The 72089-nt window shown below is 36.4% G+C and overlaps 1 protein-coding gene across 2 annotated transcripts; it reads left to right on the top strand.

Moving 5' to 3' along the window:
* The first annotated feature begins 14944 nt into the window (after positions 1-14944).
* Positions 14945-71489, top strand: Tfpi (tissue factor pathway inhibitor). Of its 2 annotated transcripts, XM_063259417.1 has the most exons (8): positions 14947-15180; positions 41447-41581; positions 48574-48774; positions 52093-52128; positions 54105-54281; positions 54766-54870; positions 68362-68541; positions 69186-71489. In XM_063259417.1, the coding sequence occupies exons 2-8, from the start codon at positions 41461-41463 to the stop codon at positions 69287-69289; spliced, it is 924 nt and encodes a 307-aa protein (XP_063115487.1). In that variant the 5' UTR covers positions 14947-15180; positions 41447-41460; the 3' UTR covers positions 69290-71489. The 2 variants fall into 2 exon arrangements, with proteins under 2 accessions (XP_063115488.1, XP_063115487.1); XM_063259418.1 differs by lacking the exons at positions 68362-68541; positions 69186-71489 and adding an exon at positions 60294-60507 and having other exon boundaries at positions 14945-15180.
* The last annotated feature ends 600 nt before the right edge of the window (positions 71490-72089 follow it).

Below are 72089 nucleotides of genomic sequence, written 5' to 3'. Positions count from 1 at the left end.
AAAGGAATATCTTTATGAAATTTTGTGCATGGTTTATACTCTGTTAATGTTGCTACATTCAGGATAAAATGTCCTTTGATATCACAGGTTGTATATGTTTTATTAAAACTTCCCAGAAATGAAATTAGGCTCTGTTATTCTATTAAACCGTGTGCATTATAACAATTTTATGAATAAATTGCCACAGAAATGGTAACAGAAACATGCCCACATGGGCTAACAGTGATCATCTGTGATATGTGGCACACACACATGCACAACCTTTATGAGAAGACACACAATCCAGTACAGCTCGCACTAATATTCGCACGGTGCAGGTCAGTACATTTCCCCAGTAACTGGCACCACAATGGATAATCAGTAGATATAGCCAGCAGGATTACTGGAGTCCTGTGAACTTCAAAAGTAGTGAAAAAAAAAAATCTTTACCTATCAAAAATAGAGAATAGAGCTATCAAAAGCAAGAGCAACAAGCTAAAACCATGAAGCCAATGCCATTTCAATGAGCTGTCAAATCTAGAATCCTAGGGAGCTTCTAAAGTTAAAATATAGTAACCTCAATTAAAAATCTATTATTTCATTCAAGCTGCAGATGAGACACTGAGAGAATTAATGAACTGAATGCAAGTAACAGGAAAATAATCTTCATGTATCTCAGGGAGACAGATGATTTGTACTTCCTATTTTATTTAGAAAACAAAAGCCTAATAGTTCCATATATACACTATCTGACCACGGTTTGCATCTTACACCTGTGCTCCCCACGACTGGCCACACAATTTTGAGCCCTACGGCAAAATGAAACCATGGGCCCTTAGGCAAGTTTTGGTGAAGCAACAGCAGAGTACCTACTAGGCAGACTCTTCTGACCTCAGCATCCTACATGACCGCACCAGTCACATCCACAAAGATTGTCTCTGGCTCAGCCACCAACTTGTAATTTTAGAGATGAGCTCTGTCAGCTAGCCCACATAAACTCCTCTGCTGGTCACGAATCCCATCTCCTCTTAACTCCTTAAGATTGTTAATTTATTAATTTGATGATCTATCAATCAACATTAAACTCTTAAGAGAAAATGGAAAACTGACATTAGACTCCATCACTGAATTTTTGTGTGCATGAATGAAAACCACGTGCTATTGCCTATATGCTTCCCTTGTGTGTTTAATCTGATTTTCTTGTTAAAAGGAAGGTCACCTGGTTCAGAATAACTTCCACATTGGGGGAAAAAAAAAGGATTGTTGTCAAAGAAGTAGAAATGATATTTTTCTCAGACTAAGTGGCTTTGTGCAGTCACCCAACTTCCTGATCTGTCTAAAGATTTAGTAATATATGAACAATGCCAAGAGAATGAAGAAAATCATGCCTTGAACATCCTGTTTCTCAACTGGTTTTATGCTTTGGAAGCTGAATTTGCAAGTACAATACTTCCAGTGAACCTTGCTTTGTTAGACTTTATGGCAGCTATGTTTCCATGGGGACATATTGGATGTAGTTTTGTGATTCTTGTTGCATATTATGAGATCAGTTAATCAAGCCTATTGTGCTTAGCTTCTCTAAAACTAGTATCTCCAACCTGAAACAAAACTTCCATTTAAATTCATATTTCTTCACTTCTTTCCACTTTCAGTTCTAGACATCACATATTGAGATTGTTAGTGACCGTGCTACCTTTTTCCTATTTTTCTTTTGCTTTCATTTACATCGTAAACATTTTACAAAGGCCAGCCCTTTTCTCCAGTCTTCTGATGAATCCATCTGCAGTTCTGACTACATCATCCTGAAACTAGATGTTAGTTTAGTCGATACTCATCAGGGGAATTTGGCAAAGTGAATATATTATATTTAGTGGGCAAAAATATAATATGTCTATGTGTGTCTCCTATAAGTATAAATTCTAAAAAGCCAAAAATATATACGTGTTGTATTTATAGCTGTAGCCCCTGGGAAAGCATTTAGCTGGTAGACAATTAGTTGGTGAATGGAAGTCATCTGTTCCTTTTGTAGTGCAACAAGAGAAAGCAAAGCATTATGGTAAACACTATGTTGCTAGCTTGATTATTAATCAAGCTAGCAAACTTTCAGAGAAAATATTTCTATATCAAACATGTAGTAAAGAAAATTAAAAGATACATTGTAAACCTATAATTTCTGTATGATATAAGTTGAAAGGTATCAAGTTAAGTTTTGCATATATCACAGTATTTGGTTAATTGGGTAATGAGACTGGGTGAGTCATAAACTAAATAAACACAAAATTCATAAATCTTTGTGTATTTATCCCATTTCATTGATGTCTCTTACTTTCACTTCTGTCCATTTAATGTTATGCAATAATCAATACTATCAAATCCTTGTGTCTATGGTAAAGTATACGCAATTTGACACAGTTTAACAAAATTATAAAATAAATTATACAATTTAGCATTCCACTTTTCAAAAAGCCTTTTCTTCTAAAGCACTGACAATTATTTGGTAAGATGTAAATGCAAAGCTTAAGCTTTTAATAAATATTAGTGCATAAAAATTTTCTGAAACTAAAATTGTATTCTAAATTTTCAAATCTTGAGGGCTGTGAATATAGCTCAGTGGCACTGCATCTGCCTGGCAAGCACAAGGCCCTAAATCCAATTCCTGGTACCAAAGAATAACTAAATAAATAAATTTTAAAATCTTGGTTAAATCTTGGTAGATGCTTTAAGAAAAATACAATTGTCATCAGTTCTTTTATTCAGTGTGCATCGAGTTGCTCATTAAAACCTCTAATGCTATGTTAATAAATTTCCAAGTTATGTGCATGAACACAGCAAAAGCTGTCTTGGTTACTTTGTGTATCTGCTGCAAACCTTTCCGTAGCATATGTGCTCATTTATGGAAAAGATTGGAATTGAATCAAGACTCAAACTGTACTTAGCACACCACTGTGGATTCAATTACTGCTTTCTTAAAAAGTAATTACCCTGATTTTTTATCTTAGCTGAATAATCCTGACACTCAGATCCTTCCTGTACACAGAAGTAGAAAAATGGGAGAACTTTCCATGGAAACCTGTTGCCCACAGTTGAACTGAATTACTTAAATGGATGTGGATTATCAAGCACACAAACCAAAGCCAATCACAGCCTTTTGAAATAAAATAACGCTACAATCTCATCTCTGTAATAATCCTAGGAAATGTGCACAGCCTGATTTTAATTTTATAGACAAATTAAGTGAATCCTAATTAAATTCTTTTATTTATTTATTTGTCTTTTTGAAACAGGGTCTCACTATGCAGTTAGGGTAGGTATTGAGCTCACTTTGTAATCAAGGCTGGTCTCAAACTCCTTAGATCCTCCTGCCTCAGCCTTTCGAGGCTGAGATTACAGGAGTGCGCCATCATGTACAATGGCGAGGGGGGTACCGGGATTAAACTCACGACCTCATGCTTACCAGGCAGGCACTTACACTGCTGAGCTAAATCCCCGGCCTCTATGTACGATATAAACCTTTGCTGTAATCTTCAAAAACACCAATAGAAGGCTTTCATATTAAAATTTAATCTAGATATCTGTGGCATTATGGAATGAATTCACTTTTAAGACATTTTTAAAATTCACTGTAAAAGATGGCCTTCAACTTTGAAAAAAAAAATCATAGAAAAAAATAATTTCTAGAATAACAAAGGAAGTAACTGGTGTCACATTTGGAGAAAAGTGGATGCCTAATTTCCACTTTTTTGGTACAGTATGATTTATTTTTAACACAAATTACCTCGGTTCACAAATGCTTCTGTTGGGAAGCATTCTGTAGAATTCTGCTTCTGCTCGCGAACTGTGCATAGGATGACAGGCATAACTGAAGTCTCCTTCCTCACCGGAACACAAGTGGGGTGTCTCCCCCAGAATCCTGGAACACATTAAGTGCGTGAACCGAGGCACCGCTGAATTTAATGGGTTTAAGATTTTAAAACTTAAAAAAAAGTCTTTAATTCTTCTGCCCAGTGTAAACTTTGTGTTACAATTTCACAAAATGGCAAAATGTGGTCAGGCAAAAACAGTGGCTGTCTTCAGTCAAGACTGAAAGTGGACACCACCCCTGCTGCTACTGAGACCTGACCAGGTCTCATCCTCCACGTGAACTTTTCTGTGACTCCATCCTCACCTTAAATGCTGCTGAAATAAAAATTAATAATTAACACAACTAGTCAAAAGAGAGCAGTAATTAACTGCAAAAGTTCTGCATCAGCAAGAATGAACCATTTTCATGGACTTTGAGGTGAATCGTGTTCACATATCACCATTTTCCTCTCTAAAAATTTTCCAACATATTCAAATTTTCCCCCATCCAAACTAGGTCTTCAATCAAATAAATGCATATAAAGAATGTTCCGTAATGTGTACTATTATTATATTTATTATTCCTGCTATCCCATACAGATTTACTTGTTTTAGGGCAATTGTCTGATAGTCAAAGAATAATTATTTATTTTATCCTTCAACAGTCATATATGTCTATGAACCTTTGGAATAATTTCTTTCTACATAGCTTTAAAAAGAGAAACTCAAAACAAAAGATGAGACAGTCTTTAGTTTGGTAGAATTTCCATTTATGAAGACTCATGAGCAGAATCCACTTTATTACAGTAAAGTGAAAGTTGCAATAAGAAAGTAGATTTTAGGACTTGTTCTTTACTGACTTAAAAATTCTACAGTGATTGCCATGTAGTTGCAAATCAATAAATATGTATCTGTATTATGGAGTTTTTATACATTTAAAATAAAAATTTAACTAAGATACCTGAATAAAAATTCATGAACTTATAGAAATTAAATTTATAAAACAAAGATTATATGCTAGGTACCTATTTTTAGCATTCCTAGCAAAAACCAATCAAACTCTCCCAGTCAGTGATTTCTGCTTTCACAGATTGTGTCTCACATCATAGACAAAGGGAAATATGTAATCACAAAACTGCTACATGACTGAGGTATTTCTCTGCAAAATTCCCAGTGACAGGGCCAATGTAATTCTTTTAGTTCCTCTTAAAAGATGAGTGAAAATACAGATATATGTTTAGTGAAGAGAAAGAAATACAACAGTGTTTTGAATGAAAAACAAATTCCAAATTCATTTGGTACGCAGTAAAAGCTTAGAAACTTAATTTATGGATATAGAATAAAAATAGAAAATAGAACCAATCTCAAACACACAGTATGCCATCATTTCAAACATTTTGAGACATATGATTATGAATACAACCTTTTAACTTAATAAAGTACTGATACATATTAATGTACTTCCACACACTAGCTAAAGTTGGTATAACCTTCATTCAGATGAAGATCTATTCTGGTCTAAGTCTTATTTTTTAAAAAAGTTTCAAAGTTCGAGCACATTTTTTTCTTTTCGTCAGTGATTTACTTACCCTACTGTGCCTTTAAAACTTTTTTCTGAAAATGTAATTATCTATTATCAAATGTTAAATATTATCAGATAAGCATCTCTAGTCTTTCAAATTCCATCTGTTATAGTCCAAGAGAAGAGCCTCAGTGCTTGGAGCTAATCTTTTTACTAATGCTGTACTTCCTTTGGGAGATTAGGCCAGTGACATTAAAAAAAAAAAAAATGGAGAAATCCATGAACCTTAGGTTATAGCCTGTGGACTCAACTAACCAGGGCTGACTTTTGAGTCAATTCATATTAATACCAATGCAAAAGCAGGGGCTGCAATCTTCTCAAATGCATTGCCAGGATAGTTCTTGTGTTATTTCAGAGCTGGAGCTTTCTATCCACAGGTTATTGATTTTAAAATAGTAAGACATTTATGCAATTCCACAATGTAATACTATTAAAATGGTGTTACAGATATGTATGTAACATTAAAAAGTTAAGTGAATGAAAATAGACCACACTGATAGACAAAATGTAATTCTTGTTTTGAAAATAAAAACATATTTAAAAGTAGAGCTATGATGGTGGAAAATACACACAACAATTTCACAGGACTCACATGCATTATTTGACTCCTGTCTTTTCATACTTCCTTGTTTCCTGTAGTTAAGAGACTTCTTAGTTAAACAGATTTTTTTGTTTGAAATGAAAACCAGCTGAGAGAATGGTCACACTCTATTCCCAAAGGAACTTTGTTAAACAAAATGAAACAAAAGAACAAAAACAAAAAGTCCTGAGAACTCCAAAGGTCTCAAAAGCTGATTTCAGGAGGAAGGTTCAAAGTTCAGGAGAACTAGGTACAGTTGTTAAGCAGAACCCCCAGATAAAATTAGATTTGCGAGAGCTGAGCTCAGAGTAAACCAGTGGTTCTCAATAGGGGAGTATTTTTCCTCCAGTGGACCAAAAGGCAACGACATTTATTTATCAGCACCGCTGGGCAGTTGAAGCTGGCATCATCTATGCAGAGACTAGATACATAGCTAAATAACCTATAATGCTCAGCCCATTGCAAAAAAAACAGTTCTCTCTCCAAAATGTCAGTCATGCCTACTGAGATAAATCTGTGTCAAATATAAAAATTTAACGACTGAGAAGGTTGATAAGTTGGTGAACGCTGTAATGCATCTCAGTCAGTTATTCTAGCACTTGCTTTGCAGAAATCGAAACCTTTCTAAAAGTAAAGTCTGTTCTCAGTCAAGGAAATGAGCAAATATGAGTCTGGAAACTGAATTTTGCTGGATTTAGTGGATCATCTTGTGATTCACAAAGGCTGTAGTTAAGGAAGCAATAAGAATGCTTGGCTGGTCTTATGAACTTTGCTATTCTGGGCAGGAAAACATTAGCTAATCACTCAGTCTCTTTGATATCAGGATCCATCAAGGGATTAGTTTCCTGACTATAAGCTTAACCAAAAGAAATAGAGATGTGAGGATAATTCTCTTTAGAGCTAAATTTACTTTAACATGCCTAATCCACCAGTGAGACAATCTGTGGCATATGTAATTATTCCCACAAATCTACTTCATGAAGAGTCAATACTTTAGTGTAACCAGTGGTAGAGATTGGAGAAACAGTTACCTATTTGGACAAAACATATTCCTGTTTCCAGTTAAGAATGAAACAGTTTGTGGTGACAGGAGACAGACTTTTCTTGCACTTTCCCAGTGTCTGTGCTGGTAAAATAGATGAGGTCATGGAAGGAAATCATTTTTGTCTGTAAGCCTGTCAAATAACTCAGTGTGGTGATTTTAGGGCCACTGAATGTCTCTTTTTGTGAATAAAAGGCTACCCTATTTACAAAGTAAAGAATGTACGTCGATTAGAGTATAGACCCAACTTTCCTGGTTTATACCATGTGATCTTCACAAACATTGGCTTTGTACATTTTATCAATAATAACACTAAGTAAAGAAGCAAAAGAATGAGAGCCAATTAAAATATAAAGTAATCATACACAGTTAAAATATATAGACGTTACAGTTTTAAATGGAATATAAATAATGAAAATTAGAAGAATGATTAAGAATAGATGTTTAAACATAATTAAAAGGCTCCTAAAACAAAACACTTGAGACCACTTTAAAAATCAGGAAATGAATAAATAATAAAAACCATTGAAAATTAGAGAATAAGACACAAAGTGTTAACTATATAAACTCCAAGGCTTCACATTTGAAAGTAGAAGCATGCAAGATCTGAGAGATCTAGAAACCATGAAAGTAAAGATTGTTGTCCTTTGAGATTTGACTTTCTTTGAAGGGAGTCTGCAGATACCTTCACTAAAGAGAGCAAATACTGAAATTCAGGTAAGCGCAACAGTATTAGTGTTCAAAAACAGGATGAGGAGTTTATTTTGGACATTTTTAATTTCAGTTTTATGATCTTCTCTTTTTATGTCCTTCAGCCCAAGGTGCAATATTTATATATTTAATCCTTCCATACTTGAAAGCAAAGATGTTTAACTTGCAAACACCTTAGAGCAAAGCTAAATAGCATAATGGTTAAGCCCAAAGAGTCCCAATTTGGACTTAATTCTTATCAAGCAATGTAAGTATTCTACATGTTATATAATGGAGAAGTTTAAAAAGTCAAATGAGTTCATTTAGTTAAAATTTAATAAATTAGAGTAGCTTTTGAAAATGAATGGCACTATGATTTTGTGTTAAATAAAACATTATATCTTCTGGTAAAAGTTGAGTTTGAAGAGAATATGGTGACCAGATGAATGCTTTCATCACACGTAGCAGAAGCTGGAAAGGGGAACTGGGAAATGTTGAGTGCTTTATGCACTGCTTATCGAATTCCCACAGGAAGTGTGATTTTCCGTCTGGACTTGTTTCTTTGGAGAGTTCCTAGGAAGAATGAGAAAGCAAACTGGGCAAATAGTCCTGGTATTTTTCACCCTCCACATGGAGTTAGAGAAAGGAAGAAAGAAATTTTGTTTTGTTTTGTTTTCTTTCTGTTAGATACCCCTAACCCACATGAATTCCTCACAGAAACGAGAAAGCACACCCAACAGGGAAATATAAAATTGCTTCTGCATGTTTTCTCTGAATATGTGTTCTGGGATTTATACTTAATGTTGCAATACTGACACGGATGCCAAAATTACTTCCAGAGAAAGCATCACAGCCTTCAATTCACATCGTAACACCGTGGCATTGGTGTTTCTATCTGTAAAAGGTAATGGGCTGTTTTGGCAGGAAACACCATCCTCCCGTGATTTGCCAAAATGACAAGCACAAAGGCATAGAGGAGGGGAAGCTGGTATAGCCCTTTCAGAAAACATGGAGTCGTTCCTCTGGATACATACATGCAAATCTACAAAAAGGGTGATGTAGTAGACATCAAGGGAATAGGACTGTGCAAAAAGGAACACACACAAGTATGACCACGGCAAAACAGGGGAGTCTCCAGTGTTACCCAGCATGCTGCTGACGTTGTAAACAAGCAAGTTAAGGGTAAGAGACTCACCAAGAGGATTAAGGTGTGTACTGAGCATCTTAAACAAAGAGTCATGATAGCTTCCTGAAACGTATCAAGGAAAAAGATCAAAAAGGAAGCCAAAGAGAAAGGTACCTGGGTTCAACTAAAGCACCAGCCTGCCCCACCCAGAGAAGTACACTTCCTGAGAACCAACGGGAAGGAGCTGAGTTGTTGAGACCCTTCCCTATGAATTCATGGCAAAAATGGGAGGGAGCTCTGCCATTCAGCACCTAACTGGCGGCTAAGTGTTCTAGGCCCTATTTAAAAATAAAAAAATCACCTTGTGTTGTAATGATGAGTTTTTTAATTGAACTGGTACAGTGCCTTCGCCTCAAAAACAAATATTTGGAGCAGATTTTCATTCTACCTAGTTAATTGTGTCAGGTCTTTCCTCTTCAGTATTTTTCTTGCTGAAAGATACTGCTGTGGTATTGTGTGGCTGGATACCCGCATGGCCAAATATTTATGAAATATTTACATTGGCTTGAAGATCCTGTAAACCACCATGGGGCAAAGATGTATCAAAATTAAATGGAAGTCACTTCAGTTAATAAATAGAAGTCCATTTCAATAAAATAAACTTTTTAAAGCACAAAAAAAAATGTAATGAAGGCCTACTGCAAATGAAGTTCATTTTCCTTCTTCAAGAAAAGGAAAATCAAGGAAAAACAGAAGCCTCCTGTAACAGGAGAATTCTGAATGCGTTTGTTGGTTCTGACAGTGGAATGAGACCAAAGTTAAAATTCACACTTCAGGCCATCGATAGTTGCTCACTGATGGAGAAGGCTTTTAAAAAGAAAATCGGTATATTTAGAAGAGGAGGCTTTTAGTTCTACATAATATGTTAGCAGCTCTTTGGTTATCACCTCAAATGCAGCTTACTAATAACTACATTTTTTTAACCTCTAGTGGACACTGACTTTGAAAACTGCACTATAAAAGAGAAAGGCATGATTTTATAAAAGTAAAATTATACTCACCATCTAAACTGGAATATCTGACTCCAGAAGAACCAGGGAAAATTAAACATGTTTTATTCTCTTTCTGTGTGAGACATAACATTTTTTAAAAATTAATATATAATATAATTTTATTGTAAAGTGTAATACTTAAGACACAGATCACATGAAGATGAGTGTCCTCTATTTTCCTAATTAATATGTTTTGTCTGATGCAAACAGAGCTTTTGCTTCAGATGCTGACCTTTAAATCACGGAACTTGGGATGACGACTTCTTGGAAAACTTTCTGTCAGGGCTGAGTAACTTTTGAGCCACGAGAAGAGATTTGTGTTACAGAGAGTTCTCAAAACTGTTCTTAACTTAAAATTAGTGAGAACCATCTGGTTAGTAAGAAATATGAAGTAGTTAAAACAAAAATAACACAACAACTCAAGCACTCAAGATTGAGTGAGAATATTTATCTTGATATTCATGCAAGTAGAGTTGAGTATGAAGATAGGATTTTCCTACAGATGGAGTCAGCTTGCTTGGGATTATGAAATTCCTGAAAACATTTGTTGCTGCTACATTGCTTAAGAAAAGTTTGATCTGGAACCTATTTTAAGTTAGACATCATTTGATGCTGTTACCTAGTTAACTTCAAGACTAGATCACTTGTTCAAGACTAGGCCATACTGAAAGAAAGTTCTAGAAAGTAATTTTCTCAAATTACTTCATATCCTGCAGTTAAATACTTGGTAGCAAGAAAGAACCTGGGGTGTTGGAGGATGAAAGACCTATGACCTGGAAGGGCAGGGAGCCCATTGTGTCCAGGGTCAAGACAATTTATCTCCAAAGGGAAAAGGATGGGAGGGAGTGTGTTATTCATTTCCGCCTACTCCAGGCTTCATAGCAGGTGCCCCCCAAATTTATAGAGATTTTACCAACAAAGTGTATAGTTTCAGCAACTTTCATGTTCTACATTTCCTCTTTATTATGATCAGGCTTGAAACAATTGCCCTTATCTCTAACATAACAACCATCTGGCAGAGAAAGATGGACAATAATTATTGAAAATCAAACTCAGGAACTGTCCACATAGTTCACAAAAGTTTTACTCAGCTGTCACTTACAGAGGCTTTTCTGCTAATTCTAATTGCTCAAGCTAGTAATATACCAAGACCTGACATTAGTGTGGAGGGAAATACACTTTTCTCACTGGTTACATAGGAGCAACACACAGAGAGGGCCAGCAAATGTGCTTGAATAAATCATATAATTGACCACAGAGAGGAATAAAAATAGAAGTTAAAGATGTGCTCTCTTCTTGTCAAATATCTACTTGTTCTTGTTTCTTTATGATGGACTTTTAAAAAACATCTTATCAAAATTAAGAAAATTGAGTCTTAAAAATGCTCTAGTGATAAATTATTCATATAGATACTCTGATTTCAAACTCATACTAAATGGTAATCATTTCAGCTCTTGTTAAAAGGCGCATGATATTACATTTGGCTGTAAATGGAGCAACTGGACTATAGCTGGAAGAATTCAGACTAACAATTCTGTGACTTGTTTTTCCCATTGTTTGTTTATTCATTTTTTTGTTTGTTTTTTACCCTTTTACCTAGGCAGACAGAGATAAGAGCAAAAAGCCAAGATTTTTGTGATTTGCCGAGTGGCTACTTGAAATGACAGGAGAAAAGATAATCTTAACAGGCAAGGCTTCACCCTGCAAGAATGATGATCTGAAGTGGAAACATATTTGTAATTCCACGTCTTGGCTAGACTGTAGCAGATACAATCAGACTGAATGAACTTCCATTTGCAAAGAAGGGTGGTCAGGAGAAAGGGCAGGAAATGGCCTAGGGATCCCCCCTAAACAACCACACAGTTCCCACTGCCTTGGGGAGAAGGACAGAAGTGAGAGCAGGAAAACATGCATTGCCTGGATTGACTCAAAAGTAAAGTAGGTGACTGGCAACAGAGGTAGAGGTGGGTGAAGAGTGGCAAGGTTGCTTGAGCCAAAGCAAAAGTAGGACTTGGAACATTAATTTCACCATGGCAAGAAACGTGAACCTCGAAGCCTGGGGTTGGAGTCTGAATGTAAGTGAGGATTAACAGCAAAGTCCAGCACTCACCACACCCCTTACCCAACGAAACGTCTTTGCAGTTGCACTTAGTATGAAAAGTAATTGTCTGACATGAAATAATGGAATACCCAACTTTAACACACTTTAAAATAGATAAACATACATGACAAGGTTATTCGATGTCATGAAATTAAATTTTATTACACTTACTGGTGCTTCTAATTTGAAGTTTTTACATTCTTTCTGTGTGCTGTTATCTTGTGACTTTGCTTCACGATAATAAAGAAGCAATTTCCTTCCACGTGGTGCCTCCATTATATTGCCTCCTGACCTTTTTGAAAGCTTAGATAGATTTTAATAAATAGTACTAATAAATAGTACTCCTAAAGGATAGCATCCGGAAATGGCTGCTGCTATGCAGACTAAGCAAAGAAATAGATTTTATTTATATCTTGATTTAAAAAGGTGCAAGCTCATATGTAGAGCTCAAAATGCTCATACTGTAAGGGATGGGAAAAAAAATAATGAAATGCAGTAAGGAATGGTTAGGCACAGAGACGTTAAGGTACAACACCATTGTTGCTGAGATAATTTACTTCATCGAAATAATTTAGACTTAGCGTCCCAAACAATAGAGTAGTGAACTAGCAATAAAACCACAAAACACATCCTACGCAAGCCTCAGGGAGGGAAGTGTGAGTATTTTACAGTATTTTACCACCCAGCGGCCTCATTCTATGGAGCACAGGCATAGACAATCTGTGTGATTTACAGGAAAACAAAACCATGCAAAGTTTCACTGATGCTAGATGCAGCTGGAGTGTGATATTTACAGTTTTTGGAAATGATTTCAGCTCGGCCATAGCTCTTCCTCATAGGGATCTTGATGTATTCAAAGAAAAGAGGTTTCTTAAATGGCTTCTCAATCGAAAAGACACATATTTTAATGCAAGGATACATATTGTTGGGTACCTGGGAAAATCCGAGCGAGGCTTGGGGAAGGGACCCTCACTGCGGAGCTCAGTGCCAACCTTCAGCACGCTCTGCCAGCTGCTACCCTGCTGTCACCTTCTCTCTTACAGATCCTCTTGCTCTTTTCTTTATCTGCCTGCATCTCTCCTGCTCTATACTACCTGATTCCTCGCACACAGCCAAAACGCTGAAGGCTTGTGTTGTGCAACTTCTCAGTTAAGAATCTGGCATGTGCTGTCTGTTTTTCATCTTAATCTCTAGCTTCCAGTAGAGCACATAGGGTTGGCTGAGCTTATCTCTGTCTGAGCGGACCCAACAAACTGACCCAAAGTTTAAGCAATGCCCATTGTAGTATAAGGAACAGGTAGGTGGTTTCACTCAAAGCCAGAAGCAGAAGAGTGCCCAGACTGTGGCACAGACAGGTTCGGGGGAAGCCAGAGGTAATTTAGAGTGAAACCCAAACAGTGCCGGGAAGGGGAAGCAGCCTGGGGGTGGATCTGTGCCCTGAGGTCAGCCGTCCAGACAGGAATCCACACCTGGGCGCAGCCTTTGGGAACCTTCTTCTCCCTAAGCTGTGGGAATTAAGTAGGAGTCTTAAATACTAAAAACACACAAAAGGAAATAGTGCCATTTACACAGGCATCAAATCAAAGAAGTAAGAAAGGGGAGATTCTGAAATGGAGAGAAAGGCTGTAGGGTTCTGCACAAAGGGTTCAGCCCTCAAAGCACAGTGGCTTCTGCCATGTCACCACGTACAGGCTTCTTGGTCTGATGGACTACAAGTCCAGGACAGAAATGCCACAAGGTCTCCCCAGCGCTAGGGATCTACAGCACAGCCAGGCTAGTGACAGTCTAAACATTTATGTGTTCCGAGAAATGATAGCAGAACGAGCAAAAGCCAGTCACCATAGTACTTACTTAAGGTCTGCTACATACTGGGGTCATTCTTAAACCCTTTTCAGACACTGATCCATTGTGGTATTTATACCCAGCCTCGGAACTTTTATTATGATCATTTTAGTGAAAAAGAAACTGAGGTAGAGATAATATTTTTTAACTGCCAAAATTATAAAAAACAAGCAGTTGAGGTAGAGTCCACAACTCGATTTTTTTTGTCTTTTTGAGACAGGTCTCTCTGGCAGTTCAGGCTGGCCTTGAATTCACTTTGTAGCCCAGGCTGGTCTCAAACTTGTAGCAATCCTCCTGCCTCAGCTTCCCAAGTGCTATGGACACAGCTCAATATTTTTGCACTAGCGGATACAGTGTTTCTAATAAGAGGCACCTCCAGGAGCCCTTAGATTTATTTTTTTGGTAAATATGTTGACAGCAGGGATGAAACAATATGTAGCAGATAAGAAATAAACTGCCATGGAAGCACTTATTTATTAACAATGTATGGGTAAATATATAATTTTAAAAGGCAATCATGATAAACATGAAAAATGATAAAAATATGGTAAATACATAATTCCAAAAAGCAAAAATTGGGGATGGGAGTATTTTTTTAAACCTCTTATAAAAAGAATTTTAGAACGTGATAAAAGAAGTTACTCAAAAATGATTATGTTCCCCGCCACTCACACTCCTTTGCTGGCCACTGGGAGGACATTTATTCTGGTGAAAGACAAAAAGGATTCTTGCAAAGTTAGCTCCAAAGGTGGAGGGTCCCATTTGCCTCACATCACCATCCCAGCTGGCACAGCTGTGCCAGGGGACCCTAGTCTCACTCCCTACTGCCCAGGATGGGGGACTTTAAAGAAGCCACTTCTCTTTAAAAAAATAATACAAATAATACAAATAAAAGTAAATTCTAAGTTTTGACATTCCCAGGTACCATAGTGCCTAAACTTTTATTGTAAGCGGTTTCTTTCATTTTTCCCTCCACTGAGAGCAAAACAGAGGCAGGCTTTGGGGGAGTTTGGCAAAAGGAGACTAAATAGAACTGGCTGACCTCACAGGAAGCTGGCTCTTCCCAGCAGCTGAGATCACTGGGGCCCGCGGCTCCCACCCGCACAGATAGGCTCAGAGCAGGCACTTCAGGCTGAATAATCTCCAATTCCTACCTCCCCTGTCACTGCGGGCCAGATCAGATTTCACTTCCTTCATATTCTCCAATCCTCATGTGCTCGATCTGTTTAAAAGAAGAAGTGGAGAAGAGAAATCCTCATTTTCAAGTCTGGAGGGGGAAGACAAAATACCCTCAAGCCCGCTGGGAACAACAATCTTCCCAAGAAATTTCCTCAGAGATTTTACTTGTGAGTACTCGGGAATCTACTATCTAGCCCATGACAAATTATTTTTCCTTCTTTTTCTTTGGGGAAAAAGTCAGCGAAGAAGGGAGGTAGAAGTTCACTTTTTTTTTCTAAAATAAAAATCAGCTCTTCTTTATAAACAAAGTAGACTCATATTGCAATAGCAAATTAAGTTCTCAGCATCTTGTGCTTATTTCTTAAGCAAATGTATGAGCAGGGTTTTTGTTTCAGACCGTGAACATTACTCTTTGATTGTTAGCCTTTTCATTATTTAAGATTTTAATAGTTTAAGATTGTAGATTTTTCAGTAGTTGTGCCTGCCTAATTGGACAGTTCAGTTTACCTTTAAATTTCATTCAGAAACTTATGAAGAATTACCAAAAGAGTGCCTACCAGCCTAAAATGAAATAGAAATATTAGAATTCTTGAAGTAGAAATATTAGAATTCTTATAATCTAAATAATTTATGTCAGCATTAACTAACATCTCTAAGAAAATATTTTACATGTTTCTAAAGAGGAAAGCTCATATTCTGAGATATTTAAATGAGAATATTTATGATCAAGTCTATATACTATGCACATGTGTAAAGTAAAGCAATAGATTACACATATACAACGTCTGTTATGTACTCATTGGTTAATAAGTAATATTAAATTGTCCTTCTAATCGTCTGGAAAAGCATACAATTAAATATACTCCCACAGAACTGGAATTATTTAATTATAGAAAAAGTTCATTTCTCCAAAAGAATTAAAGAAAACTGAAAGCCAAGAAAATACCATGGCAAAAAGAAAAGATAAGCAACAGGCTCACTGTGACTCAGTGCTCTGGAAATTAGTCACAGAGTGACTCTGTGTGACAGGAGATAGCATAAACACCAACGACAAAACCCACGCAGGAAGCCTAGAGCCCAGAAAGCTGTATTTCATGAAGAAAGACAAAATACTTCTGTCAGGAGGGGAAAATTTGGGCAAGCCTGAGACACTGAAAACTGTTTGAATCTGACATGATCATTTTGCAAAACATTTTAAGAATTCTTTTAAATTCTTCACTTTGGTGCACAATTCCTTTGGAATGCATTGTTTCTGTCTCAGTGGACAAAAGACTGAACAGTCTCTCAGAACTGACACGGGGATGGAAGTGTCCATCTGAAAACTTTGGGTTAATAAAATGACATAAATGTTAACAGGATCAACATGAGCTTATGTACGTTAAGACACAAAGCATAAAACCTTAAAAGAAAATTTTTGAAGCACTTTTTAACAACAGGAGTAGGTATTGCAGGAAACCAAATTCACTTTCTTTGCATGACCATATAATCCTCCGGGAAATCTTAATGACATATTCATGACTGGTCAGTTCCTCTTGCTTTTAGCTATGTTGAGCTGGACATGTATTCCTTTTATTTTTCTCTTTACCTTAAAGTTTGTTATCTGCACATCCAGTGACTAAATATGACTTGTGCAAATCGGTATTTTCATCCCGATTTTCAATCCCCTGATGATCGTCTGTTATCATACGTTTTATATATTTGTTGGTTGAACTAGTAATTTGACCAGCATCTTCTATATAAACATTATTCCATTTAAAAAGTATAATACAAGAAATCTAAGATGATCTTTGTGTGAAGATGCAGTACTCAGAATATTACTCTGTTCCTAAACATGGGAAGCATGGCAAGCTGTTGAATGAAAAAAAAGACAAGTTCGAATGATTTTATTTACTTGTTGGAAATGAGGAATGTATCCAAATAGTGGATGTGCTATATTATTTAGGAACGATGGGTTGATTAAATTCAGCATCACAAACCTATAGAAAGATTTCAAAGTAAACGTACTTGAAAAAACCAAAAGTAGCCACATATGGTAGCCAACATCTGTAATCTCAGCACCCAGAAGGCTGAGGCAGGAAGATTGCTGCATATTTGAGCCCAGCCTGGGCCACAAAGACAGTTCAAAGGCCAGCTTGAGTGCACAGTGAAACCCTGTCTCAAAAAGACAAGAAACAAAAATCAACAACTAAAGAAAAGATGATAAAAAAAAATGAGTAGATAAGCATTTTCAATAAAACTTTATTAGTATGAAATAACTTCATAGAATGGTAAAATTATATCAGCAGTTTACTTTTGCTCTGTAGCTCATCCAGTCTCAATAAAAGATTTCTCTAGACACTACCCTATCTTCTTTATTACCCATCACTTATTTAAGTAATTTAACTTAGCGAATGGTCATTTTAAATAAAAATGTTTTGAAGATGTCCATACCCAAAGTAGTCTGATCCTTTGATAGAGATGCAGGTATACTAATTTTTCTGATCATTGCCATGTGTGTTAGATGTTAACATGCAGTGCCTACTGGAATCTTTGTTTTTGAGTATCTAATTTCTCAAACATGAGTAAAGGGTACATTTTTTCCCCAGGAAATTGTTTACGTGCTAGAGCATCCCTCTGAGTGACTGCTCTTTTAGTAGAGCATTATGGATTAGCTCCAGAAGTGCATGGCCCTTCTCCGGGCTTCACTTCTCCAAGTGACAAGTGGAACTCAGAGCCAGGCCCTAAGATAGCAAAAAGCTGAGGACAAATCATTTTTCCAACCAACAATAACAAGTCCTTGATGTCAGAGTCACTGTTTTCAGCTTGTTTGGGCCTCCCCTTGGGATTCTATGTTCTCACTTAGCTGGATCATCTACATTTTAAAATTATTTCTAAAAGAAAAGGTTAAAGGACATCCTGGCCCACTTTGGAAGTCCCAATACTGCAATAATTACACTCCAGAAGCTTCATCTGGTATTTGGGCACTTCTGGGGGAACCTGGAGTTATCGAAAAACTTTCTCAATTGAAACATGATCAAGGAAGCATTGCATGTTTTCAGGTAGAGTCTAGTAAACTCCTTGAACATCAGGGCTGTGTGCATATGCATCAGCAGAACGCTGATAAAATGTGAAACGTGTCAGGATTCCCACACTCACGTGCCGGTAACACATTGGCACTGTGCCCTCCAATGCCCCCTCCACTCTGCCCACCTCAGTTTTTCTTCCTATGCTTGGTCTCATCCATTTCCATCAAAACATTCAACTCTATGGAAACACCCTCACCTCTTTCCTTATTTTCCAAGGTTTAAAAGTAGAAGAAATACCATTACTCTCTCAAATAAGGGTGCTTTTCGGATAGTTTAATATTGATTTTAAAGTTTGTTCAGGAAGCTTCAAAACCCAAAGTTGTTTTCATCCAAGTAAATGAGCCAAAATAAGTGTATTGAGCTGTTCCATTGTGTCTACTGTTGTCTTTTCCTGTACAACTGATTTCAAATGTCCCTAAGTACAAAAGGAATGAAATTCTGATGCATAGTACATTAGTCTTAAAAGCATTAGGATAAGAGTCATAAACCAGATGCAGAGAGATGAAGTGTATAGCTCTGCTTAACTGAGTGTCTGTAACAGGGAAGTTTATAGGAAGAGAGCTGCTGGTCACCAAGGGCTCTGTGAGTGGTGAGTCACTGGTTAGTGCATACAGTTTCTGTTTGAGGTGATGAAGATTTTTGGAAATAGATATTGGTTGCATGGCATCATGACCATAATTAATGATCCTGAGTTGTGCACTGAAAAATTGTTCAAATGTCAAATTTCTTAGTATATACATTGTACCACAATAAAATCAGTGAAAAGCACATTCATAATTCTAAAAAGAATTCTAGATTCTTGAAACATCTCTTTGTACTTTCTAAATTAACACATTAATTGCATAAGGTTTTGAATGATGATTGTCTGAACTTTTTACAGAATCTGATCTTCAGGATGGAATTTGGGACACTTTTGCCAGATGTTGCTATATAGGTGCTAATTATTTAATTCATAACATTTTCTCTCTGGTTATAGTATCAGGGTAATTCCAACCTTGTACAATGAGTTGGGAAGTGTTCTTTCCATTTACTTTAATATTCTAAATGGTTTATAGAAAATTGATATTTTCCTTCATTAAGTGATTGATAGCATTCTCTAATAAAGCTGTCTAAGGCTAGACTTTGTGGGAAATTTTGAAAGTATGCAATTTAATTTAAAATATAGCGATAGGACTATTCAGTTTATCTATTTCTTTTTGAGTTACCTTTAGCACTTTGTGTATTTTAAGGAATTGGTATTTTTCATCTGTGTTGTCAAGTGTTGACACAGTGTTAATAATATGTCTTTAAATTTATCTATTTGCTCAGGAGTCAGCTTTTGGATTCATTGATTTCACTGGTTTTCTATTTTCATTCCATTGATATCTACTCTATTTATTATTTTCTTGCTCTGTATTCCTCTATAATATTGCTTTGAGTTTGTTCAATATATTATGTTGCAATGTGCTGTGTTTTTATTTAGTTCAAAATATTTTTTAGTTGCCCTGGGTTTTCAATATTTATGCATAAGGTATTTAAACGGATTATTTATTTACAAATTTGGGGTATTTTCCAAAATATTTGAAGTGTTTTTCTTTTATTTGTAACCAGTTTAGTGACATTAACATAGGAGTTCATATTTTATGTGGTCTGAATGATTTCTAATTTGTTGAGACTTAGTTCATAGCCCTGAGTATAATGCGATTTGGTCAGTGTTCTCTGGTAAGTATTGTGGAGTGGAATATTTTATAAATGTCAATTAGATCAAGTTAATTAATAATGTTGAGTAAATCTTTCATGTCCTCATGCGCTATTTTTTGTCTAGTTGTCCTCCTGCATAGTGGAATGCAGTTATTTTAATATCTGACTATAAATCTTTATTTTAGTTTTTGCTTCACATAATTTGAAGCCAAACACATTGCTAGGAAACTAAGTGTTTGTTTTTGTTCTCTTGATGGCTTCCTCCTTTTATTTCTAATAAAACAACTTTTCATCACTGGTAATATCATTTCCTCCAGAGTGTCATTTTGCATTGATGTAGCCACCCCAGGTCTCCCTTGACAGACACACACACGCAACATTATTCTATACTTGTGATGTGTTTTCACATAGAGAGTGGGCTTACCTAGGCAACGTGCAGCTGGCTCCTGCTATGTCACTCCTTCAGAAAGGATGTGCTTAGCAGAGGGTGCTCGCAACATTTCCACCTGCTGTACTCAGTGACCTGTGTGGGTTAAGTCTACCTTATTGTTCAACTAGTCATATTTTCATTTCCTCTTTATTTTTGGCCTTCTTTAAATTATTATGTACAATATTTTATCTTTTTTATTGGTTTGTTATAATTCTTTACTTGATTTTAATGTGTCGAAGGGGCTTTAGGGATTTATAGTCCATGTCATAGATTTATCTTAGTCTACCTGAAGTGATTTTAATTCCCTTCATCTTATGACAGAACAATCTTCAAACAAATCTATTTTCCCTCCTTGACTCTGGTCTGGTGTTTGTTTTTTCAGATGCTTTTTGCCTAGGATACTATAAGCAATACAGTAAAACATTCTCATATTAATGTTCAATATTTAGGAATTGTTTTAGAATAAAATTTTGGCCAATGCTGCCTCCTTTGCCTCTTTAAATATCCTCTCATCTCTTCCAAGACTAAACCTAAATACAAACTAATTAGGATTCCAAAAGTTACATCACAGGCCACAAATACTCCATTTATAATTTTTGGCTTATCTTTTTTGTCTCTGTGTTTCAATTTGCACTGTTTCTATCATTGTTTTTCAAGTTGACAAATGCTTTTCTCTGCCTGGCTTAACTGGTCTGCATCAATTGGTATTTTTTATCTTACATATTACTGTTAAAATCTCTAGAAATTTGACTTTAATCTCTACTCTCTGACCTCTACTTGATACACTCAATATTTTCTCTAGCTCCTTTGTAATGCGGAATACAGTCAAAACTACCGGTTTACTGTCTTTTTCTACTAACTGCATTTTCCATGTCATTTGCAGTCTTACTTGTGAATCATATCTTGTTATTATCTGTATGCTCAAGAGATTGGGTGTGGATAATTGATTCTGTGAATTTCACTTTGTTGGTTGCTAGACATGTTGGATTTGTGTAACTATTCTCTAAGCTCCATTGTGGGTTATAGATAAATTTCTTGGGAACCGTTTAGTATGTCATTGTCACGCTAGTAAACTCTGTTAGACAGGATCAAAGCAATGTGTATTCTCTGGTTAATATTTACCCACTACAGAGGCAAACAACTTTCTTAGTACTAGACTCGATGCTCCATGAATTGCATTTTTCTGCTCTGGGCAGCAAATTATCCCCGCTTTTTATGCACTGCAAGGGTTGCTCCTCTAATCTCTGCTGTTTTGAATACTTTCATGCAGGCACCGTAAGTACTCAGCTGAACACTTTTTCATCTCTCTGAACATATTTGGGTCTCTTTTTTCCAAATAGTCTCTCTCTCCTCTCAGGTATTCTGCCCTGCATACTTTCGCTGTGTAATTGGCCTCTCTAAGCTCCTAGATTTGAATCCAAAACTCAGAGAAACCCCTTGGCTCTCCCAGCAGCCATCCTGTCTGAGGCAATGTACTGAAACACAGTTTTGGTACGGTGCAGAAACACAGGGCCAAACTTTTTGTTTCTTATCTGTATGGCACCACCCCCAATGACCAAGGTTATCTCATATATTTCCTTTTTAGTCAAGTGCCAATATAAATCCAGTCCATATTTGCCTTGTTGCTAAAAAAAAAAAAAAAGGACTATTTTTAAGAGTATACTTTAATGGAATCAAAAGTACAAAAAAAAAGTTAAAAGAGAAATTTTAAGGACACAGATTCCATAATGTGTTATTTTGCCTGGGTAGGTTAAATACTGTTATTGCCCGTTAGGTGCCAGGAACTATGCCATACCTGAAACTTTCAAATTTACTCTTTCTAGAGTTATTTCATCTCTGATAAGCAGTTTGTTTGTTCAATATGTGCTTTCGTTAATAGCTGTCTGGGAAACTCATATCTCACACTTTTCTCCTGCAACAATAAGTGAGCTTCACATGCTGGAAATCAATCAAACTGTCACCTGTCCACAGCCACTTCCAAAACCATGAGTGCTCGGGGTCACTTTCCTGAAGGCTTGCCACTCAATGATTTATAGCAACCGAGGCAGACAGATCAGTCTGAAAGATACGTGTGCACCAAATGCACACATGCATCAGAAATTAGCTTTGTGTTTGTGTAGGAACAGGTACTTTTCCCAAGTTCTTGTGCATCTTCTATAAGTTCTATTGTCTTAAATTCATTTAGCAAAGTTATTTAGATAATGAAGAAAGTGGTCAAGATAGAAATGATGGGGTTCTAATGCTAACCACAGTACAAAACTTTTTGAAATGTTTCATTTATATTAGAAATATCCAGACCTTCCTTTCAGTATCAACCAAGAATTAATTTCTTCTGAAAGTTCAAGACTTTCAGAGTTAATTGATTTTTGCATGCTTTTTGCTTAAGGATTTGCTGAGGAATGTGCCAACTGAGGAAAAATAAATGTTTGATCAGACATGATTTAGACTGTCAGCTAGTCCAATAGCAAGCAAGATTTTTTTCCTGTTAACTAAATAAACCTGTTGCCCAGCCTTTAAAAATTTTTAATCATTAGCCCTTTCAACAAAATTGAGAACAGTTTTTGAGGACCCAATATTTGCCATATCACCAGTGTGTCCTCATCAGCAGTTACCTGCACCATGTATTATGTATTACCACTTCCTTATTTGGAGGACACAGAGACAGAAGTGACCTTTGTTCATTCCAGTGGTACTAGAGGCCTCACCTATGAAAGGCCTGGGCAGTCATCCTTAGGTAGTCTTCAAGAATGTGTATGAGAAAATGCTTGTGTTTGTGTGTATTTACACACTAGGATGGAGCCCATAGTTTGCTCAGGAGCTTGTAAACCAGCATAGAAGATGTATCTGACATGTGCATAAATAGTGAAAGAAAATATGTAAATAGTATCAAAAAGATTGTCAATCAATAACGTCTCCTGAAAAGGGCAAGATAAATCATTTAATGACAGATAACTTTGACACAGAAAAGGGATACATGTTGAATAAGATTTCCTACAGAAAAGAAATCTTCAAGGAAAGAAAAGATTATCTTTTCCAAAACCAAAAAAAGTGATAAAATCATTTCGAGATCTCTCTTCGTTCTATGATTACATTTTGATAAGCAAATTCAATTTTACACCTTTAAAGCTGAGCATTATTATATGCTTTTAATATAGTAGATAATTCGTAAAATACAATGTGATACTTTTTAATCAATTATAAATTAACCTAGTTATTGAAGTAACTTATAAATATTAAATCTCTGGTCTATTTCCCCAGAAATATCGAAGGATATAAGGAATTTAACCTGAAAACATTATCTCATTCCTGTTATATAATTATGTGGTAGGTAGATTTGGATAGGAAAAAATAATGGAAATTTAGACTAAAAATAAAATACAAAGCATTTAGAATGATGAGAAAAAAGAAAGTAAGAACTGCTTTTGAATGCTGAGAGTTAAAACGGAAGTGGCCCTGATTATCATGTTTTGGGCAGCCTAGGCTGCTTCTTATTTGACGGTCTGATATTTTACCATCTGAATGGAAGCAACTGAAGTTAATTTATTACCCACTTCTATGGGAAGCTAATTCAGCTTCTTAGGGTCCCCATTCCTTTACACTGGTGATTCAGAGACGCTGAACTGGGGATATCTGAACAGATGAATGAAGGTAGCCACCAACAGCTGTTGTTCCAGTCCGGATCCAACTCGGACTGCTCCTAGGTACTTTCCTGAGCAGCACCCTTGGAATTCTGAGGGTTTTCCAACATTATTGTTGTTTGTATGACTGGGAATGCCCTCACTGGCAGGACTGGAATTATGACTTACTACTGGTTTGAAATGTGTATTAGACTGAAGGCTAAAATGTTAATTAATATTTTATTGTTTTTTTAATGAGAAAGTTACTTGAGCTATTATATCTGAAATTAAAATATTTTAAAAATATAGACTTCAGTATAAACTTTTCTTTTCTTTCCTTAGAGCTCATACGATAGGAATATTTGATAGGAAATTTCCCTGTGCTGGCTAACATTTTAGTGGTTTTTTTCTTAAGCAGCAAGCTAAGAAAAACAGCTATAGAAACGTTGAGAAGTCTCCAATGTATCTATTTAAGCAGGAACAAAAGGAAGGAAAGAATAAAAATGAAGAACTTGACCTGATTTTAGCTATTGATCATTGAAATTTAAAAAAATAATAGCACTATTAATTCGATTTTGAGGAGCCAGAAATCCAATGTGATCACTGTAAGAGAGGCCTCATCTGTCTTTCCATTTCTTTGCAAACACATATACATGGTGTCATACTCTACATGAGTTATTAGATTAAGATGAATTGAGCATTAATGAAATAATCAAGAGACGGCTAGATGGTGTGGTCCTAAAATATCATTTGCCTGTCTTACTGCCTAATAGATACACGGAAGAGTAAATGCAACAGGGAAAAAAGCCAAAAGTAGCAAGTGCCCCGGTCTCATTCTTATTTCATATATACAGCAGAAAAACACATTTAATATCTTAGTTATTTTCTTTTCCTTCTCAAGCCAAAACTCATTTTGTACATTTGCATTTTTTCCCATTTCCTTCCCTTTGAAGCTACTGGCATTAGAATAGAGCCGAATTATATTCTCAGAAACCTGCACTTTGATGTGGATATAAAATATCAACCTTATTTATTCTTTCTTCATAAGTAGATGAAAATAATACGCTATAAAGAAGTTTGCTTCCCACCGGATTGAGGTAGCATCAGAATCAGAGATGTCATGATGAAAAAATGTGACTCATTCAAAAAAGTGAACGTCACTTTCTTTTGAAAAATGTTCTAATAGATCTAACTATGAAACGCAGACATAATTATTCCACCTGTTTTTCCTTAATTCTGTCTTAGTAGTTTTGGACAACTGTATGCAGAAAGGGCATAATAAAACTGTATTATTACCACTACTCTGTTCATTGTACTTTTAGCACTTAAAGATTGTCAGTGTATCACATTCATTCCAGATCTCGAGCCCATATTTTAAGTAAGAGTTTTCCTGTTACCTTTCCCTGTTCTTCCTCTCCTGATCATCTCTTTATCCCCTCACACACACTCTCCGTTACTGGTGCTCAGCTCTCCTTTCCCACATCCGGGCCAATCACTTGTCTCCCACAGCTGGCAATGAGTAGGAATGCACTCTGTTATAATCTAGAGTCATTAAGAAGGTGTTACAAGTTAATGTTTATTAAAACACTTAGAAAAGTGCCTACTCCATGTCAAGAGCTGTGTAAATCACTGCTGCATAAACACATTTCCTCTACTTTACAGAAATAATTACCGTTTAGGTGCTGGGGACAGAGACCTGAACTGTAAGCTTCATGTCTGTGGACTAATATGAGGCTTCCTGTGTGGTTCCGCTGGAAGCCTCACAAATATTTCAAGCAACTTCAAATTACTGCATTTTGAGTTCCGCAGCTTTTGTAAGGCGTCGTATTTTTTTTTTTTTTCCTCTCCTGTGGGGAAGCTTACATTCACCTCTTCAGCTCAGAAGGTGGAGCTGTCCTTGATTCCTCTTTTCCTTGTGTTATTTTAATCATGAAATTTACCTGAATTTGCTTATTAGTTTCCCCACAAATCTGGTCCCTTTCCTACAACTCAATTTCTAAAATTCTATGACATATTATAAGCATTTCTCCTTCCAAAACATGAAGCTCTTGATCTTCTGATATTCCAGAGTATACCTCAAATCACTGCATTAAAACTTTCAAGTGCACCTGTTCAGCAGATTGTGCATTTTAAGTGTATTTTTGTCTGTCATCACTCTTGTGATGCTGTAATATTAAAAACGGCATATATGATAATTGGTGACGATCTTACATAGTACATTGTTTGGTTGGGTTACTATTTTCTACAGATTTCACAAACCTGTAGAATCTTGAACACTCTGTCAGTACAAATCTTGCTCCTTACATTTCCTTACTTCTTTCATTGAAGTTTATTCTAAGAAAATTTACCATATAAAGACAATTCTGTCTTCTCTCAACTTATAAGAAATTTCTCACACACTTTTCCCATGCTTTTTTTTTTTTTTTTTTTTTTTTTTTGTCATTTTCCTTTTTATCAGTACCAAGGATCGAACTCATGACTGCCTGTTTGCAAGGCAGGCGCTTATGCCACTGACCTAAATCCCCTGTCTATCCATTTCCCCCACAGGACTGCAGAGATCTTGGTATCTCACTTTGCTATCATCCAAACACCGACCCCTTTCAGTCTACTATAGTGCTCAATAGAGCACTAATCCCCCAGCCTGCCTAGAGCTAAACTTCTTTGTGGTTGATGATAGCAAACAATAACTTACTTCTGTCCTGTGTTTCTCAATTTTTATTTTCTAACTTTCCACAGAGAAGAGCCGGTACCTAACACTTTCAATTTGGTGTCAAGCTGAACTCAAGTCATTGTAAGACAGGTTGAGGGTAGGAGACGGTGGACTCTGCTTTTATTCTTGATCCCTCTTCACTCATCCTCCTCGGCTTCCAGCCGTTTATCCCTTGGCTTGGTTTGGCATAAATTAAATCTATTATTCTGAATATAGGTGGGCCAGTTTTTTAAAAATCTGTTCTAACTGCTTCTATCAAATTTCATTTGGCATCTGGAATCTTTTCTCCTGCTGTAGAAATCACAGATAATGGAGTTTGTAGGCCTGGATTAAATTTTGCAAAGTAAAATTCAGTGGTTGCCCACTGTGCTGTGTGAGTTACACATGTTACTTTTACTCATCATGAACACAAGCAGGTTGTCATAGGCTCACTTACCAAATGAGAAATGAATCTCAAAGATGTTTAAAGCTCTTCCTAAAAAAGATATAATCAAATTTGGATGTTGTTTGTTTCTGTGTGGAGGGCTTTGTTTTTGAGACAGGATCTCACTATGTCATTTGGGCTGGCCTTGGACTCACTATGTAGCACAGGCAACTCATTGTGATCCTCCTGTCTCAGCCTCCTGAGTCCAAGGATTACAAACGTGAGGCACCACACCTGGTTCTTATTTATTTCTTATGCTAATTCTTTTCTCATGATTTTATCATATTGACTTGCTCTCTGTATGAAATAACATCTACACTAATATTTGCTCTGTCTCACCTTTTTTAAATCTTTAAGTTATTTTTAAAAAACTATACAAGACCACACAGATCTTTAGCACTGACAGTATTTACATTGCACCCTCACAGTAGGTGAAACAGCTCTCTAATTTTCTTACATTGTATTGCCCACAATGATATTTGCTGAAATCCAAACCAATACCTGATAAAATTTTAAAACAACACATTTTCTCACCCATAGGCAAATATATAAAGAAATAAATACTTTTCTATGCTCCTAAACAAAGTACTAGTGTCATACTCTGAATACAAATTTTATAAATGTTTATAAACATACATAAAAATACACAAATTTTAGTTCCAATAGCTCTTACTATGAATTTTCCATAAAGAAACAAGAGCACTTTGATATATTAAGCTACAAATATATTTATTGCATTGAAATTTGCAGTTGCCAAAATAGAAATTATTTAATTGCCCCGCAACATGGGAATGATAAAATAAATTTCTAATTACCCAACAAATATGTTATGTAGTCACTAAATAAGATTATGCAGATCAGTTTAGAAAGATATCAAAATCATGATGTTCAAAGACAGAAGAAGTTATCAGACCACATATGGAGTATGATCACTCATACACACATACATATAAGTAAACACTGTGTTCAAGTATGGAGCATCTGCATACTCCGTACTTACAAAGGGATATGCAGTGTTGATTGCCTCTGATTGAGTATGTGGATCCCTACTCAGTATTTTATTTATTCTGTGTTATATTTTATGTTTTTGGAGAGAAGCATTATGTTCTCCAATTTAAGACACTATTTTACCTTTGTACATATGAAAAGAGCAGTTAAATATACAGCAAAGAAATCAAGAGAATAAAGTCTCTCTGAATGCTAAGAGTTTTAGAAATGCAGTAAGAAAAATGTTTATCTTCAATTATATTTTACTGCTGGATGAAAGTATGTATTTTGTATTAAAATTATTAATAAATCTTAACAGTAAAATTTTACTAGAATAAATGCTATTTCAACAATAGCAAATAGAACATTTACTTTAGATGTATATAGTTACACAAATTACATGAAAAGTACTTTTTTTCTAAGTGGTTCAAACAAAAATTAAATAGACAATTTCAGATAACTGCAGTTAGAAGAATTTTTAATTACAGTCATCAGAGATGGGAAAAAACAAAATTTCTGGTTGACCTCCAGAACTTCTTACAAGCTTATTAGAATCACAGAAATCACTACATCAAAAGAAGAATATAATAGGATTTTTACTGAAAAAAACAAGCTGACATTATGGATATGGTTTTAATCAAAAGATCACAAAATACATATAGGAATATGAGTATATCTACTATTGTGTGATCAAGGCTTTTTATAATAAGTACAAAAAGAAACTGATTTCTGGGCATTACAATGCTGATGAAATGCCTCACTGGAGATGTTGTACCACATGGGTCTTGTGGCTTCTAACCATCAATATAGCTTCCTTCTTTCTTTGATGGTAATAGAAAATCATTTTCTTAACATACTACTACTGCTAGTTTATTTTAAAGATTTTTTCATTAAAGATTCTCTTATGAGGCTTTCGGCTGTCAGGTCCCAGCTCTCCAGTGAACTTAAGTGTGTGACCTTGAACAAGTCACTTAACTTCTCTGTGCTTCAGTCCCTGTCTTGTAAAATGGGAGTAGTATCGACCTCACAGGATTATTGCGGGGAATAATTAGAAATATTATCTGTAAAGCATTTAAGGTTGCTCTATAAATACAAAATAATATCTATGAAAGTCGGCATATCTGAGAAAAATATGCATCTCTATTTAATTGTCACGAGAAAAACTTTTTAGTGCACTTTAAATGAATCAATTTGTTTCACATTCTTTAATCTTGTTAGGTACCAAAAGAACAGACATAATAATTTAGGTATGTGAAAAACATATTTACTAGAACAGACAGTGTATAAGTACATAAATATGTACTACGCTATTTTATCTCCATGTCTGAAGAAGGCTGAGAAGACACCATCCAACAAGAGTCAACGCCACAGCAGAACTTCATTTCACTCCTGCGTTGAGCGGGGATAAGGAGCAGCTGGTGGGAAGGGATTTATCGCAAAATTTCTCTTGGCTGCAGCTGAGAATGTCTTTTGGACTCAATGTTTATTATGAAAGATCTCTAACTTCAAAATAAAACTTTCCAATTGTTGCATAATTAGCCCACCCAACTAACTGGCTGAAAATAAAAAAGACACTTTCTTATTAGATGATATTAAACACAATAGTTATGTTCCTAGGACAGTTTTTCCTTGTTATGAGACATCCACAAACAAACAAAGTGAGAAGGTGCACTTTTCTCATTGGTGTCTCCTACATTTGTATAGGAATATGCTAGGTCCTCACCAGTGTTGCCTCAAGCTTAATAATGCACCAAGAAACAGCACAGCAAGTCCATACCTTTGCAGAAAGGAAAGTGCTGGCTTCCACATTTGAAAAAGTAGGAAGATCTTGAGCAGGCCTGAACTGTGTTCCTAAAAATCCCTATGCTGGAGCTTTAACCCTCATGGTGACTGTATTAGGAGATACAGGATTTGATTAGCATTAGAAGAGATCCACTGGGATGAATGGCTCTATAGGAGGATCAACAGAGAGAGAGAGAGAGATGTGTCTCAGCCTGCACAGGGAACTCCTCAGGACTTTAGGAGAGAGCAGCCACCATTTGCACTGCAGGAAGAGAGACCTCACCTGAGCCTGGCTCTGGGATTTTCCAGTCTTGGAACTGTGAGAAATAGCATTCTGTGGCTTAAGGCACCCAGATTATTATTTTGTTATGCTGTTTCTAGCAGAGTAAGACAGATTCTGTGAACTTTAGCCACAAAACTTCTCATGTCCTCACCAAGGAAAGATCCATTCCACGCCTTCTTACTGCCGTCTGATTCAGCACCCTTGTCAGACCTTGGCCTGGAATCCTGCACTGAGACCTGCTGACAGGAAGTCGTCAGGGTTTTTTATTTGTTCTTTTATGAGCTTGTCTATCGACATAAATTTTGACCGTAATATGGTATGTTCCGAGTCCCAAAACACAGTTTGGAATACAATCCCATTGTACAGTAATGACTGCATTTTTCAAATCCGTTCTGTCTTTTTCAAATTATTATGTCATTTTAATTTTTAAAAAAAAATCACGTCAATGTGTAAATGTAATTTTTACTTATATTCAAATTTACCAACATTCATAAAACATCTGATACCATAAAGAAAAAATTAAAGAATTTTTTTCAAAATTAGCTGAGCTTGCAGTGTAGCATTTACAATTTTTTTATTTGTCCTTGTTTTTGACATTTTATCACTCTCAATCACAGACTCTTTCCTTTATAAAATGAAGATAAACAAAATAATAATAAATGTCCCTCAATAGAAAATGTTATTCATTTAAGACTGTCATAATTAATCGACAAACACATGAGGTGGCAATAACCTGGCACCTACCTATGAGATCCAAGTATAGTTTTATTTTACAACATGAAATCAATCCCAGATAACTCAGGAGCTGACTATAATTACGTGCTCAAATGAGCCTCCAGTGAAGTAGGATTTGTTCTTTTCTACTGTTGGTTTTAGCCAAGATTTTTGAAATGTCTGTATATGTGGTTTTCACTTTCTTTAAAGTTTGAAGGGAAAAAATATATAATACCTGACAGATTTTTCAAGTCTATCATTTAGACATTCCTTTGTTTAGGCTATTTTTATTGTGTTCCTTTGGGTTTTGACTGCTCAGTGAACTTTTGTGCCTTTCCCGGTATAAGTGGCAAAGCCCCAGATTTTCTAAGGTTTATGACCTACGCCTTACACAAATGTGGTTAGTTCAGATCTGGGCTGATATATATATTTGGAGTGATGTGGAAATGTTCTACAATAGTATGAAATACCGAGTTTAAATTAGGAAAATAAAAGTTAAGCAACTCACTGAACTAAGAATCACAATAATAACCACTGTAAAAACATAGCAGTTAATGGATTCTATATGTAGGATTAGAAAATCAGAGAAATCAATTTTTTTTATCTTGTGGTTTTGGTGACATCTAACCATTTTTAAACCAAAATGAAAGTAATATTTTGTGAGAAATGAGTAGCAAGAAATAAATAAGTAATGCATTTGTTAATTATTTTATCTGAATTGGACCTTGGTCTCTATTTCAGAAATCTTTTTTTAATTTTATTTTAGGGATGCTGTGTAATAATGTACTCCAGAATCTTATGATCCATTTAAGCAGATGATGCTGAAAAACAAATTATGCATCTCTATCATAAATTTCATGTATCTGCCTAGTTGGTTGGTTGCACAGCATTATTATTATAATACAATAAAGTAGTAGAAAAAACATTTAAGAAACAGGAAATCATTACAAAAATATTGCACAATGTTTATAGAGATACATAGTTCCACTTTTAAAAAACTTTTCAAAAAGAATTGGGATACATGTATGTATAGCTTATAGCTAGAACCTCTGCATTATCCTGATTTTTACTCATATATAAATAATCTAAATGACAAAATATTGTTATTACAGTGATGTCTCAATTCCTTGGGAATGTGGGCTCCAGGGAGACAGTAAATAAGGCTCTGTCCAGCTGATGAGAGTTCGGTATGCAGCACATGGGCAGTTACAAGCCATAGAGTTCCGCGGGAAACTGCCCAAGTATTTACATTTCCACAATGCATTCTTTTCAGAAAATACTCTTTTTGTGAGAAAACTTTGACTCTCAAGCTTCTTGCGGAGATTATCTAAATTCTGCATTAGGAAGCATGCATTGGAAGCCTTGTAAGAAATATGTTTAACAAAAGTTCATTTCCAGCTCCCAGTTACCACAGATATTATGGAATTTTCATCTGAGTGCTACTTACAAAGGGCAGACTTCAAACCACAAAAGTAAAAGGAAAACTATAAAAATTGCTATTTCCCTTCCCCGTAGTGTAGTTTTATTATTTTCTTTGTTTTCTTTGGAATTGGTATGTTGTAAACTCACCCCAAAAGAGAAACAGAAGAAAGAAGGACAGAAAGGAAAGAGCTAGGAAGGAAGGAAGGATTGGAGGGAGAAATGGAGGGAAGGAGAGAAAGAGAGGAGAGAGGGTGAGAATGAGAGATGGAGAAAAAAAGGCACACAGGTTAAAGATAAAACTGATGACTGCCAGGTTTTAGTGGGCAGAAGGGTCGCGCCCTGGGGTTCACCCAAATTGAATGGGTGGAGGTTATATACACAAAGAAAATAACAGCATTAGCTGCCACTGAGGAGAAAATTGAATTCTGCTTCATTTTTTTCAAGTTATCCTTTTTTCTCCATTTTTAGTTCTCTGTCGTGTCTTTTGTTGGTAGGCCATAGGTAATAAAGCTACCAAAATAACATTTCTTTCTTTCAGATGTACCAAATTTATAGGTTAATGTATAGGTTAACAGGTCAATTTATAGGTTAATCACAAAACATTGGTGTTCAACCATCAAAGATAAAGCAAATTACAACTAGAAAGATTATATTAACATTGTATTTATAATTGTGCATAAATACAACACATGTTTTCTAGATTAAAGATGAGAAAAAATCCCTAGAGCTTGTGAAAGATTAATAATTGCTTGCTGGTTTTATCCTAGCGTTCCCAAAATAATGTGTGTGAAAAAGAATGCTATAATCCAAGCTACTTTTAACTAATTCTGTTCTGTGAGCTTCCTACTCACGGACAGTTGATCACCCCATAAATTCTCATCCCAAGTATTTCAACCCCAATAGATTTAGATCCTTAGAAGACTACAGGTTTTATGCTGAGGTGTGTATCACTTCACTTTAGAGTCTAGCAATTTTTGGTTCCTAGGTAAAGCTAATAAGAAAGAAAAGTGTAGGGTTTTTTTCAGTTGTTTTTAGACCTTGAAGACACTGAGATAATATTTGCATTACTGAATAAGCTTCTGTATTACAGTGTACTCAAAATGGTGTCAAAAATTACTTGAGGATGGCTGAAGGTCTACACCTAAAGCAACAGAGTGCTTGCTAACAGGTGCCAGAAAGCCCTGAATTCAATACCCAGTAACAGCAAAAAAGAATTACATGAGGACTGGAAGGGTAATTCAGTGCTAGAGAGTGTGTTTGGCACAAGTAATGCCTAGGGTTCAATCCCCAGCACCCTGCCCCCCAAACTGAAACAAAACAATAAAACACCAGCAAACAATTATAAAAATTATGAGTGATAACAATTCATTTCCATTTAGCTTTCATAGAATACTCTGAGGAAGTTTCTAGCAAAAGATTCATATCATAAAATAGTAAACAGAGACAGAGTAAATACGTCGTGAAATTCACGTACTTTATAAATTACAGAGCTAATGTTTGGCACTTCATAGAACTGGTTTGCAGTCATTGTCCCTGACCACCGTACAGGTTATCGCACGTTTTTACACACAGTACTCAGAGACCTTGGGGAGAAGAGGCTGTCTGACCAGGGTCCTGAATGATAAAGGAAGTCTGACATTGCAGAATATTGTAGAAGACTGTGTTCCACATAAGAAACAGCAACTACAAAGTATGGAACCTGCAATGTCCGTGGCTTATTTAAAAATCAACAGTTTTAGTGGAGCCAGAGTCCTAATGTGCAGTGTTCAAAAAGCCATGGGATTGCCAGAAAGACTGCAAGATGTAGGAAGGAAGGGAGGCTGAGAAGGACAGTCACTCACCCTCCGTGGCGCAGTGAGCCTGCCCCGGAGTGCTGCTGATGACCTCCGCATCCAGCAGAAGTATCCTGACAGTCACTGAAAACAAAATAATAAAATAGGACCACACGTGTAAAAATATTCACACAACTCACATGTGACAAAGGGCGTCATTCCAAAATATACAAAAGTCCTTCAAACTCAATAATAAAATAAATGATCCAATTTTAAACAGCACTTTTCCAAGGAAGGCATTAAAAACGATTTCTCAGGGACTTGAGAATGCGAACAGTTGTTACATAGAATAGCTAAAGAAAGACTGGTAGATAGGAGAGCTGTCTCTGTGCAGATCGAAGTATAGAATAACGTAGCTATTTGTGAGACACTTTGTCAAAGTCAAACATATTCTCTTTTTTTTTTTTTTACAAAGGCAAGCAAATTTTTACCATGCAATCTAGAAATCACTCCCCTAAATGTTTTCAAATTGATTTGAAAACTTCAGTGCACACTACACACAAATATATATAGACGTTTCATTCACAATCAGCAAAAATTGGAAGCAGCTTTCAATATGTGAATAACCAATCTGTGGAGGACCCAAATAAGGGACTATTATTTGGTGACATGAAAAAGTAAGAAGCCACTCTGGAGCCATGGGAGCATGCAGATGAATCTTAAGTGCACATTGCTGTAGGTAAGAAGACAGTCTCCATGGATTTCATAGTGTATGACTGCTCCTTCATGACATTTGGAAAAAGGCAAAAATACATAAAAATGAAAGATTGGTCCTTATCAGGACACTCGGGGGATGAGGAGTGTACAGTGATTTTATAATGGTGCATCGGTGAATATGTGACATGCATTATGCATTTGTGTGTAAGGAATGCCAGGGATGAACCCAGACAGTGACGAGAGTCTCAGTGTCCTGTGCATGTGTAAAACGACCTCACTGAGAAGAAGCTGGGGGGAGTTCTACCTAACTGATTTTAGAAAAAGGGAGGCTCCAAGTCTCAAGGCAAAAGGAACTGCATGTGTGCACTGCAGCTGGAACCCACAGAGTTGTGGGTTCATGGTTTTAATATCACTAAACATGTACGCTGGAACTGAACAGTTAATCACATGAGTGGTAATGGTTAAAGTCAGGCTTCTCACTCTGCGTTTGGACAGCCAGTAGAGAAAGCTAGAATGACTTATATGGCTACAGAATTAAATATGTGTCTAAGAATTTGCCTGTGATTTAATACAGATAAAAATGTTCCATAGAGATTTATGGCCTTGTTGATACACTCTATTAGGTTTTATTCCTGTTAGGTTTACTCCTATGTAGCTAACATGCTAATGACTGCACATATTAATATGCGCACGAAGATGAGCTTGGAAATATGCAAACACTGAATTCTTTGCTACACTCGCGATAACAGACACTTCTACCACTTCTAAAAGCTTTCTTCTGTCTTTGTTTTTATTTTATATCTTTCTTCTTTGTCCTTGTAAGAGCACTTAGGAGAGTCATGAGTGTTGAAGCACTAAATGCTCTTAACAGTAAGCACTGTGCTTTATAGCAGACTGATAGAATTTATTTGTTGTAACTAAAACTTTCCAGCATTGAACAACTTCCTATTTGTCTCACGCCTCTTGGCCCTGGAAACGACTATTGTACTTAGTGCTTTTACGAGTCTGATGTAAGAGATAATCCCTGAAAGTAAAACTTTTTGGAAGAGAAACAAAAGGAAAAATTATTTGACATTGATCTTGTCAATGGTTTCCTGGGTATGAGACCAAAAACATAAGGAACAAAAGCAAAAGTAGATACGTGGAGCTATGCGAAACCAAAAAGTTTCTCTGCAGCAAAGGAAAACATCTGTAGAAAGAAAAGAGAAGCTATGAAAGAATTATGTTCCGAATTTTTCTTTTTTTACTTTTCAAATGGCCTTATTGAGATACAATGTGCATACCGTACAATTCATTCATTAAAAGTGTACGATTTAACGGATTTTAGTGGTGTACTCACAGTTGTTGTAACACTGCTGCTCCCAATTTGGGATTGTTTTTATGACCTGGAAAAGATACTCCACATCAATTAAAAAGTCTCCCAGCTCCTCCTCCGATTCCACCAGCCCTAGGCAACTGTAAGTCTCTGTTTTGCCTCTATAAATTTGCCTATTCTGAATCTTTCATACAAATGGGACCACACAATAGCTGGACCTTTATAATGGGCTTCTTTCGCTTAAATAGTGTTTGCAAGATTGTTGCATGCTGCGATGTGATCAGCACTTAACCTGCATTCCTTTGTACGGATAGCTCACTTAAACTAATCCACCTTCGATTAGACATTTCAATTGTTGGAATTTTTGACTGTAAAGAGCTGTACACACATTTTTGTGTACACACATGTTTTCATTTCACTTTGGTATGTATTTTGGAATAGAACTTGCATTGCTTGCTATCTGCTTTGTGATTACAACCATATTCGTGTATGAAGCGGTATCTTTAGGTTTTGATTTTCACAGCTAGAGATGTACGATTCTTATTGTTCATTTGAATATATTCTTTAGGAAAACTATTCACCGCCTTTACTTTTCTTTCCCTCCTACCAGCCTTTTAACCCAGCGACTTGGAGTAGTACGCCCTTAGTTCTCTGTTTTTATTTTGAGACGGCATCTGGTTGTGTTCACCAGGTTGTCTTGAAACTCTACAATCCTCCATCTCAGACTTCCAAGTGCCTGCAATTACAGAGGTGTACCGCCATGTCCAGCCTCTTACCCAAGGTTTAATTGGGCCATTTATCATTTTCTCATTGATTTGTAAGAGTTTTTGTTATTTTGTATATATAGTCTTTCTGGTCTATCTGGGAAACAGGTTCAGAGATTGTTACGGATGGTAAAATTTGCATATTTGGAAGTTCTTTACATAAAATGGCACACGTTTGAATATTACCTGCACGCACCCTCTCACGTACTTTAATCTCCAGGTAACTTATAACATCTAGTGCACTATAAATATTATATAAACCTTTGTTGCACTATATTGAAACAAAAGTCTGTGTATATGGATTATCTCTAGAATATTTTCTATTTGTACTTAGTTGAATCCATGGATGGTGAAGGTCTATTCTAATTGTTTGTCCTTATCAGATATTTTCTTTGGAAATGTCTTCTGTTGTCCTGTAGGTTCTATTTTTATTTTCTTCATGCACCACTTTGTAGGACATTTTCCTAATCTTTATTAAGCATAATTTATTGTTTTAGTTGCTTGTGATTTTGATATCAGGTCTATAAGGCTTGTCTGATCATGAAATGACAAGAATGTACTCCTGCTTTGTAAGCATGTTGAAAGTTTTACTTCTTAAATTTGGCTCATTGATCTATGTAGTATTGGTTTTTGTAAATGGCACAAGAAAGGGGTCCAATCTCATTCCTTTGCAAGTGACTGCAGTGATGTCTCAGCCTCGCTCTTTGAAAACAGTTTGTGGGTGCATGAATTCGTACCTGAAATCCTACCTATCAACACCCTCAACAAGTTGTTTTAAGTAATAGCCCGAGTCAACCAAGAAATAGAGAAGGCAAATGGGGCTGAATAACATCAAAACAAAACATGAAATATTTTTGTGGAATATGTGAAAGCAGGATTTTGAATATGGAAGAAAATATAATAGCAGTGGAATTCTTTGGAGAATGAAGATGGAAGCAGTTTGTTTTGAGCTCACTGTATCCTCCACCTCTTACTAGTCCAGGCATTGGAATTGGAGAGGGAATCACATTCAAATGTGCTTAGTTTCTGACTCTTCAAAAAGTCCTTGGTTAATCTAAAATTCCAGCCATGGTGTGTGCTTCTGCTCAGTAGATGAAAAAGAAAAGAATCCCAGCTTCCCAAGGCACCTGGACTTCATTATAAATTGAAGTAATGCAATAGAAAAGTCAGAATAGTCAAAGAAGAAGAAAAAGTTTGGGAGAAATTATGTATAGCTTCTACGCTTTGGTGCTTTGTTTTTAGTTTAGTTTCACTTGGCGTTTTGAACACCCTCTGAAAAAGCACTATTACATTCTTCAACTTAATTAATTAGAAAATAAAATAAATATATTAGGTCAGTGGAATAACTTTATGGAAGTAGGTGGCATCCCAGACCTGAAGTGAGATGACAGTTGAATATAGATTGGTGTGGAGTTTAGTGGGAAAATGTAGAACAGTAGTCAAGAGTGAGGGAAAGGATCTGGTCCAAGATTCACTGAAAAACAGTGAAGCTGGTTCACCTGGAAGAAAACTGTAAACAGCTATGTTTTTAGCATGAAAATGCTATGCTGTACCTGGTATGAGTGACCTCCAATAGTTATCAGATATGGCGCACACACCTATGGCTTTGAACAATATTGTTGTCTACTAGCAGCCAATTTGGAATTACTTATGCAAAGGAATATCATTATGCATGAAGGCTTGTATAGTAGTAGATAGCCAGAAGCCATGGAAGTATTGCTTCATGTGTTAGAATCATGTTACACATTCTCCAAGCATGTCCCATTTGGAGCCAGAGAACTTAGAACCAGCATAGTGGGAAAGCAGCTCCTGCCTTGCAGCTTCCCATCCGCCTCTGCTCAATATCTCTGAAAATCTAGAAAATTCCATTAAAAAAACTATCCCTCAACTGAACAAATTGCTTCCTTATAACTGCAGATGCACCCACAAAATACTTCCCCAAATATTTATTATTTGCAACAATAAATGCAAAGTGGCCTTTTAACTCCTTATGTAAGTGGATGTCAGGATCAGAAAAAATGACTTATGGTATTATATTTAAAAATTATGCTGGCAATGGCTTATTGATTTATTGGGGACCTGGCCAAGATCCCCAGTCTCCCAAATGAGTATATGGTAAAGGCCTAAATAAACAAGACAAGTGCTATGATTTTAGGGCTCCAGGAGGATTAAAACCCTCTAGCACAATTCAATACTCTGGGCGCTGAGGCAAGGAATGTCTCTGGGCAGCCCGTATTTATTTAGTTTTTAAACAAGAAAGGGGTTAAGCAAGAGCTTGGAAGTGGTTCAAGTACTATTAGAAGTAACACATTATGTTAATTTAGGAAAACTGTCTTATAAAGGCTCCAGATGGACTTTCACTACATGATGCAACTACCATCTCTGTCTTGTTAGTTGGGGCTGGATCCAGGTGTCCTCAGCTGTGGCCTTCTCTTGCCCTTTGAGGTGTCTATTTGTCCTCACATCAGCCATTCCCAGCCATGCTGCAGCCCTGTCCATGTGTTCTATTTACAGCTCTGGCGGCTGCCAACACTGATGGATGTAGTCCAACCCTCTTCCATGCACTCTGGAACAATAATACTCCCTTCGAGAAGCTACACTCACTTGCTCCACCTCCCAAACCCAAAATTTCATTAAGATTTGCAGTGTTTCTGCATTTTCTTATTCCAGACCTCTGACTGGTTAGGGCCCACACAAGTCTTCCACCTTTCTCCCCTTGAAAGCTGCCATGAGGAAGGGTGGCATTCTTTACGGAGTGAAGCTCTTCAATGCTGCTCTTAAGCTGTTTGAACCTGTTGAATAAAGAGAGCAGTCATTCCATTTTGATGGTAGAATCTTTATGATTTAAAATCCAGGAATAGTAAGTGGCTGTCTTATTGTGTAAAGAAAGTTGGTTTGCACTGAGTAGAACAAAGCTTTTGCAAGGGAAGGGACAGAAAGAGGTCATAGTCACCTGCTGGAGTTCAGCTTCTTGGCTCTAGAGCTGAGATCTCATGGAAACCTGTTCTTCTAGCTCTGGATGGCTCCATATTTTCTAGAATAAATGACTAAACACTTTTCAACCTAAATTTGTCCAACCTGGCTACAGATCTTACAACCAGAGAAAAACCAAAGGACAAGTTTAGGTAACACTTAAGCTGCCTCTATGTAAGGAAGAAATTTGATGGATTTAGTGCTAATTCTCTTGTTCTTTAGTGAGTACCTAAACTCAGCCTGCTTCCGCATCAGGGTGATATAAAAAAACATGCTGTATGTTATCCTTAAACCACAGTAGGACTCTGCATATCTCAGACTCAAGTGGAAATAGAAGAGTCTATCAAAAATGACCTCAACATTAAGATAAAGGCTAGAATTACATTAGAAAGATTATTTAAAATCATGTGTATTTATGCCTGGTGTTAAATACTTTTAAAGTTATATTTTTTTAAAAATTTATTTTAAATTATAATAAGAAATTTGAATTTATATTTTAAATATACATATAATTTAAGTATATAATTTTAAATATACATAAAATTTATGGATGCATATAGTGTATGATTTAATTTACAAGGTTTATATCACCACTACTGATCAAAAAATCAAATATATGTCAACACTTCCAATATATCATGAGAAATATATTAGACTCTGCCACAAGTACCCTTAATGATGCTTCATGTAAAGTGAGTTTTTTGGTCATTATTCAGTTTAAAAGCTACCTGAATCTAATGATGTAGACTGTGCCTGTACAATAGTAACACTGTATCTGTGACTACAGATGTAACCAAAGAAGTCTCTGCACTGTTCTTGATGGGATATCCTCACTGTGTTTGCTGGTTTTTGCTGCTGAGATCTGACTTTCTTTACTGACTGCTCACAGCAGCGGCTGAGCGGGCATGCGCAGGAGCATGAGTCTGTTTCTTTCCCTCTCTCCCTGCTGCAAAAACATTGTACATTTCCTTTTATTTTTGGAGCCAAGGGTGAAATCAGCTTTTTTTGAAGAGCTGCTTGTGATTTTCTATTATTATGATCATGATTATTAATTTTTGCTATGGATTTTTAAATCATTTCGAAACAGGAAAGCTCTCCTTCTCCTGCTGGTCTGATTCCCTAAGGTATATGTTGGCTTTTTCTTAAACTCAGTTTCCTGTGAAACTCTTTTGAAACAAATAACTCTTAAGTTTGTCGAGACTGAACTGGGAAAAGGGTCTGGCTGGAATGTTAGATATGTTACCTTCAACTCTGTGTGATTAGTTATAAAACAAATATATTTGAGAAGAAATGAATTGGAGTTTCTCAAAATAAGCTTTCTTGTTAAAGAATAAAAGGGATGAGAGAAAGTGACAGATACCAGAAATTGGAAGTTTCATCAAAATGTAGCAGAAAGTGCACAAAAATTAAAATATAATTAAATGAGAATGAAGAACACCTGACACTGATCTGGCACATAAAATAGTACATGAGAAGAATCTTAAACCATAATCATGTTAGCCAGTATTTAGCTGTCTCCCAGGTATTGTCCTTTTAATTTGTATTTTGAAATATGATCTGTACTTGAATATTGTTAAATGTGAGAACTGAGGATTGTCTACCAATATGAATGCTCTATAAATATATTTTAAATATAACTCGCAGAACTGTGGATAAAGATCCATAGCCGCACATATTGATGGTCATAGAAATTTGCATTTGGAAGCATCCATAGGAACCTAAGGACAGGACCCCATAACACTCATTTACACATTAGGTGTATCTGGATTCTGTTTCAGAGGTGATTTGTAAAATGAGGAAAGAACTCATGTTTTGGGCTTCCGTATGTCTGCTGCTCAGTCTCCTCCCTGCTGCTCTAAATATGGACCCCGAGGAAGAAGAAGAAGAAGAAGAAGATTATATGGATACTACAGGTAATGTGTTAGAAGCATTATTTCCCTTTTAGTTTTCAAAGCTCTCCAGTTTAGTATTAAACAATGTGTTATATTTTCTGTTTTTCCATAACTAATGTGTGTGTTTGTCTGAGTGTTTGTTTCCTGTGTGACAGGCTCTCACTCTGCAGTTCAGGCTGAGCTGGAATCCCTGGATAACCCAAGCTGGCCTGGAACTCACAGTGACCCTCTTGCCTTAGCCTTCAAGTGCTGGGATTACAGGCATGCGTCACCGTCTATGGCTTCTATGTTTATTTTTAAACTAAGCTCCAAATTGGGTCATTTTAGTGAAAGCTTTGTTGGCAGTATTAAACACTGTAGTGATCCTGAAATATTGCAAGAAGCGACGTGTTGCACAAACAAATCTCTGGCCCCGATAACGAGAAGGAAAAGAGGCTGGTGACATCCTTGGCTGGGGACATCATTGACGGCAGCCCCTGTCTCCTTCTTACTTATATTCCAGTTCAAGAATTTCCCAGGTGAATTGCAACAATCACCTCGTGCAGGAGAGCAGAGGATCTAGTCATCAGTTCTAGTCCATAAATCTCAGAGTCTAAAAATGAGAACACTTACAGTGCAAACAGATAAGGAAGAGACTGTACATTGTTATTTTAGGTAAAAGGTATAGTCTTCTGTGAAAGTAAAATTATGTAGCAAGTTAGTGACCTGCTCGTAGAAATGTCAAAATGTCAGTGACTGTGAGGATACTCACCTGGGGACAGCTTCTAGTGTTTGTGTAACAGTTTGTGATGTGCGCTCGGTTCCCCAAGTACAGTCGTATTTCACACAGCCAGCAGCTCTTGAAGATGAGTAGGTTCACTCTGTTTCCTTTTAATGAAGATTAAATACATGCCTGGTGATGCCTGCAGCTGTATGTTTGAGGCTGGGAAAACCGTGATAGCCAAGAGCAGTTTCTAGGAATCTCAGTTTCATGGAGAGAGCTGAAGCGCAGACGGGCTACATCGGCATAGTCCAGGAAGCAGGTGATACTCAAAGGGGACACTCATGCAAGGAGAGAGGAGGTCCCCCCATTCCTGACTGCCTGCGAACTTGGATGGGAAAGTAGGACTGCAAAAATTTCTGGGAGAGAGAACTTGGTACAATAAAGTAAAAGCAATAGTGTACATTTTGAGATGTAATAAGATGCCTTTTGCCCTTCATTTGGCTCTTTTCTTAGAATGAGGTGGGATAAAATAATGATGTCTTGAAACTAGCAGTGTATGGACCAGGCATGGTGGAGCATTAATATAATCCTAAGGAGGCTGAAGCAGGAGGATTGTAAAAGCAGACCAGCCTGAGAAACTTAGTGAGACTTTGTCTCAAAATCGAAAGAGTGGAATGGGATGCAGTGGGCGTGTGGTTCAGCAGAACCTCACATGTGTGAGATCCTGTGTTCATTCCTAGATGGGAGAGAGAGACAGACAGAGACAGAAACAGAGACAGAATAATGTCCCCATCCTGGTCTGAGGATGAATGAGCCAAGTGCTCTCAGGGTCACTTCCCTCACCTGGCTGGGACAGTCCCTGCCGGGAACCCAGGAGCCCCCTGAAACTCCTGCGGCTGTGACAGCAGCAGGAGCCAGAATGAACTCATCATCGCAAGTCTGAAGCTTACAATCCACCGCAAGGCTCCTTAACACCTATGTGGCTAAAAGATAACTTTGGTTTTAAGGTAGTCAACATAGTCATATGTACCTGGTTTTTCTTTTGCTTCTCCATTGTCTTTAATTAATCTTTCAATATCATAACCTCATCTGAATCAATTTGTCACGTGGTCCAAGGTCAAACCATCCTTTTATAAAAATACATCAATGTGATGAAATACAGCACCATCTTTTATAGAAAAATGTACCAAATTCTGCAGCTTCTCTCATGGTAGACTGCTTAAAAACACCAGAGCAACCAGCAGGGAGGATGAAAGACAGTAAAATTATTGATAAGAAAATAATAATACAAACAAAAACTCCTTTTAAAAAGAAACATCCTTTGCACTAAGACCAATGAGACCAGCAGGAAGCATTTAGATAAAGGCAGGTATGTTCTTGGAGGTTTAGAACCAGACCTGTATTGATGGGTGAGATTTGCCACCCCACAATTTTTATGCAATTAAAAATTATTTAAATTCTATGACTTCCAGTATCCTAAACTACAAAGAAATTGTATAACTACTACTGTACAACTGTTGTATAAAATGCACAAAGCTTGTGGAACATTTTTCCAGCAAAGACGTACACGTCTGTATTTTCTTTTCAAAACAGTGAAATTCATTAGACAGTAGCCTGTGGACTCATCGTTACTAGGTTACTGAGGGCCATGAGTTCACAAACAATTTCCAGGAGAATGAAGATATAGCCAAAACCTGCTCGTTTCCTTTGGCACAAATAGCTCACCGAGGCTGGTGTCCAACTGGTCAACCCAAGGTTGCCAATAATCGGAACATGAACTCCACTGAGAAGTGAAAACCCAGATGGAAAGTTGGCCCTTTTGAGTGGAGAGCCACACACTGTGGGTCAGATGACACCCCTGGACATGTCCCTTTCCAGGGCTGTGTGCTCAGGTGTGAGCCACACACACAATGCAGAGTTTTCTAGCACAAGGCTGCTGAAAGGAATGTACTGCATTATAAAGGCCAAAGAAGAATAATCAGCTTATAATTACTAGAATTTAGTCAAAGTTGGATAGCAATTGCTGTGAAATTATCTTTTATCTTCGAAATTACTTTTAGCTTGATAACTATTAGAAAAAAATGTTACTGAGAATAAATTTTGTGTGAGTAAATGTATGTGCTTGCTCCCACTGTCAGCCTAGGAATCGAAGCCTTGCAGGTCTGTGACAGGCTCCCTCAGTGATTAAGGACGTGTGTAGGAGATTTGCTTTAAAACCATTACAGAGCTTTGTATCCAACGGTAAGCCCATCCTGATTGGGCAATTTATTAAATTTCTGCAATGTATTTTTATGATTTGTAAAGTAAAGCTGACGCCTATCTCAGAACGTTGGGATCACGAAATGATATGATGGCAAAAAGTGGGGAGCCCAGGCATTATTCAGGAAAATTAACTGTCATTGTCACTGTAAATTTGCAATTTTGGTCTCCGAGCTCTTGCTTTTGTGGTGCACTCCCGCCACCTTGTGGCAAACTTGTTAAATGGCATGCTGAACCTTGAGTAGAATGATAAAGCTTAACAAATAGATTAAATAAAACAGTAAGGAATCATCATTGAGACAGAATCTTAGGATAATTACTAATTTATGAGACGGGTTTCTCTGAGTGTATTTTCCAGCTCAGTTGTTAGGTGGTTTCCTGTGTTCCACAAGTCTATAGTTAACTGCTAAAGGTGTACAGCTTTAGGTACTAGTGGTTTCTAAAGTTCCAAAGCAACATCACCAGGGGAATCAAGGCCACCATATTATATGAGGAGAACTGTAAACATTTCTTTTACAGCTAAAGTTTTACAGTTTAATATTCAAAGTGCCAGAATATTTTTATTTTGGTTCATTTCTCAAATTAAGTAAATTCTGAGTTCTGGGATCAGATATTTATTGAATCAATAGATCGGTTATTTACGAATTCCCCCAAAATGTGCAGAGCATAGAAACTTACAACACTAAATCTATCATAATAACAGAAAGTATCCTCCATGTCAGATACATCACGTAAGGTCTTTCTGCAAAGCTATAGGTTCTCATAATTCAACAACCTGAAGTATCATTTACAACTTTCTAAAATTCTTAGGCCTGAAAGTGTGAAACTACATTTGTAATTAGTTACATAAATGTACCATTCAGAAAAAGCTTTCAGTGACTTTGAATTTAGATTGACAAATATGTCAGTGATGAAAGAAAAAAATCACAAATTACTTTTATTTATATACAGATGCTTGTCCATAAAAAATACTTTCAGCCACCTCATAAAATGCAATTTATTAATACCATGTATATATTAAAGTTACATCAGGGCTGGGGATTTAGCTCAGCGGCATAAGCACCTACTTTGCAAGCAGGTGGTTGTGAGTTCAATCCCCAGTACCGATAAAAATAAATAAATAAATAAATAAAGTTACACCAATATAAAATTTAAGATTAGTATAAAACTATCAAATCTGAAACCATTTTTTAAGAACTGTAACCTGAATTATACTGCTTAACATCCACGTTTGTAGATAAAAGAAATTCTTGCTCTATCTGAGAGAACTATTAATAAGTTTATAGTTTAAAATGTTGCAGAGTTAAAAAGAAAAGAAACAAATTTTAAATATGTACATATTAATCAATAACTATTAACTTTGTGTTAAAATTATTTGCATAATACTACACCATATCTGTTGAATCTATACACGCATGCTATAGGTAAGAAATTATGAAAATTTTTTGGAAAATTTGTGTTTTGCCAACTGTATATAACCTGAGAAAAAGCTGATAACATGCAAATTCTGAGGTACATAAAATTCAATTTTCATGAAAATTTTGTTAATAACTCGCTAATTATGCAGTTCACAATAACTTTATTATAATTTTATTTCATATATTTGTTCTACTTTATCAAATATTTGGTCTGAAAAATTTCCATTCTATTGTTTTTGTCAAATCAATTTACTTTAGCTGAAAAAAGTCAATGCAGTTGTGCAATAGATCAAAACAGTGAGATGCTATTTTATACATTAAATCCACATTTTGAAATTAAAAATTGTATCATTAGTTGAGATAAAATTTACAGGTTCATATATAATGTCACCTATGTCAAACAGCAGCCAGCTGTCAAGTTATATATGAATATCAACATTTTTGCAAAGGCTATCATTTTATGGCTCATATAAAACTAAAGAACAGCATTCCTTTGTTTTAAAGTTTTAAAATTGTTAAAGTATGGTTATTATTTGATATCAATATATTATAAATTATTGGCATAATAAAATATTAGTGGTGGAGGATATTCAAAAGTTTCTAATCCAACTTGTATGATGTGCATATATTCTTTCAAAAATTTACTTAAACATTTGGAAGTTACAAAAATTTTAAAATATATTTACCTTTAGATGATTGTAGTTCACGGGTTTACCATTTGTTTGACAGCTCTAATCCGCTTTATATGAAAATGTTAAAGCGCCAGGTATTTATTTTATAGTACATTAAAGGCATGAACTGAAGACCTTGACTGGTTTTAATCTGGTAGAATACTACTGCCCTCTAGTGGAAGAAGTATTTTAGATAACAAGGTTTAAAAGCCCTACTTATAAAACCAGTAATCAATTCTCAAAGATTTAGAAATTTCCTGGATTCAGTATATATCACTACTCAAGGAGTACTACATGGTCCATAGTCATTCTTTTTGTCATTATTGTTTGCATCAATCACATTTTTTTTTCTTCTCAATTCCTTTTTAACTGACAGAGAACCTTGTGTTTACCACATACACTGGCTAACTGTTAACTATTAACCATATCAATAACTATTAACTTTGTGGTAAAATTATTTGCATAATACTATACCACATCTGTTGAATCTATACACTCTGCTATAGGTAAGAAATTATGAATTTTTTTTGGAAAATTTGTGTTTTGCCAACTGTATGTAACCTGAGAAAAAGCTGATAACATGAAAATTCTGAGGTGCACACCTGTGGTGTGCAGTAGCTGGACCTGTCTCCTTAACACAGCACTGTATCACATAGTTACCACTTCTGATGCAAACACTTTATGTCCAGTTTTAGCATTTTTCAAGCATAAAATATACTACTAGCTATATTCACCAAGTTGTACAAAGACTCCTAAATCAGTTCATATTGTTCAAATGAAATTTTACATGAATTAAGTACTATCTCCCCAACTACCTATCAACAACTATAATTTTCAATCTATCTCATTGGTAATTTCTGCAATCAAATGCAGCATTATAAAAACTAGACCTTTAGTGATATTGCTAGACTTAGTAAAATCTGCACGAAAAATATTTCTTCGATGTGCATATCTCTTCCAACAACAAACAACATTCTCTGAACAAAAGAGGTCACTGAGCATTTAGATAAAAAATGTGTAACTCAGGGCAAAAAGATTTGTCTCATTCTATTGAAAACAGGATTGTTTGAGATTTTTCAGTATTATTAAATACAAATTATGGTAACTAAAAGAATACAACATGTATATTCATCCTGTAACATAAACACCTAAAATTATGTTTGCTTTTATATATTTAGGTTCTTATCTTATTTTTTTTGTAGTTTGGATAGAGCCCTGGTCCTTGGATGTTTCAGGCAGGTACTCTACCACTGAGCGGTATCTCCAGCTCTTTATGGTTTTTGTTTGGGAATCACTAAGCTACCTGGGTTGTTCACCAACTTGCAACTTGCCTGCCTCAGGCTCTCAAGTTGCTGGGTTTAAAGGCATCTGACACCACAGCCAGCTCTCATATTCATGTGTGTGAGTGTCAGTGAGTGTGTGTGTGTGTGTGTGTGTGTGTGTGTGTGTGTGTGTATGCAAATACATTATTGTCTCTAAAGATGTCTGTGTGTAAGATAAAGGAACTATAGATTAGGGAGAGAGGTCCAAAAACTGGTTCATCAGCATCTACTCCTAAAACTGCTAAATCAAACGGTGATTTCTATATTTCATTGTGATGGAGCCCCAGTCACCTGAGTGGGGAATGCCTCACAGCAAAGGCTCAGTTCCTTCTCTATCAGTTGGTTGGATCAAGTAATGACTATTAAAGAGTCTAGAAAAATTATTCAATTTTTCTCTGATAAATGAATGATATTAAACTTTAATAGTTGGTAAAAAGAAAGAGTGGTGATATGTTTAACTTGGTAAATTTATTAGCTAGATGTTTTACTAAAAAAGTAACTTTCCATGGTTTCTTAGAAGCCCATTTTGTTGTTATTATACTTTTCTTAAGATCAGGACATATTAAGAAAGAAATAAAAGGAAAAAGACATTATTATTGTGCTGATGGTGGATTACATGTTTGTTTTCATTTTTATCTAGAGAGTATCAATTGGGAGTCAAAGAAACCTGTGTTTACCTTTTGTGCGATGAGGGCCCAAGATGGGCCGTGCAAAGCGATGATAAAGAGATTCTTCTACAATATGTTCACTGGCCAGTGTGAAGAGTTCATATACGGAGGGTGCGACGGAAACCAGAACCAATTTCTAACCATGCAGGAGTGCAAAGAGACCTGCATAAGAGGTAGGTTTCTGGCCTGACAGCCTTGGTACTAATTGAGTCTAGTCGCAGATTTGATGCATTTAGAATGCAGTAATGAAATACGATCTGAGTGCTCCCAAGGAATCTCTCTTTGCTTTGCAATTTTAGCTGGCCCACTCACGTGCTATTTTCCGTTGTGTCATGTGTGATTATAAAATTACGAAGCATTGTTTACTGTCCCCTGGTTTCCTTAACAAAGAGGAAAGAAAAGCTCTTGAGACAGCTTTGCACTTGCAATGAGTCAAGTGTGCATCAGCCTCCCTGGTAACCGTGAGAGGCAAGAGAAGACCATCAGGTGGCTCGTCCCAGCTCAGAGCTGTCTTCCCTGCACACACAAATTCCAAGAACTCACTTGGAGATTCTCTAGCTACTAACTGGAAAACTCTGGTCAAAATTTTGAGTGCCAGGACCTTATTTGGTTTTTCTGAACTGTGAGCTACTGCAGAGAGAAAAGTCTGAGCCTCTGAATCCCCCAGGTCTCACCGGGTGTTCTGTCATGGCTCGGTCTCCATGCTGGTCAGTTGGTAGTGCAGGACCTTAGAGAGGACGCCTTGAGTGTGTGACACTACAGTGGGGCTTCTTTGTTATTCTTGATGATGATGGTGTTTTAGTTTTTTATTGCTACTTTTGTTTTTTGCCAAGCAGGCAGCTGTCTTTTCTCATTCTTTCCAAACCTGTTTAGTTCTTCCAAACGGTGCTGGTATTGTGGTGCCGTGGGCCTGTAGGAAACATCTCGGCGTGGTGAGAAGAGGGAGCCTCTCTGCTCTGTGCCTCTGTGACGTGCTTTGATGTGTGCTGAAGAGCTGACAGGAGAACTGGCAGGAGTCTATTTAACCTCAGAGCACTTCCTTCCTCGCTCTGCAGAGCTGCCCTGGATCCCTCACCAGGGCTCAGTGGCTGCTGCTGGGGCTGTGACTGGCTGGTCACTGCCCATTCATCCCGGATTTCTGTGCCCTGCTTTCTTTCATCGCCGTGGGCCGGCTGTCCTTTGTGTAGAGTGGAAAATCGCTCTTAGACTTCAGTGCCTTGGCTGGGGTTCTGCTTAGCTAATTCTTCGCAGTCCTCATTTTTTTATTTAGCAGTCTGCTTCCTTTCTTATCTGTTAGCTATTTATACCTTGGAAATTCATACCTGCTTCTTCTTCTTCCTTTAATAATTTAGCATCTCTATTTCAGCATTATGCAAAAAAATTATTTACCTTAGACTCTGTCAAATGTACAATCATTTGGCGCATTAGTGGCTTCCCACTTATATCTTTTAAATATCATTATTGAATATAAATAAGTGTAAATCCCTGACCCTCTTCCCCATCTCCATATTATCCTTTCAGTTTCTTAATATCATTGCATGAATGCCAGTGTTTTTTCTTACTAAAGTAAGCTACTGTTATGCTACAGTAGATATATAAAAAATACAACCAGACTTTTTTAAAAGTCACCCAAAGAGAAAATTCTTTCTTTAGCCATAATTGGTTGAGTAGAACTGTCTTTCCTAATGTAAGTATCTAAAAAGAATCAAAGCAAATATGTATCAATCGACTATTTGATGCCACTGATTAAAAGTGCCAGATTGTAATATCTGAGAGAAGGGAAATGCAGATGATGAGCTCTCTGTCCCTGAACTCTGCATGCAGTGGCTCTGGACCCGTGAAGGGGAGCTGAGTAAGGGACATGGAGGTGAGCAACTGGGAGGCAAAAGTAACTGTAGTTTTCAGAACAAGTTATGAGAGAAAATGACTTTATGCAGAGAAAAAAAGTCCTCAGACATTTAGGTGGTATCCTCCTTGAATTTTCACTGAATAAAAAAAAGTCTCCATTTATTTTGTAAGCTTGTACATGACATTTGACAATAGTTATTAAATAACTGTGGAAAAATTTCCAGAAGAATTTAATATTTAATTTAATGCTAGGACTACATAAGCCCTAGAGTAAAGGCTACTGTAAGCTTCCCCTCACAGTGCTTAAAGACAAACTCTACAGGATCTGGTGATCCGTACATAACTACTGGCCAAAAGGAAGTTCAAGACCCTTCAAAGGAAGACAGTTAAACCCTTCAACTAAAACTATAATATTCACAAAAATATCTATGATCGCTCCTTATCCAAAATACAAAACATTTAAAGAAAATGCAAATTGTACTCATAACTAGGACAAAAGTAACTCAGTTCCAGCAGCAAAAATAATAGGATGAAATTAGCAAACAAGAATTTTAAAACAACGATTTCTACTATACTGAAGAATTTAAAGAAAACGTGAATGTCATGGAGAAAATGTAATCTATAAAAGAGAGCTGAATGAAAATTCTGAACCCGAAACACATCATGTATGAAAGAAGAAATATAGCAGATTACTAAGAGTAGACTAGAAACTACAGAAGAATAGATTTAAAGACAACAAGATGTTCCTATATATCTTTTTTTTTTTTTTTTTTTTTTTTGTCTTTTTTGGTAACGGGGATCGAACTCACAACTGCCTGCTTGCAAGGCAGGCGCTTATGCCACTGAGCTAAATCCCCAGCCCCATGACAACAAGATGTTTCAAGCACTCTAGGCTCTAGCCACAAAAAAATAAAACATGAAATCTTGTCATTTGTAGCAACGTAGATAAGACTAGAGATAATCATATTATGTGAAATAAGCCAGGCACAGTAAGCCAAGGACAGTGTGATCTTGGTCACATATGGAATCTAAAACTGTCATCTCAGGAAAGTTGAGAGAGTAACAGTGGATGCCAGACAGCAGGAGCAGAAGCAGGGCTGTAGATACAGCAAGTAAAGGACCGAGGATATTCAGGCCCTGTAAAGTGATTACAGATAGCAGTGATAGATAGATACATTTAAGCTCATTTAAACATCACGTAATGCATACCTGCGTCAAATGCCACATCCTTCTCCATTAACATGCACAACAGTATGTTTTGTTTTGTTTTGAGACAGAATCTCATTATGTAGTTCAGGCTGGCCTTGAACTTGCTTATGTAGCCCAGCCTGGCCTTGACCTCACCAGTGATCCTCCTGCCCACCCTCCCAAGTGTTGGGATTACAGGCCATGCACCACTACACCTGACAAAATCATTTTTTGGTATAAGTTAAAAATATATTTATTGCTATACATGAGGTAGTTTTGTGGTTATAACCAAACAAAAAGTCTTGGGAGTATATAAGAAATTTAATTCTTACTGAGGTATTCTGTGTGTGAATAATTTTAATAGATAATAGGATGTGCTCCTGATTTGCTAAATGCCAACTGATATTATATTATAAATTCTGGCAATTGATATACATATTTTGTTTCTGTTGCAGAATATACACCACTGAAGAAGTCGACATTGGAAAAAGGTGACCATTCATTTATGTGTATGTTAGTAGAACTTAAGTAAGGCACTCAGATATTCTAGAAAATTCTAGGCTTTCCTGTGACAGAGTTGATCATAAAGGTGTATGATATTTGAAACGGTGCTTTGTGTTAGTGGGTATAGTGAAAAATGCAGAGACGCATAGCTTCCACGTGCTATTTGCTGTCATTCTAATGTGGGACAGTGTTTCCTGTTAGAAACTGTTTCCCTCAGTCCAAAGGTACAAGTGCTGTTTTAACAGCTCCCAAACAGTGAGGGAGATGTCGCTAGTCTTGTTTTTGGTCTCTGATCTCTCTAATTCCTTGTTAATGTTAGTGTTGTATCCTTAGAAAATTTTATACACCATTTCCCCAATAGATGGATGTGTTCCTGACAGTTTTATATTCAAGTATCACTGGAGATTTTAATAACAAGTAGTTGCCTTCATCAGCATCATTTACTGGGTGGTACATCTTTATTTTTCTGATTTGAATTATTTTATTTATTATTGTACCAAGAAATAATTTTTTAGTGAATATATTTTATCAGCCCAAATGCTAACAACATACCAAGTAAACCAGTCACCTTTTAATAAAGTACTTGATCCAATCACCACCTGTGGCAATTACATTGAAATACTCAAATATTAAGGGAAGACATCAAGTTATTTAACTCAAGACATGAGATATTACAGAATTCGTAATGATTTTACTTACTTTTATTTGATCATGTGAGAAAAAGTTGAAAATTTTTCATTATCAGTTTAATTGTGAGGCTTCATTTAGTGATCAGAATTTGGCAATTAATTTGGCAGATAATGGCAATTATCAGAAGACAAAAGACAACTTCATTGGTGGAAATCTAATTTATTTTTTTTCCTTATGAACAACAGTAAGGAAGTTTTCAAAACTTTAAAATTAAAGATAGAACTACTATGTGATCCAGCCATCTGATATATCCTGGGTCTATGTCAAGCGGAAATGAAATTAAGACCCTGAGAGGCTTTCTGCACGCCTGTGCTTATGAAAGCTTTATGAAAGCTGAGCTATGGGAGGAGACTTAGGTGTTCACCACCAGAGAAGTGGATAAAGCAAATGTGGTGTATTTACATGATGGAAAAATACAGAAATTGGAGCTTTGTCCAAAATATTCAAGTCCAGTAAGTCTTGTGATTGCACCATAGTTGGCCATTAGCTCACTTCTCTTTAAAGGGTATGTGTGTGACAGAGCTTAAGTGTAGATCACAGCACCACAACTTTGGTGACAGCTGTGTTATCCCAGTTTGGAATATTATCAAAGAAGGGCTATTGGACTTATGCAAAAGCCTCCTCAATCCCTGAACATGAATTTCCTTTCTGCCTCTGTGCTGTTGGAATTGTTCCAATACTTGGAAGAAAATCACTAGGGCAGGATATCATACCTAGTACAGATATTAATTCTAGCATGCAAAAGAATTCAGGAACTTCTAAGAATAGCCATAAAGGCTTCCGTATGTCTCAAATCTTTTCCAAATTTTAAAGTTAAAATCATTCTTAATGGAGTGCATACAGCACTGCGCTCTCTAATAATTCTCACACTTCAATAACGAAATATTCATAAATATTGATAGCTCAGTGTTAATAATTAAACCAAAATTTTCCATATCTTTTTCATTTCCAAAGCTTTTGTAGCACATGGTGAAATACCCTAATATCTTTTATTCACTCAGTTCCTGAAAAAAAATCTGGTAGTTAATTCCTTATTTATTTACCACACAAAGAGCTTGAAATGACAATTACAAAAATTTGTGTGACACTAATGTATTCATTTCCTAAGTACCCCCAAAAGATATGGCAGATGATTGTAATTTTGTAGATTTCCAGTAAAGTTACGCTCTTACTTCTGAATGTGTCACGTCTACCCATTAAACAACTATGTATCTAATTAAATGAACTATTTACCGTAAAAAGCATACTTTTGTGACCCTGTGATAATTTTTAGGAAAACCAGATTTATGCTTTTTGGAAGATGATGTTGGAATCTGTCGAGCTTATATTACCAGATATTTTTACAACAACCAAACCAGACAGTGTGAAACTTTCGTATATGGTGGGTGCCTGGGCAACATGAACAACTTTGAAACACTGGATGAGTGCAAGAACACCTGTGATAGGTCAGGTAAGTTCACCTTCCACGTTACTAGCGCCCTTTTACATAAGGAACTTTAGAGAGGCTCAGATCTGGCGGACTTTGTTTCAGTCATGTGATTACTTCCACATATTTCATCTTCTGTCCTCAGGATACTGTTGTGTAATTTTGGCGTAATGGTTGGATTTCTAAAATTTGTATTCTTATAAAATTTTGAGGGCAAATAGTTATGTGGTAACAACCACTTGAAATTAACCTATTTTATTCACTTACGTAAGTTAAAGGGGCAATTTAAATAATAACAGCTAGACATTGTGGACCATGAACTCCAAAATTCCTCCTGGAATTACTGTTTTATATTGTGCATATATGTAAAGTTCACTCCTTGCAAATATAGTGGAACAATGTGACTATTAGGACTTTTCTTTAAACAACTATTGTGCTTTGCTTCATGTATGCAAATACAAAATTGTGGAAATGCTCTCATGTTTTAATTAGCCATATCTGTTTTCAGAGAATGATCTCCAGGTGGATCATTATATAACCACACCTATTCCACTTGTCACTGTAAACACTAAGTTTGTGACTTCCCACTCTACCAAAGATCCCAGGATTTGGGGTAAGACTCTCATTTTTGTATTTGTTCTTAATTTATATTATCATAGTGGAAAACAAAATGTATTGCATATGAAACGCACCCCTTTGAAAATAGCTGTTTTTTATTTTAGTAATATGTGCTGACATGAGACTTGACTGATGAAGATGTATAATCTCATAACAGAAATATGTTTTCTGATCCTCCTAAAGTATGCTTTGAAGCAGAATTTTGATTATGAATCACATGAAAAACTTTCATATGACATTTAACTCTATGCTAAATTTACCTTTTAAAATAATACTAGGAATTACCAGTCTCAGTGTAGATGGTGAATAGTTTTCCTGGAAGCCAAAGCAGTCTAAAGTGTTTTTAAGTTGAGTGGGGAGCTGGGCAAGGCATCCTGGTGTTAAAGGTCAGATTCAAAGTGCTTGAGTATCCATCCCCAAAGGACATGCCACTCCACAGGGAATTCTCTTCTGGGCTGCTGCAGAATTCCTTTCTGGATTCTCTCCTGTCAGCACACTTATCAGATTTAGGCACGCCTAAAAAAATACTCCCCCAGAAAATGCAAAACTGAGAAAACTGTGCAAACACTGGAAAACAACCAGAGAATGTAATTATCTTGATGGTTAGAAAGAAAATCAAGCAGTATAAATAGAAAGTTTGACCTTGATCATAAAAATCACATGCTCATTCAGAAATGGATCTTTCCCTTAGAAGCAGCCCACGGAAATATGTCAGATGTAAACTCAACAGGAGACTGAGGAGTTCCTGTAGCCACTAAAATTGAATATATGGTGTTAAGAAATGGCAGCGCTTGACCCAAGAGGTGTTTACCCTGGCCAGATATCAGAATCAGATGGGATTCAGAACCAGAATAAAGCAAACTGGCAGCAAGCAACAGAAAGCAAAGAAAAATTCTGTCCAGATGGATTTAAACTGCTGCCAAAGCTTACTGGAACATGCCTAGAACAGGGGTATGAGTTCCAGCTTCTTCTTTTAGGGACCAAATCATTCATGCGAACTGCTTCAGCCCCTAGTGCCACACTTGAGTGTCACCCAGAGAATCTTCAGCATGCCTGTAGAAGGAACAGAAAGAGTAAGGAGACCTGAAATCCCAGAGGGAGGAGAACTAAGCCATGGTCATGCCCACATCGCCCTTCAGTCCTGCCTGTCCTCCTCTGCCCCATCTCCAACCTCCAACCCCTCCAACCTCCAGCCGCCTTGACCCAGCTTAAGCATCAGGATTAAACGAGAGGACTAGAGTAGAAATATCTTTCTGAAAAACGTTTTTGATTTGAGATCTTCAAAAATCAATGACCAACTCATCTCAAGAATTAGTAAATAACCTAAATTGGAGATATTCAGGAAGTATCTTCGTAACAAATCATCGGAGGAATGCAGATTTGCAATGGGCATTGAACAACATGACATCCTTAAAATCCCTTCAGGTCTGTAGGTTCTATAATGAGAGTGGCAAATTCAGTGACAGATGAATTTAAGCATCACCTCTAAATATTGCTTTGTTTGCAATAAGTGTCGCTGTTTCTGATTTTATAGCTGAAGTGCTTTCATTGCATTGTGATTTTATTTCTTTATAACTTTCAGCTCTACAACTTTTCGTTTTTTGATTTAAATATTACCTGTTCAAAAGCATGTTATATATTACTTCTTTAAAAGGTGTGAAAGCTTATGACAGAGGGTTTAATGAAACATATCTGCAAATAAATGTATAAAATCAGGTTTCAATATGCTTCAATATTTTTGTTTGACTTTAGTACCGATTCAAGTACAGATTTTCAGTATTTTAATTTTAAAATGAATAGAATAGATTAGTCCAAGGGTAGTTTTACCTTTAAGTTTAATCAAATATAAAATTTATTATTATTATTTTGTTGTTTTGTTTTGGTACCAGAGATCGAACTCATGACCTTGTGCTTGCCAGGCAGGGCTTAATCCCCAGCCCCAGTATAAAATTTGTTATTGTTTTACAGGCATATTACCAGCTAGGAAAAGGGAAATAAGGAAAATAAGTATAACAAAGTAACATTAATATATTTTAAATATTCCTTGGGATATGTCCATTGCAGGTTTTTATGAAAGATGCCTATGGAGAAATGCAATAAATAAATTATTATAAAAACAAAATATTAAGAAAACAGTAAAAATCTAATAACAAATTTAAAAGAAAGCATTGATAAGCATTTTTATGTGAAAGAATAGGCAATTGAGAGTTGTTTCACAGTAAATGCATTTAAAACAAATATTCATTTCTTTTGTTTAGAGAGCATTTTCTTTTTGATTACGTGCATTTGCCTTAAAACCTACATTCCTCAGGACAAGTCGATCACTTTTCTTCTAAGAACACGTGTTCTTTCTTTTTTTTTTTCTTTTGTAAGCTTTCTAAACTAATACATGAAACAATATTACAGGAAAAACTGAGGTGTTTGCTACTGAGTGACTTCCCATGTGCAGGTAGGCTTCAAATCTGTGTCCCAAGGGCCACCCAACCTCCAGCTGCCCTGTTGCAGTGCAAAAGTTGGAGGCACTTGTCCTGCTGCCCCATCTAAATCCTTGGCCTGTTTTGTCCCAGGTGTCTGCTAAAGTCTAGGGAAAAAAGTGCTCCATTTCCCAGTTCAAAGGATTATACGTATCACCACATGCAATTATATTAATACATTATATTGCATTTTTAAAATATAGTTGATAGTTTATATAAAACCTTGTTTTTCAAGGGGTTTCTACAATGCACAAGGCTCTCTGTAACTCTCAGTTGCTACTGAAAACATGTAAATCCCTTAAAGTTTCAATTCAGTGTGCAGGACTCCTAACATATACGAAATTTCATTCCTTTAAAATTTTTGCCCTTAAATAATAATCTTCAAGTAGAGTATTCAGATATTCTAAAATTTATTGTTTATAAAGTAAAGGCATAATTTTTATGTTCTCTGCATGAGGAGATAATTTAGAAATTTTGTTTAATGTTTAATCATTGCTAAAAATATCTTTTAAATTTTTTTATTCTTAAGTATTCACTATTAAAAATAGATTTGTGAATATATTTTCCTGATGATCGTTCTAGATTCAAGATGTTTGAATCTTTACTAAGCCCAAAGGATGTTTTGTTTTTCCTTTTATTTATTTGTTTGTTTGTTTGTTTGTTTGTTGTTACCTGGGATTGAACTCACAACCTCACACTTGTGAGGCAAGCGCTATGCCGCTGAGCTGTATTACGAGCCCTTTCCTTTTATTTTTATATTTCAGTTTTAAAAGGCTACCTATGTAATTTCAAACACTGAACTATAACCTTCTCTAAAGAAATTCTGAGAAAACCATTTTTAAGCATTTCCCTAGATGAGATCATTCTTTGAGTTTGATCAACTGAATTAAGAAGATCTCAAATTACTTACGGTGAACATGTTCTCCTGCATGTGTGACAGAAATAATTCCAAAGCAGTTCCTCCAGATACTCAGTTCTGCGCATAACCTTTAGAATGAAAAGCCTTTCCAGGTCTTTCCCCCTGCCCTCCCCTATGATTGACAATATGGCATAATAAATAAATAAAAGACCCTTGAGCACAAAGACATGGGTTCAAATCCCAGCTCTTACACTTAAAAGATTTCTTCACTGCTGTAAATCTTAGCTTTCCCCTGCAAAATGGGCGTGGTGATACAACAGTACTACTTTGATAGGTGTCCAGTGAAACAGTCAGTGGATGTACTCCGCTCCTTTGGAAAGGAGCCTGACACCTGGTGAGCGCTGCGTGTGCTGCTGTTATTCATTATGGGATTCCCAGCAATACCGTGCACTGCCCAGGGCTTAGTTTCTCATCTGTAAAACAGCTCTGCAAGTTCCCACTTGCAGAAGAAATTGATATTCCAGCATGCAAACACTGTAGTTATTCAGATAAGGGGAACAAATTAGTTGGCAACAGTAAACGACTAGAGGGACAGAAGACAAGAAAGGAATTAAGATGCATTCTGTACAGTCCATGTGTGATCATTATGTACTGCAAACATGTACTAAGAAAATAACATGAAAAAAGCAGTATCCATTTACGGCTAAGAATAAAATAAATACACTGTCTCAAAAATCACAACTCATCTTAAAACAAATTCACACCAGAACTAAATTGATCCATATACACAAGCTCAGACGGTTCACATGTATTTCTTAAAAACAAGTTGAGCGCCTTGGCATGGACGAGTGTCCTGGGGCTTGGAGTCCAACAGAAGTTGATTTGTGTAACTGATTTTTTCAACACTTCCAACTTTCCAAACATCCAGAGTTCACCAGTATTTTTTTTCTGTTATTCCAGTCTGAACACATGGAAATTTTTATTCATTGCTTTGCTCTTTCTAGTTGTTTGTTATATTCTAGTGCATTTTCGGAAGAAATGCCTGTTTCCGTGCCTCCCATTTCAGATCACCAGCCTGTCCTATTTAGGTTATTGAAACTACCAGCCACCACTCAGACAGAGACTTCATGAGGCTGAAAGGGGACACTGGAGAAATTTACTTTCATATTTATTTTAAATGTCTGTGTATATGTATTGGAAGAAAATTAGAGTTGTCGTTTTTATATGCTGATGAAGTAGTTTTATATTTAAAAACACTTAAATTTTCTTAAATTGTATGTATGTTGAGAATGCTATCTCCAAAATGTAAGCCTGAATTAACACTGATGTAGTCAAAACTGGCCATAGAGGCATGAGACAGACAGACAGCCAGCTATCGTAGAGACAGAGCTTGTAACCCAGACATCCTGAAGGTACATAAACCACAGATACAATCAGAAACCTGCCATCCATCAACTAAACTTATTTACTAATACGCATATACAGAGAAAATATATAATATGAATTATATGTGATCCTTTAACATCGCACTCTATTTCTCTGCAGCCCTTATGTTACAAGATAATCTTTAGCCAATATAACTCTGAAAATTTTTTACAAAAGAACTCTTAATGGATCCATTATTTTTCTGTGTTAATTTAACTTCAGCTATTTGGTATAAATTTGCCTGCACTCTCTGTTAGCTCTTTCACTATTCCAGATTTCCTTACTCCGCCTTTGTTATAGAAATGTGAGGTTCATTAAAGTCAGCCTCCGTATAATGAAACATAAATCATTCAGTCTCCTCTGTGTGATGGTTTATGTGGTTTCTCCAAACTGACATTCACTGTCCCTCCTCATCATAGCTCAGCTGCATTTTCCCTCACATAAAGCACTCTTCTTCCTTCTTCTACTGACTCCCAACCAAGATTTGTCAAATGCTTGCGGGGTTTGTGTATTTTCTTTGCTGCTCTGACTATGTTATAAGCGTCTAAGAAAGAGATGTTACGTATTTTTCTAGCCAACTCCCTCCTCCAGTATTGAGTCTACTGCTTAGCGCACTACAGATGACTTACAAGTTTTATTCATTAATTTTGTGATCCACAGTTACAAAAGAAAGAACAAATGATGGCTGGAGGAAAGCTGACCATTCTTACCAAGTCTTTCTGAACACCTTCTGCCTTCATGTGTCCTTATTGCTTTTTAGGATTTGATAGCTCTTATGCATATGTTCATACCTGTGCTTTTGGAATTTCCTGGATATTTATACAGTATGTGTGATGCCTATGACAGTGTACCATTAATAAAGTTTTTATTTTTATGTGCGTAGTTATTATAGTTCTCTCAACTTGACTTGCTGGTAAATTTCTAACTGACAAAGACAAACTAATATTCTCCAGTGTTCATTCTGGTTCTGGGCCTTTTGGGTAGACTCAACTATTCATAGAAACAAGGAGGTCACATTCTGGATTCTCATAAACCCCTTTGCTTCTTGCACATGGACTCCTGATGGCTACTTTAGGATTACCTGATGGTAATTTGGAAAAAGTCATCTTTGGGTAGACTTCAAAAGCCTACTGGCACTCCAGGCTCTGGCACACACTGGCCTACTGAGAGAAGGACACCTGCGTATTTGACCTGGCTGTCATTACTTCCTCCAGGCTGCAGGGTCCAGGAAACTCATTGGAGGTCATGTTGAACACCTTTGGCTACCTGAATCCTTCATTCTCTCCCTGTTTCTCTCTGTCTCTCTGTGTTTCTCTCTCTGTGTCTCTCTCTGTCTTTCTCTGTCTCTTACTCTCTCTCTAACTGTACTCAATGTATGACCTAGGGTCCACATCTCATATGTGTGTGGAAAAAATGGAAAGAACACACACACACACACACACACACACACACACACACACACACTGACTACCTTGACCTTCTAGTAGAGGAGTTAAGCTGGCAGAGGACTAAATCAACTGCCAAACGCCATTGCCAATACAGTCCATATCAGTACAGATCTGCAGCACAACAATGCCAGTGCTTCTGTCTCTTGCAGAAGATGTGGTTACCTAGAGAGGAATACTGACACCATGGAAACTTCCTCAGATAAACATACCTGCTCCACTGATGCCTTACACATTCAGCTGCATATTCCTGCAGTCGGCAATTCTCAAAATCCCGTTTTATCCGCGGCCCACCCACAGTCCCAAGGAGGTCATTTGCCTGTCCCACACGTTCTCATCTCCCAAAGCGCAGGCCCCACCCTCATAATCAACACCACCAGCACGCTGAGTCTGGGGCCTCGATTTTCTGACAAGCTGGCTTTCTAAAAATAGATAACTTTCAGGGAGCATCTGTAAGGGCTTCTACTTCCTTGGCAGGGAGCTAGTGAGAGACAAAAATGTGGCACTTCATCTCTGCCAAAGCTGCAATCATCCAAAAGCAGTCACCCTAGGTGACCACTGTGGCTCCTAATCCCTCTCTTCCTGCTCCATCTCCAAGAGAACCAAAGGGAAGTTTTTGCCCCACTCAGAAGACTTCTGCAAAGAAAATTTTCTAATACATTCACATGCACAGACCTTTAAGGGAAAGAATTCACAGACCCCCAAAACATAAACCAAATTACTGTATGTGACATCATATTTTTATTAACAGTTAAAATAGGAATAAATATTTTAAGTTTGTGACTATTATACAACTATAAAACCTTACAATTATACAACCCAAACAAACTACTAATACATTAATACCACTAATTTAATAAGATACATTTTTTGGTTAAAAAAAAATCCGTATTGCAATTTAGACTTGGCCTGGACAGCTGCCGAGCAGGTTATGAATGAGACGGGAGCAGTTTAGAAAAAAGCGGTCCTGCTCTATCTACCCTGTGTGTGTGTCATTCTTGGAAAACCATGTTTTTGCCTGAAACTTGGACAATCTTTGCGGAAATACGTTTGAGAAGCACTGATACAAAGCAGGTTGTTTAGAAAAGTCCCAACTGACCCTTTTAGGGGGTCATCGTGGGGTGCTGGGTCTAGTTTTCAAGCCTGTCTGATGCCACTCATGACTACAGATTGAATCGCAGATGAGTGTGTTTGTTTCCAAACAAAGCCTGGAGCTGTCATTGACAATCAACCTAATAATGTTCGCCTTTAATTCTACCAGCTCTCTGCCTCTGCCCTATCCGCATTCCCAGCCTCCTTGTTTGGTGAGCTGTTTTGAGGAGATAGCTCTCTCCTGTGCCAACCTGAGAAATGCCAGTTTCATGCATGTAACTGTGGGTAAGACATATCTAGCCCATTCTTACCTTGAGCTTTAGGGAAGAGGGCATTTGGAGATCAGATAAAATGGGGACTTTCTGACAACTTCTTCTGAAAAGATTATTACAATAGCTTTGCCCAATACTTTTTTAAAATGTGTAGCTAGTTTACAGAATAATACATCACAGTGGTTAAGAATATTGACGGATTTAGCTCAGCGGCATAAGCACCTGCCTTGCAAGCAGGCGGTCGTGAGTTCGATCCCCAGTACTGATAAAAAGAAAAAAAAGACAAAAAAAAATTAAAAAAAAAAAAAAAAAGAATATTGACGTTATGAAAAGAAGATGCAAGTTTAAGTTTCAGTGCTACTATTTCCTAGCTGGGTCTGTAGTCCAAAAAAGAAATCACACAACTCCTCTCAATCTCCATCTCTCAATCTCTTATTATATGTAGACAGTAACCTCTCATAAAATATTTGTGAAATCATAATTGCACAAAATTATTTTATAATATTAGGAATCCAGTGCTTAGCATGTAAGATTTCAAAAACATTAATATTTGTGGGATTTTAAAAATCATACTCATGATAACAACATTTTAATCTGAGGTTTATTTGAGCAAGAAAAAAGAAGTAACATAATTGGGCGTATTTTTTGTAGATGTTTCATTATAATTCTAATACAACTAAAATCTGTAATTTTGCAGTATTTTATTTCATTATAATTATGTGAAATAATATGGAACTTGTAGAGTGCAACTGTAACTATAAAGTACAAGTATATTTTTGTCTTTGATTGTATCTCTAATCAGAGAATGTGTAAACCTATCTTCCCAACTGTATGCTTGGAGACTGGATCTGAGTTCCTTCTAACTGCCAACGCTTGAACAAGAATTGACTGGGTCTACCTGGTGGGATTTGTAAACAGCACTGGAAATATAATATTACCTGATAAAGCTGTCTCTGTAATAATTGGTTTTTCCACTTATTGCTCATTTTCTTAGCTTTTTGACCAATGGAGATAACATATGGATTATTTTCCAGTCTTATATATGCATGATTCTAATGTATTCAAGCAAACTTTCTGTGTTCACACAAAACACAGAAAATTATATTTTACTAATAAAATGATAATTAATTGTAATTATTTAATCTAATATGTATATTTCTCAACACATTAACATGCCTGTAAGCATAATGAAGCTTGTGATGTAGTGTATACTAGTATAATTACGCTTTTCTTTATAAATACTATATAAAATAATGAATCTTATAATAAATAGCAGCTTAGATTTTATGGAAGTGATATTTTACAAAATACTGGAGAAACTATAAGGAATTATTTGTCCCATTCAGTATTTTTCTACTTTTCATTGGTGTGGAGAAGAAGAAAAAGTGATCCATAGCAAATAACACAATGCAATAAAATCTTTGATATGTTGACTAATGTTTATGCTCTTTTAAAACATGATTGTATGCACATAAACACATTACTTTTTGTGAAAAGTTGAGCAACATCTACCAAATTATAAATTGAATAGTTTTAATACCATTCTAATTTTAGATATATCCCCAAAACCTTCTGAACAAAAGCTATTCATAAGAATTGTGGAATTAAGAGATTAATTGAAATAACTTAGACAAGTGGGTAATAGACAAAATATATTGAAATTAATTCATAAAATGAATTATTGCACATAAATTTAAAAATGATCTATAAGCATATAAATCATAAAGCATTGCTATGTATTACTATCAAGTATCACAATAGATAGGGTAGAACATAATTGCATATGAAAACAATTTTGGGAAAGATGTTTACTGAACAATTAAGAGTGACTAAAGGATAAAAATCCAACAATGAAGCACTTTTGTTCTACATTTGTCACCATTGTAAATTTTTTAAAACTTGACAAAATTAATTTGTAATACCTTTTTAAAAATATTTCCCTTTATTACAAAATTCTAGGGCAAAAACAAAAAAAACTTACTATTAAATTTCTTAAATGCTTCAGAAGATAAAATAAATTAATCAACAAGCCATGAGTTGGCACATATATTTTAATCTGCTCAGTAACGTAAAAGCCTAAAAAGCTTGTATAGTTGAAGAGAAGGAAAGATATTACTTTACTGAGAGTGAGTACAAACTTCAAGGTTCACTGGGAAAATTTCAGAGGACACTTACGCAAACCACTTGGCCTGTCAAACACTCCACAACCTCTTGCATTATAGTAGTGTCACTAGAGCATGGTAGTTCCCAACAGAAAACAGGAAGGAATCCTGAGTTCAGAAATCTCTCAGAATCTCCTAGATGGAAGCTACTCAACTTGTTGTTAATGGTAGGATGAAGACAGAATGCATTTCTCAATCTCTCTGGAAAATGAACAAAAGTCAGGTTAGTGTCTTTTTATTTTATCTTAAATTTCTGTGAATAATTATAACCTAGACCAAACAAACCACATCATGTAATTGCTTCAAAACCTTTATATTTCCTTTTATTTTAGATATTAAAGTCTGGATTTTGAATAGGTGAGTGCCTGTCTCTGTATAGATTAAATATGTTAATTGAAAAGGGCAAGCTTTTTTCTCTACGGTGTGCCAAAAAATTGAACTTCCCTAGAGAGTTGGAGATGTAACAGGATGCTAATGGAGGACTCAGAAAATCTTTAATCTAATACGTCTTTAGGAATGTTTAATTCTACTGAGATCCATGCCTCTGTCACCCAATAATTTAGGCCTGCTAGTACACATCTCCAATCCTGGCATTCTGGGAAACTGAGACAGGAGGATCACAAGTTTGAGCACAGTCTGGTCAACTTAACAACTTAGCAAAACCCTGTCTCAAAAAAATTAAAACAAGATGAGAATGTAGCTCAGTGCAAAGACCCTGGGTTCAATCTTAAATACCAAATAACAGACAAAAAAAAGTTAAAATGATTGGTAAAGAACTAAGTATTGACATTTTAGATGCAATCCAAGTTCTGAAGAGTTTTTCTCAAAAGACCCCCAAACTGATGATAATTTATTGCATTGGTAAACACCTCTAAAAATTAACTATGTGTCCTACAATATCCTCAGTGGTTAATCTCAACTCTTAGCCCATTATGGAAACTGTTTCTGGTGCAAGGTAGCAAAGCTGCACTGTGTTGGATGAACCCTGTCGCCCTAAAAATCACAAGACTAAATATCCACTGTCAGGGCATGGGTCAGTCCTGGCCAGTGCTCATCTGCCCACCACGGGCTGCTGTCAGAAGGACAATGCCAGGCACTCTCAGATTCTGAAGTCACAAGGCAGGCAGGTAGAGGCAGCGGGATATCTCGGATAGTTTAAGTGGTCGTGAGACTTCCTGCAAATGTAGTTGTGCCAGTCAGCTCTCCATTGGTTCTCACACCAAAGCCTGGGCTCCCCACTGCCCTGTGCCGCATGCTGGGAAACTCTTGTCTTCCAGCCTCTGGCTAGAAGGTCAGCAGCAGACATAGCTGAGTGACTGGATGGTAGGGGAAGAGTTTCCAGTTACCTGTCCCAGGACACCTGCCGCCATGCCCTTGGTGGCTGCAGCTCTCCTGGAGAGACGCATGATGGCCCCAGTTCCCCTGCCTCCAGGCCCCTTGTCTCTGGTGACTGTCTCCTTCTTGGCCACTTCTGGTCTAGGGACTCAGAACCTGTGTGGACCAGGTTAACTTGCCCTCGCTTGGAAACTGCTTGAGACCAGGTTTAATGCAGGTCGTGTATTAAGGAGAAAAGAAGATGTTTGCTCCCTGTCAACAGAAAATTCTTTCTGTCCTTGCTTTCGGTGTTGTAGGGAGGGCACTGCTATTAAAACGTAAGTGCTAACATTTGTCAAGAAAGGTGCGATTTACAAGTGCATTCACAATCTTACCTGCAACTCACTGCGGGCTGCTGCTGCTGCTTATGCACAAATGCTAAGGTGAAACTAACGTGTGAGTCCTGTTTTATTATTCGTGTTCGTGAATGCTTGCTGAGACACAACAAAAAGAAAACCAGTTCCCCTGGCTCCTTGAAATAGGGGCAAATATTCTCATCTGTTTTGTTTCTGAAGGTAGGTGCAGACCTTTAAAGCTCATGAAATTGAGATCGCGTGGCAGCAGCTGTAACCATGTCATATTCCAAGTGTGGGCTGATGAGAATCCACCCACAGGATCCTCACTAGAGTACTGTGTAAAATAGCAGGACACAGCTGCACCGTACCTCTCCTGGATCCTTAGTATCCTCTCATATAACCTATTCAAGGAGACTGAAGACATCAACATTTTATAGTAACTTTAAGACATTCTGCCTAAATGCATCTTAACGTCAAATTATCGTGTCCACAGATACAAAGCAAGATGAATAAATCTGAAGTGTACTATTTGGAATGTTTTGATTTTACAAATCCTCAGAATTCCTTTGTAAAGCAGTGTTTATAGACCTTTCAAAACCTACATAAAACCTAAAATTCTGTGATTTTAGCTCTTGAATTTTGACCTCAAAATATCACCTTTCTGATTTTTATTTCCTTTGCTGACATTATTTTATTTGGTTCATTACTACATGTTTGCAGTGCGTGATGGTTATTTCCATTCATCTTAGGGAATGTGTGTACATACTTGTTTTACCTTTTTATTCTCTCTTGTTCTCCACGTATCTCCCTTCCTAGGTCTAGATTCTCTTGCCCCGTTTTCATTATTATTGTCTTTTTTTTATAGTTCATGTTTGGGACATATAAAGATTGCATGCATTGTGGGTTGCTGGTACATGTATATGAGACATTTTAAATCTTTTTATATTCTCCTGCTTTCCTTCCCCCACCCTTGGTCTCTTGGTCCCCTTTATCATTTGCAGAAGAAATTTCATATATTGTTCCCATTATATTTATTTCCTCTAATGTTTTCCAATCGACTTTATTACATGAGTTATTTTCTCAATATACTTTAATCTCTACTTAAATATTTAGAAAGAGGACATAGTAAGAATATGTTTATCCAAATTAAGATTATTTTCCCCTCATTTTAGGTCTTCTCTTTTACTTCCTCTTCATCTGAGGCTAATTTGCAAAACAGAAAAAAAAAAAAAAAAACACTGTCATTTGCCTTTGTTGGCTACTGAATTCCTTGAAGTTTTATTTTCTGCCAATGTTGAATGTCTAACAAATCTTCACCTGCATGATCTGTAACACGTCTGACTGTTTGGCAAAGCTACTAAAGTTTCCTGACACAGATTCCATGCTGCACAATTTACCTACAGAACCGGGCTCACAACATCAAGCCTCTGACCTGGGCTGTTGAAGAACACCAGCTGGCTCTCTAACAGAAGTGTACAGAGGAACTAAAAAGTGCCATTAAGCTGAAACTAATTTTCTCCTTTTCCTTCAAGGAATGAGTGTGAAAGTCATTGGTCTCACTGATAGACCTGCTTGTCTGTTTTGTCCAAACTAGTATTCTATTTTGCTAGCTTGGCAATGTTTCTTCCTTTGCAAAAACATTTAATTATTTAGCCCAGAACTGATGCTTCCACTCACACACACACACACACACACACACACACACACACATACAAATATGCTATTACCAAGTCAAACATCTCCAGGATGCCTTCCCCGAAATTTCAGTACCTGAATTCCTACACTTCATACTATATCACTTGGAAGTTGAAGTGTTGAATAATGATTATTTTAATTATGTACAAAGTTTCTTCATATAGAGTGATCCTAAGATTTTCCATTAGTGAATGTGTCTATTTTTTATTCATGGAAAAAGATATCAATACAGTTGATCCTGGAGTATATTTCAGCATTTTCTGGGAACTGAAACACATAATTTTTAATATATACTATTTTACACATTAAGATAGCTACCTTATAAAGATGTGCTATGTATCTAGTATAATAATACGGTATCCATCATCACATAAGGATTTCCATGTTTTCAGAATTCCAGGGACCTTCATGGTGTCTCACCCCAGCAGACAGAGGAATGTGTCGAGCGAATGAAACGAGATTCTTCTACAACTCAGCCATCCGAAGGTGCCGTCCATTTAGCTACAGTGGATGCGGAGGAAATGAAAACAATTTTGCTTCTAAAAGAGCATGTGTGAGAGCATGCCAAAAAGGTATGCAGATAATCTTTCTATTAATTCAACAGTGTTTAAGATAATAATTACATTAATATTATAGGTGATTTTAATCTGTAAAATATTAATTTCCTTTATTATAAAAAAGTAAGATTTGGCTTGTACATGTTGGTTCAGCTGGAGTTGGATAATATATATTACAGACTTTATTCACTGTAATCGTTTCTTGTGTGTCATCATAGACAAAAATCAAGACATTCAATGTTTTATTAAACTTAAGTATGAAAAATTTATCTTAAAGCAATATAACAAAATTTCCTTGAGCTTTCTTACAAATTACCAAATTTTAATGTGTTTTCTTCTGAATATGAAAATGTTTATAATTACATGCAAAAATCATGAAATACAAGTAAAAATCATCTATAATTCCAATAACCATGCATACCCTTACTTCGGCTTTTTTACAGTAAAATAAGAATGGATTTTTAACTAAAAAAAAAAATACTTTTAACCTGTTTTGCTAAGTGACATATGCAATGTTTATTAGACACAAGCTTTCCTACAAAAGACAAAATTCAGACTTTTAAACCCACTGTATCTCTTAGGTTCAACATTAGACGATAATTTGAGGAAATTACAGGTAAAATTCATAAATTCATAAATCTTTGCCTTTCCTCTTGTAGGTTTCATCAAAAGAAAGTCAAAAGAGGGACTAATCAAAACCAGGAGGAAAAGAAGGAAGCAGAAGGTGAAAATAGTGTATGAGCGTATTGTTAAAAAGCCATAAATCTGTTCCACTATTAGAATATTACGTCTAATAAATATTTTACGGGAAGTGTTTCACTGTAACTTTTGCTTTTCCCTTGCTCGAACACCTTTAATGACCACGTTTCATGATGGATGACTAAGGTTTTGTTATTCCCAGGTACTTGCTAGTAATACTTGTGCTTCGGAGATCCTTTCCTAATAAGGTCCAATCACTTATTCTAGGTGTAACTTAATAACTGCATACTAAATGCATTTTTCTCTTGATTCTTAACCATTGGCTTTTTAATACAAATTGTCATGCTCCTAGCCATACAAAATCACATTTTCTCCATCTGGTGAACACTTATTTGAGAATATGTTGCCACTTCTTTGCAACCATCAGGCACCTAGTAACATCCTCTGCAGTCTATGACTAGGTTAAGAAAAGCGGCTACTAACAGACAAGCATCTAAAACGATGACAAACACCTGCTTCTGAGGATGATCACCCAGTTTATCATGGAGAGAAAACAGGATACAATACAATTGTCTTACGTGCTTTCCTCCCTAGGTATATTTCTGATATTGTACTGAGCAATACCTCTGTGAATACTGAGCCAAACTCTCTTTGAACAAAGCATAGTCCACTCTGCAGTATGTGCCTGCCTTATCCTGATCGGCTTAACTTTGAGAGGGGACTGATTGTGACCCCATATGTCAATCCAGAGGGGTAACAATAATGTTAAATACAGGTCATGATGAGAAACATGGAAACACATCATTTAAAGGAAATTCATTATATGTCCTTCCTAAGTTTACTTTTCATAAAATCTTCTCTAACCAGACGTTAGAGAAGGAATATTAGAGAAGGAATATTAAAACCTTCTGATTCTTCATCTGTCATTAGGTTTTGCACAAGACATAACCTGTAATTAATGCTCAAAAAGCACAGTCCTGTAGAGATATTATCCAGATGGAAGATTCTATTCGAAAATTTGTGTCCTATTCACTCAGAGTTCACTAACATTTATCTAGCGTTAATTCCTGTAGCTGTCCGCCTCCCAGAGCATATGCAGTCTCTCAACTCAGCAGCCTGCTGGTCATGGGGTTTACTTCACATTCAGTTCTTATGTAAATCCGAGCTGACATTCAGAGGAGAAAAGAATGACCACCTCACCATTTGGCTTAGCGTCTCAATTGCTCTCTAGCAGCAATATTGTAATTCAGCCTGAAATGTTTGGACTCAGTTTTGATGTTCCATTGTTTTTAGATACCATGCCCATTAAATCAGTCTCCAAATCCTCTTGTTTCTTTTTTGTATGAATTGTCCAATCCCCAGGCTTTTTACTCTGTGCTGTGTCATAGTGCATCAGTATGGAGTTAATTCCTCATAAATATATTTCTCCACTCCTCCAGATCTTCCAAGAACTTACTAGTTTGTACCAACTCCAAATTCCTACCCCACAACCTCTTAATTAATTAATTATTTAATATATCTTTGATTACTCAGTTTATTTACCCATGGCGATTTTCTCTTCAAACATCTGACACCTTCTACACCTTTCATCTGAAGCCAGAGTCCTTCTGACACTGGTTTCAAGATGACTATGAAAAGTTCTAATGTGCAACTATAAATTATTTTCATCCTGTGGTGCAATAATTATTTCACAAGAAAAATAGCATCGATCTGTTTAGGTTAAGGAAAATTTTATTTCAAATGTCCAGAACATAAATAATTGTCTTATACTAGGTCTTTCTATTGAATTTGAAACTCCTACAAATCAAAACTCGTTGTGAAATATGCTTTGCTAACTTTTCTTCATGGCTAGTGGTGTTAATTAAGAGAAATGTGTCCTTCCATGTCACAAAGTTGCCGCAAAGGACACATAGCACAATCATGAGTTAGCTGATTTTCTCCAAAAAATAAACATTTGCTGGTTCATTAATTAGTCAATGAACAGATGTACAGAGATGTCCAGTGTTTCCTGCAGGTCAATATCATTTTACTGTGTTTTAAATAAGAATTCTTTGATGGTGTTGTCTTCCTGTATTTTGCACAATCAGATGCACCTAACTGTGAATTTTATACAGAATTTCACTATACACATGTATTTATGTACTTTGTGATCGGTATTCAAAATTGATGGGTTATACTGAAAATTGTTCAAATGATTTTATTTTTTACATTGTAATAAGTAAAATTTCTTATCCTGAGTAATAAAGTTGATTTGTACTCTTGAAGTTTTTGGTATTTATTAAGAATTCAATGTTCTTTATCACACAGAGATAAAGTCTAAAACAAACCAAATTTTTTCTCCCATTTTTACCGTTTCACTTACTGAAATTGGAATTTGCTGATTGTCTCCTTTACTTGTGAAAAAAACAAGAATGCCAGCCCTTAACAATCCATGTGTTCTATGTTTATTCTGCTACAGTTATATTTACATCAATCCTTTTAGATAGCTGTGTATAAATATAAGCGTTATTTAAACACCTGTCATACAGTCGGACATTATATAGATGGCTTCCAATCCCAACTACTGCAGTCTGTCAGGCTCATCTCTATAACCAGAAGAAGGAAAATGACACCAAACTACCCAATTACTTAGAGGGGCTGTTAGATCTTTCATCCGCTGTTCCTACTCTGCTCCTATTTTTATGAAACTATGCTCAAGTTTGGATTTTTTTCAACTTTCGGCTGTGGGTTCTTTCTTTCTTTCTCAGGGACTTTATCTTGGGAACTACAGGGCTGTATTTTCTGCATTCTGATTGATTGGTTCTTCAACTCAGTGTTTGAACTGTTCCAACTGCATAGCTCATCTCACGGCTAGAATTAGAGCC

This window comes from Cavia porcellus, unplaced genomic scaffold (genome assembly GCF_034190915.1).
Source record: "Cavia porcellus strain 051 isolate PalLab524CR breed Dunkin Hartley unplaced genomic scaffold, mCavPor4.1 scaffold_12, whole genome shotgun sequence".
Lineage (NCBI taxonomy): Eukaryota > Metazoa > Chordata > Mammalia > Rodentia > Caviidae > Cavia > Cavia porcellus.
This window is presented reverse-complemented; position numbering and strand designations above follow the sequence as displayed.

Excerpts from the sequence above, each read along its gene's own strand:
- Tfpi (XM_063259417.1), top strand. The coding sequence starts at position 41,461 with ATGAGGAAAGAACTCATGTTTTGGGCTTCCGTATGTCTGCTGCTCAGT. Across the intron at positions 54,871-68,361 it reads CAAAGATCCCAGGATTTGGG|AATTCCAGGGACCTTCATGG; the intron begins GTAAGACTCTCA and ends CCATGTTTTCAG. Across the intron at positions 68,542-69,185 it reads TGTGAGAGCATGCCAAAAAG|GTTTCATCAAAAGAAAGTCA; the intron begins GTATGCAGATAA and ends TTCCTCTTGTAG.